Genomic DNA, 72,089 nt, shown 5'->3' with positions numbered 1-72,089 from the left:
ACTTGGAGATACAAGGTTTCTTCCCGACAGTGACGATATTTACACCCCTGTATTATGTTGGTGTGCCCGTGGATTCTTGGGACATGAAAAGTGTGCCCATGCAGAAAAAAGGTTGAGAAACACCGGTTTAGACAAAGGACAAATTGACGAGATTTCTCATCGTTGGCATTGAATTGAATGGCCTGCTCTGGAGCAATGCCAGACCGATGCGAATTTGGAAATGCGTGCTCCACCACGGGTTAATGCAACACCGGTTGTGCCTGTTGTCTGTCTGTGTCCCTTTTATGCCCATATATAGAGTTCCGCTCTGAGCAGTCATCAGCTGGGTAAATGTACAGTACAGTATGTTATGGACTGATTCTATACATTTGATAATGTATTTTTGCCTATAATCCTTGTTGTAGCTTGTACTATTGAGTTTGACACAACCAGAATTAAACAAAGGATTTAACTAAAAATAAATACAATCTGTTGTGGGGGCATGTTATTTGGCTCTTAGTTGTTAAGTTGCTAGAGCACAAGGCAAAGTCATGAGGTCTTTTTATTTATTTATCTAGAAACATGTTGAGTTTTTTTGTTAGATGTAGCCTCCACAAAATCCCCTGATTGCAAGAAAACATGATTTGAAAATGCAGGCCAGAGAAAAGCTTTTGCAAATCCCTTCTTGCAAATGTTTGTTTTGAGGATGCTGCAAGTCTTACATACAGTATCGGAACAAAAACAAAACAAATGGAGTGATCTGGTGGCTCAGTCTGATTCAACTTCATGTCACAACACAGCTTTAGAGCCTAGAGGCGTAAATGAGTGAAACTCTTTAGCCCCTTTTCCACTGACATGGCCCAACACCACACCACTCCACACCGCCTACTTGTGCCAGGTTTTCCACTACAAGGACCTGGGTAGAGTGGTGTGAAAGTGAACGTGGTACTAAAAAGTATCCAATCCAGAGTAGGTCTGAGCTAGGCCAAACAGGGCCAAACACTTCATAATGACTGACCACTCACTGACTTTTCATTTAGACCACCAGATATAGTTGTAATAGATGATAATAGATCCTATTGTGTTATAATTACTGTAATAATCTATTATAGTGTATTATAGTTATCATAGTAATACATTAATACTTTATAGTGTATTATAATCACAGTTATAATCCATTATAGTGTATTATAATTAGGATAGTTGTAATAGAAATGTATATTGTATTATAATCACAGTTAAAAAGTGGGGGTCAATTTGTTTCTTGCGGATAGGGGTACTTTTGTGTAATGGAAAATGTAGATATTTTGGTCCCATCCTCTTTTACAGTACACTTTAAGACATAATAAGACATAATAAGACAGAATAAAGCCATAATAAGAAATAATGTGTTGGTAATTAGAGCTAATATATTTTATTAGACAGAAACAAAGACAGAATAGTAGAAAGAGCGAATACATTCTCTGGCACCGTCACCTGCCGCGGAACTGCAGCGGCAGACACTGCCGCACGACCGCTAGTTCGACCAGCAGTCGCACTGCATCGCCGGCGATAGGACCAGCAGTCCCGCCAGTAGGACCGGCGGCCGCCGCACAGACCGGCAGGTCCCGTAGCGGTAAACTGCCCGTCCGTGCGGTGGTGGCTGCCGTGGCAGTTACCAGCGATGCCGGTGCCAGATAATGTATTCGCTTTCTGCTATTCTGTCTCAGCCACCACCGCACGGACGGGCAGTTTACCGCTACGGGACCTGCCGGTCCGTGCGGCGGCCGCCGGTCCTACTGGCGGGACTGCTGGTCCTATCGCCGGCGATGCAGTGCGACTGCTGGTCGAACTAGCGGTCGTGAAGGCAGTGTCTGCCGCTGCAGTTCCGCGGCAGGTGACGGTGCCAGAGAATGTATTCGCTCTTTCTACTATTCTGTCTTTGTTTCTGTCTAATAAAATATATTAGCTCTAATTACCAACACATTATTTCTTATTATGGCTTTATTCTGTCTTATTATGTCTTATTATGTCTTATTATGTCTTAAAGTGTACTGTAAAAGAGGATGGGACCGATATTTTTATGTGGTATGGTGTTGTGTAGTGTGGTGCTAAAGCTGCAGTCGAAAAGGGGCTTTTGTAGCACAAACTCCCAACATTTTCATCTTTCCCCGGCAAGTGTGTGTGTGTGTGTGTGTGTGTGTGTGTGTGTGTGTGTGTGTGTGTGTGTGTGTGTGTGTGTGTGTGTGTGTGTGCGTGTGTGTGTGTGTGTGCGTGTGTGTGTGTGTGTTTAATCACCTGATTCCAACCCGGGTCACCAAACATCGACCGTTCATCCAAAAGGGGAATTCCCCCATTTTGACCAAGAGAGATATTAGGCTTCCAGTCCTCAGGCAGCTATAGGGCCTCTCTAGCGCTTCAGTACATGTGTGTGCATGTACACTGTGTGTGTGCGTGTGTGCGTGCATGTCTGACTAGAAGCCAAAACCACTGCAGCTGTAATAAACACGCCATGGTTAAAATTGCTGTAACCTATCACAAGAGACTCTGGGTGAAGATGTCATTGGAGCAGTCAGCCATTTGTGCATTGTGTGAGTCCATTTCAACAGATGGTGTTGAAACACTGATACAGTCGCAGCAAGCGCAGGGCGAAGCTACAGAAGAATGATAGAGAGAAGAGAGATGTAGACACACAGTAGGGCATTAACGACTTGTGATTTTTGCAAGTCGTCTCGACTCAGTAAAAAGTTGAGTTGAAGTCGACTTTATTGTTTGATGACGTCAGTACATCACACACGTCCACCCAATTATTTTGGGGGGTCCCCAGATGATTAACTTAATGTGAAACATTGTTTTCTCACTCAACTGTAAACAAACCAACATAATGTTTAAGTGTATAGACTATAGAGGGTATCTTCACATTTCTAAAGTGCCAATTTAAGGACTTTTTAATACCTCTAAAATGACAAATTAAACATTGTCCAAATTGTCAAATATATAGAGGCAGAAATTGTGAAAATAGCCGAGTGTGAAATAGCCCAGGTCTGCCATTTTGTGAAATAGAAAAAAACAAAACTTTTGGAATAGGCCTATGTTTGAAACATTTTAAAGCAGAAATAAGCAGTTTTCTGCTGACATAAGCAGGAATCATGCAATTGCTTATTTTAAAAATGTATTTTAATTTTATTTTATTCAGGCGGCTAACAATGCTTCCTAAAGAAATGGGCTGCAATCTGCCTCCAAAACTATTATTTTTATCTGTGAGAAGTTCTGTCATTGGTCGATTAAACTGGGTCACCCATCCAAAATAACAGACCAATCAGGACCGTCTCTTGTTCTTGTTCAGATTGGTTGACCTGTCTGTCGATCCTTTTAGCCCCGGTCGGCTGGTTCATGCACCAATGAGCTGCTAATGACGGAGCTTCTTACAGATAAAATAATAGTTTTGGAGGTAGACTGCGGCTCCTAGAAGCGCCACAGAGACTACATTTTTTTTAGGGAGCATTGTTAGCCACCTCAATATAATAAAAATAAAATACATTTTTAAAATAAGCAATTGCATGATTCCTGCTTATGTCAGCAGAAAACTGCTTATTTCTTCTTTAAAATGTTTCAAACATATTCCAATCCAAAAGTTTTGTTTTTTTCTATTTCACAAAATGGCAGACCTGGGCTATTTCACAATCGGCTATTTTCACAATTTCTGCCTCTATATATTTGACAATTTGGACAATGTTTAATTTGTCATTTTAGAGGTATTAAAACGTCCTTAAAATAAAAATAAGCAATTGCATGATTCCTGCTTATGTCAGGAGAAAACTGCTTATTTCTGCTTTAACGACCCGAATCTCCTATGGGGTGACTCTGGCAAAAACGATTGTCAGGTTAACATGGGAGACCTTATAAAAAATGTTTGAGAACCACTGATTGTTTGATTGATTACTCACCCGTGGAGTCTTGAATTCTTTGTTTTTGTCGCATTCCTAAAGCCAATAGTTTTATGATCTGCAGTGGTTCCTTATGGAAACACAAATAACCTGCTTTGTTACCTATGAAGATAAAAAGAGTGTCCTCAAATTATTGGCTTAGGAATTGGACAAAAACAAACAAATATCCATGAATTCAAGTCTCCATGGAGTGCAATCGATAGAAAAAAAGGCATTTTGGGTGTTAACTACTCCTTTAAGTGCTATAGCCAGTAGAGGGACAGTGGGAACAATCACCATTCGTTTCTGTTTAAGCCTCTTTCATATTTGCGAACACACAGAGGAATTCAACCACAGGGACTCAGTGAGCCACGTTGCTACCGTCTCATCCAACGCAGCACAGTGACACAACTCTCACAGCAATTATAAGCACCCGGCTGGAACTGCTGCCAGGGAACCTCCGCACGCTGATGCAATTTGAAACGCGGTGAACGCTGTGTTGTGGTTTAAGAGCTGGATTAAGAAACCCATTTAGACCTGCAGGCCGACTCCACACACGCCCTCTAAATCCTTCGAGTTTTCTGGAACACACTTGACAGAATTGTCAACGTTCACTTAAAATAGGCCTTTATTTCCCAGTCTCCAATGAATTGCATTTTTTTTCTCGAAGTGCTTTAGGTTCATTCATTCATACAGTACATTGGGGGGGTGAAGCTTCCTCACGTCCCACATTCACACACCAAAGGTGGCAAGCGGACACCGACCGACTCATTGGAGGCAATGTTCAGTGTCTCGCCCAAGGACCAGGGACGTGCTGGGCCCCTGATTCGGCCCGGGAAAAAGAGTTTGAGAGGCCCTCATTGCGCGCTATAGAGAGAGAGAGAGATCTCTCTCTATAGCGCTGCTGCTACTTTGCCATTTCAGATCATGACAAGTGACAAGCCAGTTGGCCAATTACATGAGTTATATTTCGTCGTTGTCGGGTGAAAATCTTGTATGTCTAAAACCGTTTGTTTAGTATTTATCATTTTAAAAATAATTTAAACTAGTGAAAACGTGAAGCAGGGATTTGCTTTGTGAAAAAAATTGCAAATTTGAAACTTAGAGATACAAGGTTTCTGCCCGACAGTGACGATTTACTTTGTTGGCCGCACAGCCCCCAAAATGTAACGAAGGCCGACATTTTATTTTATTTTTTTTCCTAATGGCCGGCCTCAAAGAGGGGTCAAAGAGGGGTCCGGCGCATTTCATTGTCAGCTGTGGACAGGGGAGGAGTTGCCACTGAACCATTTTTTCTCCCCAAATAAAAAGCAAAACTGATACGCCATGCTGTGCTTCGGCAGCTCCACTAATTCTCTGCACAAAAAAAAATGTCACAGTCGGCTGATTAAGGGTGGAATCATATTTTTCACAGTGAGTTGTTAATTAAAACCCATTTAGGCCTAGAATTATTAGATATACAAGCTCACAGTGCGGCACCGAGTGCCGCGCTGCGAAATTGTAGATCTGCTATTTTTGAAAAAGTCGTGAAAATGTGTGCAAATCTTTGACTATGTATTTTCAAAGCGAACGTTTGTAACTCAAAATTTGCTTCTGGGTGGTCCCTGGAACTAAATATTTTGAGATGGGGGTCCGTGGCCAAATACATATCATTTTGGGGGTCCTTCACATGAAAAGGTTTGAGAACCACCGATATAGCAGTCTCTCAAGAACAGACTAACTGAGCTCCAGTTCAAGTGAAAAGGACCTTTTCTTTGACGATGGCTTGCCAGATTGCTGACATAGAAACATAGGGTTTTTAAAAAAAAAACCTTAGAAGGATTCAAAAGACACTTATAGAATCGTGTAAAAATTCTAATTTTCACGACTTTTCTACAAGCTCGGAGCACGGCACCGAGTGCCGCGCTGTGAGCTTGTACATCTGCTATTTTTCAATAGTTAAAGCATAAAATAATGATACACAATAATGTGTACCCGTTCTGAATGGGTTAAACCTATCATGGCACGCCTGTGAAAGCACAAAGCAATAGAATATGATTAGATACTGGAACAAAAGGCGAGCTTTTGGAAATGTTTCTGGGTAAAAAGGCATTATCCCTGGTCTCATTCTGCACCAGTTCGGCAGCGTATATAATCAGGATTAACTTCTGGGGAGATCGAGAGAGCTGAGAGACAGAGAGGCAACACACAGCAGCCTACACATGGCAACGTTTTTACAGTGTAGGAGGAGAGAGAGTGGGACATTTCTCTGTAAACCGATATAGAGATATATCGGTATATGGCAGTGTTGATTTTCGACTAAAACTTTGACGAAAAATGTTTGTCGACTGCGTTCTTTTCACTGACGAAAACTAAATAAAAACGAAATAAAAAGTACGCTGTGAAGACTATTTGGCTATATGTACAGAAGTTGGGTCTCTTCTCACTTCCTTCACAGGTGTTACTAATGATACTAATGACGGCTCTGTTCCATTCTGTTCAAACAGAGTCAGGGTGCTGATATTGAGCATCTTGGCCCACTGGAAACACTGCTACACCGGTGGGTCGCAAAACGTGGTCCAGGGTAACTTGGGGGTTCCAAATTACCCCTTAAAAAGGTGTGTAACTCTGAGAGCATACAAATGGAACCAAATGGACCCATTTGTATGCTCTCAGAGTTATGGGAGTCCTTGAAATAAAAGGTTTGAGAACCACTGTGCTACGTGAAACGGAACAGAGCCTTCATTAGTATCATTGGTAACACTGTGAAGGAAGTGGTAAGAGACCCAACTTCTCTCCAATATGGCTGCTGACTAAAACGTTAGGGAAGGACTCATTTTATGTTTGGTTGCACTCAGGAGGTGTTGCGTGCTGAAAATAGCAGATCCACAAGCTCGGCTATTTTCAGCACGCAACCAAGTGTAAAAGCAGCCATTACAATGGCATCAAGGCCTGCCAAAATACATTTTAGTCGCCTAAAATCTTATGATATTTAGTCGACTAAAATCAGACTTTTCAGGTGACTAAATTATGACTAAAACTAAAAGACATTTTATTCAAAAGACTATGACTAAAACTAAAAGACATTTTATTCAAAAGACTATGACTAAAACTACATTATTTGCTGTCAAAAACAACACTGGTATATGGAGTCAATGCTACATAATATGTGCACGGTACCACAAAATATCAAAACACAATGTTGTCAATTACCAAGCTCCATCGACCCGTTACGGTTTGCCTGCCACCCGACAATGGCATCTCCCAGGTTCTGCACGCCACCCTCTCCCATGTACCTTTGACAACAACAATGCAGGGAAGTACGGTATGTCACGCTGCTGCTCTGCCTTTAACACCGTTAACCCCACTAGGCTGGTCAGTAAAATGGCAGACCTCTCATTAGTCCTACACCTCATTAGTCCTAATTTGGTTAGAGTTAGTTTTTAGGGTTAGGTTTAGGCATAGTTTTACTGAGGTTAGGGTTAGGTTTAGGTTTAGGCATAGTATTTTCACCAGGTTAACATGCACCAGATTCGGACATGGACGGACGGACGGACGGACGGACGGACGGACGGACGGACGCCGCCGGGCAGGTAGACAGCACCTCCTCTCCTTCACAGACTGACACCAACTGCAGTTGAGAGGCACAGGGCAGCATAATACAGCACAACAGGCACCATAATAGTAATACTAGAAATAATAATGAAGGCCGCCTCGGCCGTCACAATGAGGATGCACCGTTCCTTCGAATTTGGCCACTAGTTTTGCGGTTTTCCCCCGATGCTGGTACCAAAAAGGAATATGCTCCATTCAAGTGAATGTGTTTTTGCCGAACTTTGCACTTGATTTTATTACCTTGATGAACATTGACATGAATACTATATGCTTCCAGTCGCTAGTTTAAAGTCTTCTTTCAATCAACCATGATATGCGTTTTGTTAAAATATGGTCCCATTTATTTTAGAGTTGATGAAAAAGAAGGGTATGCTGTAGAGACACCCTTGTCTCTTCTTCTTCTTCGGCAAACTTAACAAGAGCTTGTAGATCTTCTATTTTATACCAATGTGTGAGTAAATAACTATATCATTGGATCCATTGGGAAAACACAGGTTATTTTCTTTTATTACATTTTATTGAAAATACAAGGTTTCCACCTGACAGTGAGTCGGCTGACAACAACACAGGTCTTATTCAGAGTACAGAGAGCATACACACGCAGGGTCAAGTCCGCTCTCCCCCACCCAGGGGCGTCACACCAAATTCTGGGCCCTGGGTACAAGGATTCACTGCGGGCCCCCCATGAATGTTAACTATTGAAAAACAGCAGATATACAAGCTCACAGCGCGGCACCGAGTGCCGCGCTGCGAGCTTGTAGATCTGCTATTTTTGAAAAATCGTGAAAATGTGTGCCAAGAAACCTATGTTTCCATGTCAGTGATGCTCTAACTTTTTCATGTGAAGGACCCCCCCATCTCAAAATATTTAGTTCCAGGGACCCCCCAGAAGCAACATTTTTGTTACAAATGTTCACTAAAAAAATAAATATATTCAAAGATTTGCGCACATTTTCACGACTTTTCAAAAATAGCAGATCTACAAGCTCGCAGCGCGGCACTCGGTGCCGCGCTGTGAGCTTGTATATCTGCTATTTTTCAATAGCTAAAGTTACTAGGGCCCCTCCACCTTGGGCCCTAGTAACTCAGTCCCACTTTCCTACCCCTTGTGACGCCCCTGCCCCCACCTCCGGTCTCCATCTCTCCCTCTCGTCCACCATTAGCGAGGGAGCACCAATCCAGAGGGCAACGGAGGAAAGAAGCAAGCGCCGTGACAACAGACTGATCCCCCATGTGTTGCTAGGCAACTAATCCGTTGGGCATGGGGGGTAAAGGGAGGCCTATATGTTGTGACAATGATGGCCAATTATCAGCTGCTTATCTCGCCATGAATGCTTCCCTTCCACCCTCGGCACGCTGTACACTGACTGGCTGCACTTTGATTTCACGGCAGCAATGTTTACCGCCTGTATGTGTGTGGATCGTGGAGCTTATTCAGCAATGTATCCAGCATGCTCACTCCCCATGTCAGCTAAATCATGCTCATGAACAATGTGCATATACCTTGAGGCACTCCGCCAGAGTGGATGAGCATTACACAATAATACGCCAATGATATACTGTATAGTGCAGGGGTCTTCAACGTTTTTCAGGCCAAGGACCCCTTAGTTGAGAGAGAGAGAGAGAGAGAGAGAGAGAGAGAGAGAGAGAGAGAGAGAGAGAGAGAGAGAGAGAGAGATGAAGCAGGGACCCCCACAACCTGTTTATAGATTCCATATGACAGCGCGATCATCAGTATATTTTGAATTCATGTTAATGTGGGTTTTCAGATATTTAACCAGCTAAACTGTCAATACTTAATAAAGGTGTTGTGAGCATGTAGATCTGCTATTTTCACAATAGAACCGTGTTATACAAAATGTAATGCCTCAACTCTTAGAGCTCATCAGGGTGTGGGGGGTCCCCAGATAAAATATGATTATTTTGGGGGTCGTGGCCTGAAAAGGTTGAGAACCACTGGCCTACATTATTGATGGCTTTTCACAGTGCAAAACATTGCCGCACTCTACACTCTGGCTTCTGGCTCCCTCTGTTGTCAACCAGATGTCATAATAAAATGTACAATTTGGTATGGCTTATAAAAAAAGCCTTTGATAGTTTGGCTAATGCATGGCAAGAATACAAAGAATACACGCATTGCGGCAACATGTTGTGAGCCAGCAGATTTCTATTTTTGAATAGACAAAGTGTAACATTGATTAATGTATGTTTTTTAATAATGTCCTAAATCTATACTAATGTCACTTAACCTCACGTCACCAGACTTTCCACCTGTCACACCCGTGACGGTTTAGGCTACTTTGCAAGCCAAACCCCAAAATCAATCCTCCTTTTTCTTATTTCCACATAACTCAAAGGTAGGCTCTATATGTTGAAAATGCATGGGCGGTTCTCTAATACAAATAAAAATGAATATATCCATGTGTGTGTGTGTGTGTGTGTGTGTGTGTGTGTGTGTGTGTGAGTGTGTGTGTGTGTGTGTGTGTGTGTGTGTGTGTGTGTGTGTGTGTGTGCGTGCGTGCGTGCGTGCGTGCGTGCGTGCGTGCGTGCGTGCGTGCGTGCGTGCGTGCGTGCGCGCGTGCGTGTGTGTGTATACATAGTGTGTATATATTTATATATATATATATATAGAGCCTATATTTTACTAGATTTTCTTTATACACAGTGATGAGGAAAGTATTTATAATGTTTACTTAAAGGAGTAGTTCACCCCCAAAATGACTTTTTTTCTATTGATTAGTCACGCCATGGAGAGTAGAGTTCAATAACATTTTTTTGTTTTTGTCACATTCCTAAGACAAAAATTTGATTCGAGTAAATTTACCCCCATTGATTCCGGATTGGGACCCGTTTCGATTTACCCCCATTGATTCCGGATTGGGACCCGTTTCGAAACGGGTCCCCATCTGGAACGAATGGGGGTAAATGTATTGTTATCACATCTTTGTCTTAGGAATGTGACAAAAAACAAAAAATATTATTGAACTCTACTCTCCATGGTGTGACTAATCAATAGAAAAAAAGTCATTTTGGGGATGAACTACTCCTTTAAGTAAAAGTAGTCCTCATGCATAATGTCCCATTTCTAGTTTTCAAATGTATAACACTCGTATGAAAATAATAGCAGATCTAGGTGGAGATTGGCAATTTTAAATTGGCCGAAATAGGGCTGGGTGAACTCACTCACTCACACACTCACTGTCTCTATACTGCGCGCGCGCACACACACACACACACACACACACACACACACACACACACACACACACACACACACACACACACACACATACACACACACACACACACACACACACACACACACACACACACACACACACACACACACACACACACACACACACACACACACAGCGTGTGCGTGTGTGGTGCTGGTGTGGCCATCTGGGCACCTACAGTACAGGTTGGTGTTGCAGGTTCGAGTCCCGATCTCGATGACCTTTGCTGCGTGTTACCCCCCAATCTCTCTCCACATTTCAGTCTACTGTTCATCTATAACAGGGGTCTTCAAAGTTTTCAGGCCAAGGACCCCTTAGTTGAGAAAGAGATGAAGCAGGGACCCCCACAACCTTTTCATAGTTTCCATATAGTTTCATTGTTTGGAAGCACAATCATTGTGTATTTTGGATTCATGTCAATTTGTGCTATATTGTCACAAGAAATCTCAGAGTGCTAAGACTGCAGTATGATGTATGTTTTCAGATATTTAACCATGCACTTGAACCGTCAATACTTAATAAACTTGACCTTTAACTCTGTACTCAGTGTGCTCTTTTTCCCCTCTACAACAAAGCTCTTTGCCGAAAACAGCTGATCTACAAGCTCACAACGCCTCACAGCACGACGCGTTGTGAGCTTGTATGCTATTTGTCGGCTAAAATTCTCAGAATTTGGACACTAGGGTTCAAATAGTTAATATTAAAAAAACATGAAAAAGAAGTGTATATCACACAAAGATTTGGAGGGGTCCCGGACCCCCTGTTGAAGACCCCTGATCTATAATAAAGACAGATAAAACCTGAAGCCAGCTTAAGTACCATGCATAGTAGTACATAAGGACCGCAGGAATACACAAGCAACGGAGGGTGAGAGAACTTTCCTCCGTTTGATCCTGGCTACCTGTAGAATCCAGGGTTACCATGTCAAGACTGACCATGATTCATAAAATTAAATATGGAGAGGTCCCTGAATATCTAAAGAGATGTTTTACGCGAATAAGTGATGTGCACACGCACTTTACCAGAGCTAGCATAGCAGACATGAGCCACCCAACTTTTAAAGGGAAAGCAGGTAAGGGTTCTTTTACCTACCTAGGAGCCACACAGTGGAACAAACTAGAAGCAAATGTTAAATTGACAACCAATGTAAGGGTTTTTAAACAGACGATAAAAGCAGGTCTTTTAGAAAGGGTACCACTATAGTCTAAGGAAGACAAGGGAGTATGGGTTTATGTTTTTATTATTTGTTTGTACTGTATACGTATGTCTGTACTGTAATTTGTTTTGTTTTTAGACTTATTAACTGTTAATTGTATGAGGACCTCAGCGGAAATAAGTCTTACGACTTTTCTGCGCAATCCTCGATTTGCTGTATTGCTGTATTGTATTTACTGCTTTTCAAATAAAATAAAATCAAATCAAATCCGGTTTGACTCCCAGTACGTAATACTCCGGATGATTTAGCTCCGTATACAGACCCTTACGTACAGCACCCAACTGGATGGACTGAACGTACAAGATGTATCCGTAGCAAGAAGTACCCACACGGCCACCGTTGTCAAACATAGGCGCAGTAGTGAATTACTTTAACTCTGCTCTATGACAGCGGTTCTCAAACTGTGTGTCCCAATATAAATATATTTTATCAAGAAACGGGAAAAAAGGAATGTCGTTAACCACTTGAAGAGGACGCCTCGACTCCTCACACACACACACACACACACACACACGCACACACGCACACACGCACACACACACACACACACACACACACACACACACAGTCACACACACTCACACCGCATCAACACAGTCATCAGCACAGACGTTGTGTTGGACAGTGAGGCACACAAGTCACAAGAAGAGATGATTTAGCTCAGCGGCTCATTTATTGCTTGGGAATTATGTTCAATATATGAGCAGGTGGCCTACGTGTGTTTTGTTATAATTACTCCGGGTCCGCATCCATGTGGTTAAATTTGTACCCTCGCAGAGTTGCATTTACCGCGATAAAGTTGCCATGTCGTTCACGTATATTAGGAACAACAGAGGTCCCAGTATGCTTGAGGAACACCACAGCTTACTGGGAGGGGGGGGGGGGGGGGGGGGGGGACAGGGTACCGTTAATCTCCACCACCTGTTCCCTCCCCACCAGGTAAGATTGCATCCAACTCACTGCTGCGCTGTCAAGACCGATGGCTTTTAGTTTCTCAATCAGAATAGAATGATTTACGGTGTCAAATGCCTTCTGGAGGTCCATCATGACCATGCCGCTATATTTGCCGTCATCCGCTTCGCGTTTGATTTGGTCAGTCAAATAGAGAAGGCATGTGTCAGTGGAATGAGATTTTCTGAATCCAGATTGGAACTCAGATTATTCTCATCGAGATATCTTGCTATCTGTTCGTAGACTATTTTCTCCATGACTTTGGATATGGAGCTAAGAATGGAAACGGGACGGTAGTTTCCAGGGTCTAGTTTGCTACCTTTTTTATGCAGGGGGGTTACTTTTGCTAGTTTGAAGTCCTGTGGGACATGATCCCTGTTCGATGGAAAGGTTAATTATGTGGGTAATGATTAGAGCAATGGTGGCGGCTGAATCTCTGAGAAATCTAGCTGGAATTTTATCAAGGCCAGTGGCCTTGTGTTGAGGTAGGGCGCTCACTTTTTTAAACACTTCATCAGTTGTCACTGTGGCAAGTTTAAAACTGTCTTTTCTGACGCCCAGTTTATTGTAGAATTTCTTAACAAATTTTACACCATACCGCCCAGATGGGGCGACCAGTCTTTCGACCAGTGAACGGGCCATGGTGGTAAAGGTTTTGTTAAGATGATTAGCCACTTCACATTTGTCAGAAATGAGAGCGGCGTCCGTTTTGATGTTTATGCTGTGGCATATGGTTTTAGGTTTTAAGCCTAATTGGTTGTTAAGCAACTTCCATAGGTCTCGTGGTTTGTTTTTGTATTCGTCGATTTTGTCGTCGATGTAGTTTTTTTTTTGCGGATCTAATTAGGGCGGTCGTCTGGTTTCTAAGTTTCTTGCACTGAGCAGTAAGATGTTTGATTTGGATATTGAGGTCAGGGTTGAATTTTTTTCTAAGCTTTTTGCAGCACTTTCGTTTTTCATCGTACTTTTTGTCTCTGAGTTTAGCTGATTCGGTAATATCTGAGTTATACCATGGCTCTTGGCGGGCTTTAACCCTGGTGGTTTGCAAGGGGGCCACGTCGTCTAGAGCATCGGTCAAATTTGGTTTTAAAACCACACCATGCTCCTTCGACATCTGTACACAGCAGTTCTGGGGAAAAGTCTGTATTCGCTAGTGTGTGATTTAAAGCCTCACCGGAGTAGTTTTTAAGGCTTCTAGCTACAACTGTTTTGTGGCCACTAGCCTTGGGTTTGTGTATCTTACGCGTAGAGAAGATCATGTAATGATCACTAAGACCGCATACAATAGCCCCGCTAGCGGTGATTTTGGATTAGTTGATTTTAAAATATAAATCCTCTCTCTCACACTTCTGCCAGTGTGCCAGTGATTTTGGCACCCGTGCCTAAGGTTGCCTACCCCTGGTCTACTGCATTACACGTTTCACACTCCAGCCAGAGTAATACTAGCTACATTAAAAATGTTCGTTTCACATCAAGTGTTTTAACATGTGTGTCTTAAGAGTGTGTAGCCTACTCTGTCTGTCTGTCTGTCTGTCTGTCTGTCTGTCTGTCTGTCTGTCTGTCTGTCTGCCTGTCTGTCTTTCTGTCATTGTCTGGGACAGACAATGTCAGAGTCTATCATGCACATGTACTTTGATTCAATAAATGCTACTGACAAATAATTCATGATGCGCTGCATCTCTAGTTACTGTTAATTAAAGTCCCTGTAAAACACTAATAATATGTATGTGAGTTGAGTTTGTCTCACTACAGAATAATGTGTTCCAACCGACAAGCCAAATTTGAATGGTGCTGACGAGGACTTGGCACTGGACAACCATCCTGTGTCAAGGGTCATGTCTCATGATGTGTCACCTAAATATAGGATCTGAGACGAATTTCAATGTGAAGATTCAATGTAATGTAAGACAGCACTTTTAAGTACACATTTATTTATCTTTGCAATGGCTTAAAAATAGTATAGTGTACATGTGAGTTAGAACCAGAATAACTGACAATAACAAGTGATTGACGAAGTAATGAATATGAGAAACATCATTCTTTTGTTGCCACCTTTATTGAATACAATGGGTCATATTTTATGACTTTTTGAATACAACGGGTCATATTTCATGACTCTTTGCGGTGACTTGAATTGCAGAACCTATTCAGCAGCTTCTTTTCCCTGTAAAGATAGGAATATACAATTAGATAGTCTTCAGTTAAATGTTATAATTAATAATTAAGATAATCATCATTAATGAACCTTCATATCGAACAGGTATTTACCTTGGAGTCGCGACTCTTAGCTCTCATCTTGTTGACCTGGGATTCAGCGATGTCAGCGCGCTCCTCAGCCTCCTCTAGTTCATGCTGAACCTTTCTGCACTTGGACAGGTGAGCGTTGGCTGCCTCCTCCTACAATGTGATAGAGAGCAGCAAGATTTGTGAACTCAAGTGGATGGCAGTGTTCAAAAAATATATATACAATGGTGAACAATATAGTTATAGTTATCTTTATAGTTATCGTGCCTGGTGAGAATAGCACTTCCTCTAGTATAGACCTACTGCACACGGGTGGGTGACGTGACGTAACGTTTTCGCTGTCCTCGGTGTCAAACATGTATAAATAAAAAATATATTTGTCAAAAACCTTCTGAATATTGTGCAGGACATTAAGCTTTATGTGAACTTACTCAAGATTAAAACATTTCATTCCTCATTTCTTCAGAATCTTCAACCAAACATGGCAAAACTCATATGGTGTGACTGTCCTGACCTTGTTTCTCAAAGTGGGAACTTGAATAAAACTAAGAAAAAGAATTGCTAAAAATCATTTGAAAATGAATTTAGGCTAAAAAAAAATGTCTATTTTGAGCCTATATCTTTTCAAAGTCAAAGCATAATGTTTTCAGTCATTTCTGATCAAAAACATTTTGTCCCCCAACCCAAAATCATTTGGTGTGACACTAGTTTGGAAAAATTAAACAGGCAATTATTTGGACACCTATTGGCTAGAGAGGTCCTTCTTCTGTAAGGCTATTCAGCACTCCCAGCACAACTGCAAGACAGGTGTCTGAGGTGAGTTATGATTTTAACATTTTCATGAAATGCCATCTTGTTGAAACGTTGACAAACTCACCATTCTGGATGTCTTTTGGTGTGACACCTTTTCTTTAAAAAAAGCTTAAGTTATTTGAAGTTTTGGTCATATTTCCATGTAGATCTAGGCTGCTTTGTTATAGCTAGCATGCTGTTAGCCTGCTAATGTGTACATAGTAGCCTCAAGGTAAACCTAAATGGAGAAAACAGTAATATGGTGTGACACTTAATCATATGGTGTGACATGTCTGCTTGTCACACCATATGACTTGACTGTCACACCATATGATTTATACTGTATTTAACTACAGATATAACAACAAATAACAAAGTTCCATGTTTCTTTTGTACATTTAAACATTTGTTTTAAACATTTTTACATAAAATGTAATTTAGCTTCATTCAGTGATACTTCAAATTCATCAGACAGAGCAGAAACCCCTTCACAGAAACCTTAACATATTGTTTCAATCTAAACAATATTTTCTCTTTGTCTTAAACTATACATTGCATTTTCTTTTGTCAGCTGGAAAATGACAAGTGCTGAGAGAACGAGAAAGTACAGGGAGAAACTAAACAATGACCCAGCAAGGAGAGAGGAGCCAAAGGGGCGAGACTGCATTTTCTACGAAGAGCAGGAGGTTGTCTGTGGCATAGCAGAACCGCAACAAGGCAGCCGGTTTGCTACCCTCACCAAATACGACTGGCTGATGTACAATACAGTCTAAATGTATAATCTAATCTGATCTAATACTTTTGTACTTTCACTCACTGGACTGGACAGTGGACAGTGTTAAGGTAGGACCCGAGACAAAACTAGCGAAAATAGCTGATCTACAAGCTCTCAACACGTTGTGCTGCGAGAGCTTGTAGATCAGCTATTTTCGGAGTTGCGCAACCCAGCACTCTTTAGCTAGTGGAGATGTGGTGTAATGTCATGATTCCTAATTACATTTGTTCAACACAAAATGCTGTGTTCAAGTTCAGGAGACTTCGGAAAAAAGCAATTTACCTGAATGCTGAGTTCTGTTTCCACTAATTGGTGTTAATAAAATGTTGCCTTCAATGCCTTGGCTCCAAGTGTGGCTATGCGCCTTATTGTCCCTTTAGGATCCTTCTGCCGTGGGCCGGCAGAAGACTTAGGTGTGCGTAGCATTCCTGTGCACATCCTCATCATCCATCTACTACTACAATTCTTTCTTATCCCATGTTAAAGCCTTACAATAATATCCTGTTCAGAAATATTAAGGCCATGTTATCCTGGGTAATTGTTTAATCAATCAGTAGTTCAGTTCAGTACTCACTAATAGGTAGGTTAAAACACAGTTTGCTTTGACACATGAAGATATGATCATACGGTGTGACACTAAATCATTTGGTGTGACATTCCAAATAGTGAGAAATCATACCTTTATTAATGATTAAACCAAAAAAATGTTTATGGATTACATAGAGAATATTATCAGGAAGAGTCACAAATATTTGTGTAATTTTAGAGAAAGTTTTGACAGAATACATTTAAAATATGTTGTAAGATCATGAACATGGGCCTCACACAGAGTGTCGATTATGAAAAAAATATACAGATATAATTAATTTTCAAAAAACTATAGTGGATCACTGGTTAGTTATGATAAAGGACTTTGATAAAGTGAGTAACTTAAGAAAGATGTACTCCATTTTCATTTTATGAACAATTATTTTCATGTCACACCATATGACGATTTTAGTACAACAAACTGCTGAATAAAGTCTGATTCCAATAAAATATCTAAAAACAAAATGTATTTCCATAAGGTTGAGAGTGAGTAGAACAAAAGTAAATAACTTTTATGCCTGCAATTTAAAGTTTTTTTAAAAACACATTTTTTGGGGCGTCACGTCACTGACCCACATACTGAATAAACAGAGCTGCTGCCTTGGAACACATTTTAAATCTGATGCTTTTTTGTATACTATTTGAAATCGTTTTGAAAACGGTGCTGCCATTTGTCCCAAAGCAACTGCAAAAGATTGTTACCATTTGTTTCAAAAAGCTTTATACCCTGTATAAGTATACATAACAACAATGTGACATAGCTCATCATGCCTAAAGCTACTTTCAATTGAATTGATAGAGATGCTTCAAAGCCTCAAGATTTGAAAAGAGCAACTATGGTCCAAACAAGACAATTTCAGGAAATTGTAAAGTGTGGTTGTGGCTAAAGCGGTAGCCCATGCAACGTGTTCATGAGTGCCTTGGGACCACATGAAAGTTCTCGTTGGAACTGCACAATCATGGCTGTGTTTCTTGTTATTGTTCGGCAGCCTGAGCCAAACATTGCAGGGGAAATCTCGCTTTTTCGAACGCACATCATTTTGACAACGGAGCGTCGGCAGGTACCGCTACTCGCCCCAAGGAGGTTAGGATTAGGGTTTGGTTTGGTTGTTGAAAAGATGACTTGTAGAAATAGCGACACGCTCCCAAAATTGCAGCTTATAGGAAACAGAATGTATTGGTTTCTGCAGTCAATATTGGCATTATATGCTGTTCACATGATTCCTTGAAATGCACACAGCTGTGTGCATGTCATACTGCAGAAGCATGGCAAGCTAGAGATTCCATGTGCCGCTCGTGGAAAGCAGCGCGGTGGACACTGAAAAATGCACTACTGTTGGTGATATTGACTTACATACTTAACTGATTCCTAATAATTCCTATTACTACTTAGTTATTCCATTAGTTAAACTATGACTACAACGCTATGCCCATGGCGACCACAACTAAAGATGTATATTTGTCTTACCGCTTCCTCCGTCTGCCTCTTGTAGCCCTTCACTTTCATCTGCAGCTTGTCCACCAGATCCTGAAGCTTGGCCATGTTCTTCTTGTCCTCTTCAGTCTGTCAGTCAGAGTGAATTCATAACATCAGTTGTTCATGCAATCTATTCATTTTGTCAGAGGGGTGATGGTCATTAAAGTGAACATGATATACAGTACCTGGTATGTCAGCTCCTTCACCCTCCTCTCGTATTTGCGGACACCTTTGATAGCATCTCCTCCACTTCTCTGTGCATTTTCAACCTCTGCCTCCAGTTCACGCACCTTTACAATTGAATAACACATTATTATTAAATGATTTCATCTTATTTCATTGACTATATGCTGTGTTGAAGTGAAGTACATCTTACCCTGCCCTCCAGTTTCTGGAGCTGCTTCTTGCCTCCCTTCATGGCCAGGTTCTCAGCCTCGTCCAGACGGTGCTGCAGGTCCTTAACAGAGACCTCCAGGTTCTTCTTCATCCTCTCCAGGTGAGAACTGGTGTCCTGTTCCTTCTTCAGCTCCTCGGCCATCATAGCAGCCTGGAAAGTAGTTTTTGTGTAAGATCAAATATACTTTGTCGTCCCGCAAGGAACAGAAATGATGTCGCTGCATCACACACGCCGTGGAGATCATCTTAACTTACATCAGATGGCCTTCTTGGCCTTCTCCTCAGCATTCCTTGCTTCTGAAACGCTGTCGTCCACTTCGCCTTGGACCTGGATCAGGTCAGACTCAAGCTTCTTCTTGGTGTTCAAAAGGCTTGTGTTCTAAAACAGGGATTCAGTTTAGGAATGCAAGTATGCATGTCACATAAATAATGCCATTCGACACGACTAACGTCATGATTATCTCAGGCATGTGCGAGTTAGAGGTAGACAGAACAATGTTCAGGATAATGGAGTTAAATATGTTGAGAGTTTTTTCCATGGACTTACCTGGGAGTGCAGCAGGCCAGCGCGCTCAGTGGCATCCACCAGTTCCTGCTCAGCCGCTTTGCGGCCTCTCTCTGTCTGTTCCAGAGCCAATCTCAGCTCCTCAATCTCAGACACCATGAGGCCGTTCCTACGCTCCACCATGGCACCCTGTTCCTTCACGTCCTCCTGTCCTCGGACAGCATCATCAAGGTGCAGTTGGGCATCCTAAAATCACATTCGAGGTGGTCGCGTTAAAGAGAAACATCAGAACATGACTGTAATTCAGAGCAGTTCCATTGTTTGAATATGAGTATTGTCTACTGTTTAACTACTATGTTTTTTGCACCTTGAGCTGTCCCTGGACGTTCCTCAGCTGCTTCTGGGCCTCAGCAGCCTGGCGGTTGGCGTGGCTCAGCTGAACCTCCATCTCGTTCAGGTCTCCCTCCATCTTCTTCTTGATCCTCAGGGCATCGTTCCTGCTCCTGACCTCAGAGTCCAGAGTGCTCTGCATGGAGTCAATCACCCTCTGGCTGTTCCTCTTGATCTGCTCCATCTCCTCGTCCTTCTCCGCCAGCTTCCTGTCAACCTCACCCTTGATCTGGTTGAGCTCCAGCTGGACACGAAGAATCTTGGACTCCTCGTGCTCCAGAGTACCCTAAATGTAATACAGGAGCAAATGGTTGTAGGACCTTTTAATGTAACATCCATCATATACTGCTACACTGTTTGAATATAAAATGTATTGAAATCAATCTAAGATATAGACATCTAGTTTTACCTCAGCTTCCTCCAGGGCTGTCTGGATCTCTGACTTCTCTGTCTCCACCTGTTTCTTGGATTTCTCCAGCTCGTGGATGCTCTTTCCAGTCTCACCGATCTGTTCACTCAGGTCTGAGATCTCCTCTGCAGTTGATTGAAAATAATGAATGAGGATCTTTCCAACAAGCAACTGTTTTGTATTTGCATTTGAATAAAGTTGCAGCCTGATCCGCAATCGATCTTGAACATTTAATGTTTTCTTTTCTTTTCTTTTTTTCTCTCTTTTTTAATGTTATTAAAAGAAGGATGTACTCTAGAGAAGACTTACGTTGCAGGTTCTTGTTCTCACGCTTCATGGTCTCCAGTTGGTCCAGAGACTCCTCGTAGGAGTTCTTCATCTTGAACAACTCAGTGCTGAGAGAACGAGCCTCTTTCTGAGCTCCCTCCAGTTCGGCCTGACCCTCTTCAAACTTCTGCTTCCAATCTGCCAGGACCTGCGCAGCATTTGTAATGAAATGTGTCATTTATAGGCATGTCACGATTTATGAAAGAGAATCGGATTGCGAGTCGAGTGATTCGTGGCATACCTAGTTTGCCCCACTTTAAGGCTATGCACAGCATTTGTAATAGAATGCGTAATTTACCCCACTTTAACAAGGACAACATTTTTTTGTTTTAAAATAATGTATGTCGACGCACCTTATCGAAGTTCCTCTGTTTCTTGTCGAGGTTGGCGGCCAAACCGTTGGCCCTCTCCACATCAATCATGAGGTCTTCCACTTCACCCTGGAGTCTCTGCTTGGTCTTCTCCAGAGAGGCACACTTGGAATTCACAGCCTCGATTTGCTCCTCGGCCTCCTGAAGACGCTGGGCGAGCTTCTTCCTGTTGAATGGAATCAAGTTATCATGAGCAATATTTTTTATGGTGAGCGGTACCTGATGATTGTAAAAACACTGATGTCTTACTTAGCTTCCTCCAGCTCCTCAGTGCGTTGGACAGCATCAGTCTCATACTTGGCCCTCCACTGAGACACCTCACCGTTGGCCTTGGACATTCCTCTCTGGAGTTCTGCCTTAGCTTCCTGTTCCTCCTCAAACTGCTCCCTAAGGAGGTCACAGTCATGGCGAGCTGATTGCACAGCGTGGGCAAGGGCATTCTTTGCCTGTCAAAAGAAACATGACAAAATAATGTCAGCTGGATACAATTATAGGAAGATGTTATTAGGCCTATTCGTAAGAAAAAGTGAAGAAACGCCTGTTCCTTACCTTAACCTCCTCTTCAACGTGTCTCTTCAACTCCTCAATCTGTTGGACGAAGGCCTGCTTGCCTCTGGTGAGCTGAGAGACCAGAGCTTCTTTCTCCTCAAGTTGACGACCAAACTCACCTAGTGAGACGTTTTAACATTAGTTTCAAACATTTACATAATCTTTGTTGAATACATATTCCCTAAATTCCTGGGATAACTGCCGATAAAAGCAGTATCTCTATTTATGGAATTTCCTCAAGTACCATTGAAAACCCATGTAGGCTAGTAGACTTTTCAGTGAACATTTACCATTTTCAGTCAACAGTCTCGCTTTCTGTGCTCCAATGTCATTTAACTGGCGAACGTTCTCATCACTCTTGCCCTTGATTTCACTGAGTTGGTCCTCAAGGGTGCGACACATCTTCTCAAGATTTCCCTGTTGATTAATATTGGACATAAAATTCAATCACTGAAGTAACCTACAATGTATACCCTAATATTCTCTTTCCAAATGGTTAATTGAACAAGTATTTTGACAACAATTACACATAAGCATTCTCTTCTACCTTTGCCTTAGCGACAGCCTCCATGTTGCTGGACAGGTCATCGATCTCCATCTTGTACTCGCTTTTCTCCTTCTCAAGTTTCTGCTTGACTCTCTGGAGGTTGTCGATCTGCTCGCCCAGTTCAGCCACGCTGTCTGCCTGCTTCTTACGGAGAGCGGAGGCGGTGGCCTCGTGCTGCAGGGTGGACTCCTCAAGGTCACGACGCAGCTTCTGGAACTCGGCCTCACGCTTCTTGTTCATCTCGATCTGAGCGGCGGTGGCTCCGCCGGCCTCCTCCAGCCTCTCGCTGATCTCCTCCAGTTCCCTGGAGAGGTCGGCTCTCTGCTTCTCCACCTTGGCACGAGCGGCGCGCTCAGCCTCGATCTCCTCCTCCAGCTCTTCAATGCGAGCCTTTCAAATGAATGATGTTAGATTAACATCTGAAAATAAAAATTCACCCTTACTTATTGTTATTGATTAATTACAGTGGGAAAATACCTGGAGTTCTTTGATCTTCTTTTGCAGCTGGGCGCCCAGAGACTGCTCATCCTCAATCTTACTCAGAAGCTGGGCAATTTCAAAGTCCTTCCTGTGGAATACAGGAATATACGTCATATTTTAGTGGTAGTTCGTCTCCATGGCAATTCATATAGTTGATATAATTGCAACCATAGGTTGTGTCAGTCCGTCCGTCCGTCCGTAATTGTGGTCCACATTACTTCTTTGTCTTCTCGTCATTCTGCTGCTTGTCATTCTCCAGGTCCATTATGGATTCCTGGGCCAGTTTCAGATCACCCTCCAGCTTTCTCTTGGCTCTCTCCAGGTCCATGCGGAGCTTCTTCTCTTGCTCCAGAGAACCCTCCAGCTGCACAACGATAGACGATTTGCACATCATCATTCAGTGAAACAATAAACATAATGTATTTAAAACACATGCTTGACGTTGGTAAAACTCACATCGTCAACTTGCTGCTCCAGCTTGGTCTTGGCCTTGGTCAGAGTGTTGACTTTGTCTTCCTCTGCCTGCAGGTCATCCAGGGTCTGCTGGTGGGCCTCTTGGAGGGCCTTCTTCTCCTTGGTCAGCTTAGCAAGACCTTCATCCTGAGAGGCCATCTCCTCGGTCAGGTTCTTCACCTAATTAACATGAAGGAATAGATCATTATAGTTCTATAACTTGATAAGACGGCTAGAGTGTATAATCATGAATGGATCATTGTTGCTCCATAACTTTACAGCTAGAGAGTATAATGTTGAACCTTGTTTTCAGTGGCGTGTTTCTCCTTCTCCACTTTGGCCAAGGTGAGCTCCAGGTCATCGATGTCCTTCTTGAGCTCGGAGCATTCGTCCTCCAGCTTCCTCTTCTTGGCGGTCAGCTCAGCGTTCATTTCCTCCTCGTCCTCCAGTCTCTCGGTCGTCTCTTTGAGCTTTGCCTCCAACTGGATCTTACTTTTAATAAGACCCTCACATCTCTCCTCAGCATCGTTCAGAGCCTCGTCACCCTGGTTGTCAATGGAAAAGATAAGTGAGGAAACATGTCAGCGTTTGTTCTGGGTAGAGATTAATGACATTTGTTTTGCCGCTGCCTCCTTGGCGACAGTGACAGACTGAACAAGTTGGTGAAAAAGGCAGGCTCTATCATTGTTAGAGCTGGGACAGTACGGAGGCGGTGGCGGAGGTGAGGACAAGGAAGAAGATGGGGGCCATCCACCTCCTCCAGATGGATATACTATAGTAGTTGAGGCTATCAACAACCTCCAAAAGAATATACTAGTGTGTGGATTTGGCATGGTCGAACCACCGTTCGACCATCCAGGCATTCTCTGCCATGGTCTACTACACATCTACATTAGTTTAAGGTAGTTTGATAATACAATATGACTTTTTAACAACATTTCCTGTTCAAGTGTAACTACTTACTGATGCCGCTGCGGTTGCAAGGTTATTTTTCTCTTGCGTTACAGCGACCAGCTTCTCCTCCAGGCTCTTCTTGGAGGCCTGGGCAGCGGCCAGGTCAGTCTTCATCTTCTCATAGTTCTCCTTCATGTTCTGCAGTTCCTTCTCCGTCTCAGCGCTCTGCAGGAGAGGCTTGATCTTGTAGTAGACCTTCATCCATGGCCAATGTTTCACATTGACAAATGAGCGCAGGTTGAACTGGATGGTGTAAATGGCCTCTCTGTGGAAAACAGTTAGTGTCATTAACTGTTCTGCTGCCCTTGACGATCCTCACCGTCATTAAAACCGGTTACTACACAACGCCATTGACAGCGCTCACCGTCAATCTTACTGTATTTACAGTAAATGTATTAATACTTACAGTATGTAGCTCCGGTCGCGGCCGCATCGGTAATGTCCGCGATTTGTTTAAAACGCACGTTGGGCGTGCACGCGAAGTGAAGCTCCTCCATGTTAAGTCAATGGAGAGGCCCATAAAGAGACTTCATTTACTCCAAATAAGACTTTATATCCCATAGCACAGCTCCAAACAACAACAACAAGACAAGCCTTGCGGCCGCCATGACACACTGTCACATGACACATGTCATGTGACTAGATGACGTAATCGTTGATGTCATTCAGCAGTCCGTGTGTGTACACACATTCCAGGCATGCCTTACACAATAACAGCGTGTGCTAATGGGCGGATCTGCGTGGCGTCAACGAAAAGTTAACCCTTCATACCCTGCAGCACTAATTGTGTTAAGTGTCCCGCGAAGCTAGGCCAATGTGACCCTGGGCGTACAACAAACTTTGAGCGCTTTGTGCCAACATGTAGGCCACGCTTGAGCTTAGATCCTTCCAGGAGCACCGCCCAAAAACTCTAAACCCACATTCTTTTCCCAGCGGATTCCTCGTATCCCGCGCGCCAGTGTAACCACACTTCTAATTATTACTGCTATTATCGCGTCATTATAGTTGTTACTGTTGTCGTTGTTGTTATTGCTGTTGGTATTCTTCTCCATTTAACACATGGGAAGCCAAGGTTTCTAACATTTCTAGCTGTTAATGCTGCCGTCGTTCACTTACGCTTTAATTTTGAAGAGCCTCGGAAGCTTTGTGTGTGTGCACGTGAGTGTCCACTGACTATTGAGGAGGATAATCCATTTGTTTACAAACACTTGCGAAACTAAACTCCAAACCGGGGCCGACCATCGCGGTAAAGTGTCACTGTGAAAACAATCAGATTTCTGCTTCCCTGGCGTTCTTTGCACCTTATTCATAGATAAAGCCCTTTTTATGTTTCAGTAGAGAATAGAAATCAATGCAGCCTAGACGCGCCATTTTGTCTCTCTGCCAGCTACGTTATGACGTATGGACACATACGTATGAACACAGGATGCATGCAGCTCCATGTAACCAAGTTAACCCTTTGTGTTGTTCCTGAACGAGACAACTCCTTTTGGCACAGCGACCTCAAGTGGCCGTATCTCGTTACTGAACGAGTTTGGTATACAAATTGTTAAGGGGATTTTTTTTACCTTGCCACCATCACCAAAAGCTTGCTTGGCAATGTTTGCTATTTTATTGACGCTTTACATTTGTTTTATTGAGCAATGGCAATGTTTACTTACAAATTGTACTCAATATTGAATTGATGTTTTCAAAGTACCTCCTTGCCATCATCTTGACAAACTCCTTCCTCATGACGTAACCTCTTGCAAGAGCCTGAGTCATGGTGACCAGAGCAGCCAGCTTCTCATCTCGCATCTCCTCCAGGACACCCAGCAGACCAGCTTTGAAGAACACCTGAATGCAATGTCACAAACACTGTAACTAAACAAACTGAGGAACACCTGAATGCAATGTCACAAACACTGTAACTAAACATCCTGAAGAACACCTGAATGCAATGTTACAAACACTGTAACTAAACATCCTGAAGAACACCTGAATGCAATGTCACAAACACTGTAACTAAACATCCTGAAGAACACCTGATTGCAATGTCACAAACACTGTAACTAAACATCCTGACGAACACCTGAATGCAATGTCAACAAACACTGTAACTAAACATCCTGAAGAATACCTGAATGCAATGTCACAAACACTGTAACTAAACAACCTGAAGAACACCTGAATGCAATGTCACAAACACTGTAACTAAACAACCTGAAGAACACCTGAATGCAATGTCACAAACACTGTAACTAAACAACCTGAAGAACACCTGAATGCAATGTCACAAACACTGTAACTAAACAACCGTAAAATCTACTTTTAGTCCTCTCTGGATAATGTTAAACCAGATTGGGAGTGTGTTTACCTTGGTATGTCCAAACTTGTACTCATCTTGAGGTACGTCAATGGAGCCAAGCAGCTTCTCAGAGGCTTTCTTGTTGTCCATAAACGCGCCATCGGGGCATGCGCTGGCATTCAGTACTTTGTACCTGATTTGTAAAAGTTCATGGTCATTTTCCGCTGACGTTCAGTACTCTGTACCCGTTTTGTAAAAGTGGGTAATTTTGCATGAATATGAATGGAACTAAAAAAGTAAGGAATAATAAATACCTCTGCTTGAAGTCAGCATAAGGGATTCTGCTAGGGAAGCCCTTTCTGCAGATCCTGATGCCCTCCAGCACACCGTTACACCTCAGCTGGTGGATGACCAGGAAGTTCTCCATCAGCCCTGTAAACATGTTGCTTCATTATTACCAGTAAGACTCCCTAGTCGCTTATCTCCACAAATAGGCAAAAAAAAAGTCTTTCCAAAATCGTCCTGATGGTGGCGCTAGATGGGACAGATGCGTTTTGATTACATGACTGTAGAGATACTGTGCGATTTGCGTGATTTTAGGGCAAAAATTGTAGGAGCAGTGTCCAAAAATGTGTTTTAAAAAATCAGCCTGAAGGTGGTGCTAAATGGGACAGATCCATGTTGATGAGATGAGTGTAGACGTACTGTTTACCGATTTGCGTGATTTTAGGGCAAAATCTGTAGGAGCAGTGTCCAAAAATGTGTTTGAAAAAATCGGCCTGATGGTGGCGCTATATGAGACAGATCCATGTTGATGACATGAGTGTAGACATACTGTGTAGCGATTTGCGTGATTTTAGGGCAAAAATTGTAGGAGCAGTGTCCAAAAATGTGTTTTAAAAAATCGGCCTGAAGGTGGCGCTATATGGGACAGATCCATGTTGATGAGATGAGTGTAGACATACTGTGTAGCGATTTGCGTGATTTTAGGGCAAAAATTGTAGGAGCAGTGTCCAAAAATGTGTTTTAAAAAATCGGCCTGAAGGTGGCGCTATATGGGACAGATCCAAATTGATGACATGAGTGTAGACATACTGTGTACCGATTTGCGTGATTTTAGGAGCAGTGTCCAAAAATGTGTTTTGCAAGAATCGGCCTCATGGTGGCGCTAGAAGAGGGCCATGTGAGAAATGAGGGGTGGGGTCTCCGTGCCGCCGAAGTGGACGAATAGGTACCGGCCCCGGCTCTCCCGGTCGCTCCTAGCCCGAGCATTTTATGTGCGCTGCAGTGGAGGGGGTCCTCCACTGGGGGCGCCACCACTTTTGCATCCGTTCGGGAGCACCAGGTGTCGGTGGTCACCGGGAATTCCCCGTGTGGAGGCCCGTTGGGGTGGTCATTTGGTCTTTTTTGCACATTTGGTCATTTTTTACACCTGGGGGTCCCCCAGGGACCTGGGGGTCCCTGGAGCTCCGGGGTTCCTTGGAGGTTGTATTTTGGCAGGCAAGGAGTTTGTGTGGAAATTTTGGCATGGATCGGGCCAACGGTGGCGGAGATACAGTATGAGTAGGGGGAAAGTGTGACGTGTGATGAGTGACGTGACGGACAGACGGACTGACGGACTGACAGCCGGTGGAGGTTTGAATAGTATAGAAGTAACTGCGACCTACGGTCGCAATCAGTACAAAATAGTTACTGTACACACTGGCCAAAGTTGCGTTAAATGACTATCACTGTTTAAATGTTTATTTTCTGTTTACCTGGAGTCTTGGACTCGTTGGGAATCAGGCAACGCACAAAGTGAGGATGAGTGCGATGCAAGTTGGTCATCAGCAACGCCAAGTTGGCCTGTTGAGACATAATGAGACAATTAAGCTTATTATTAGTAGAAACTCATACGACATTGTACTTTTTCCCTAAACTACTACTACTTATTTGAACTCATTAGATACTAGTTACTCTCCAGATTATTTCCCCCCTAAAACATAAATTAACCACTTTAAGCCCCATTTTAAAGCAGAGTTACAAGCTTACAACATGTGATACAGAAATAGTTTAATTTCAACATGAAAATACCTGCATATTTCATACATGGATATAATGTTGATAATAATAATGCTTCATTCTTACAATAATGTAATGTTGGAAAAAAATTATAATAAATATTCGTACAGGAATTTAAAGTTGATAATAATGAATACATATTCTTACCCTGAAAGCACTTGACACAGTCTGCATAGAGCCACCCTTCTTCTTGCCTCCTTTCTTTGTAGTATCTGTTTACATGTTACAATCATGAGTTATCATTAGTTAAAGCCATACTGTGTAAGATGCCCAACTAGTGGTCATTAGCCCTATAGCAAACCGCGGTCGCGTCCGCGTCTTTCGGACGTTTTTCGTACCTTCAGACCCCCGCGTCTGCCTCCACCTCGCTGAGATCTATCTTTTAAGGGGTCCCTTGTTCCTGTGCGTTCAGTAATTCCAGAGATACGGACTCCTTCACCCTGCCTGGTAGGCGAAATTACCTAGAGAAGGGATGGTACAAACGGGCGACAACAAATATGGCTGCCATAGCGACCCCACTTCAAGATGCGCTGTGATTGGCCGGCAGTTGTATAACCCTCGCTGTGATTGGCCGGTAGTGTGATGACGCAATTTTGGCGCGAGATCCGGTCCACGGCAAGGATCTCAGTTTACATACAGAGAAGGCTTTACAGGCTGAAATTCACGGCGCGGATCTTCTAAAACTTTTGTGATTTAATAGTTAGGAGAATTTTAAGATTTGTTTTATAAAAAAAGTTACATAGTACAACTTTAAACACAATAAAAATGCCTCTCTTCTTGTCAGAGTGTTTATAGTATATTAATATAATAGTAACTTCAGGCCCAGGTGGATGATTTGTTTAAATTGCCTAGAAGTTGTTTGGTCGGGTGGGTGGGCATACAAACGTAACATGCAGCACCGTTGCCCACCAAACTTGGTCAGGGGTCTGCCCCTGAATAGCCACACTGCCCCTGAATAGCCACACCAGAGACCTGCGCACACCATTGCTCTGCCACTGCCCCCCCCCCCCCCCCTCTCTGTGTTCCTATTGGCCCGGGGTTTAAACAGCCATAACTCTAGTTCCCAGCACGCTAAAGGCCCAATCTTGGTAGGTGCTCTTATACAGCCAAGAGGGAAAGGTTGGAATTGTGCTCTGTGTGTCCCAGTCCCAGAACACACTATATTCTATGAATAAACATACCTTCAGTCTCAGGTGGGGGATACAGTACACCCAGCATTTTAACTGAACACATTTTATTCTATGAATAAACTTACCTTCAGGCTCAGGTGGGGGATACAGTGTTGCAAGCAGTTTAACTGAAGACTTGGTGTACAGCTGCACCACAGAGTCATTAAGTGGATCCTTGTTCTTCTCCAGCCAGCCTGTGATGCTGTAGTCCACGGTTCCAGCGTAGTGGACCAGGGAGAAGTGGGCTTCACCTTTGCCTTTCCCTGGTTTAGGTTTCTCAAAGGCCTTGTTCTTCCCAAGATGCTGGTCAATCAACTTCTCGGCGAAGGATTTGTCCGTAGCCTTCGGGAACATGCACTGCTCCTCAAGGATGGAGAAGATGCCCAAGGGCTTTTGTAGAGGAGACAAAAGAGACAAATCAACAAAAAACAAACTAAAAAAAATATTAAAATCATGTCCATTAAAGCACAAAATAATTGTTTACCTTCTCAATGAAGCTATATGTTACTCCGTAAACTCCAGCTGATAACAATAGTATACGACACTAACTAGAAAGATGCAATGTTGGGAAATTGCAAGTGTGGTTCTCCGTTTTTGTATTTTCCCATTCAAGTCAATGGGGTTATTTGTCAGAGGGACAAACCCATAGCACCACAGTGTCAGGCGTGACAGACAGACAGAGATACATACGGACAGGATGTGACCGTTCACATACTAAACTGCAACCTATGGTCGCAATAATGATACCTTCTCAATGAGCTCAATGCAGATAGCCAAGTCCAAGATAATACATGCAAATATAATAATAATTGTATACCTTCTCAATGAGCTCAATGCAGACAGCCAAGTCCATGCCGAAGTCAACAAGATCCCAGGGAATTCCCTCCTTCATGTACTCCTCTTGCTCCAGAACAAACATGGTGTGGTTGAAAAACTGTTGCAGTTTCTCATTGACGAAGTTGATGCACAGTTGCTCCAGGGTGTTGAACTGTAAGTTGAAATATCATTAGCCTGTTAGTCCCTAACTTTGTGACAAAAAATAATGAGTATCCCACTTAAAACAAGTCAATTCTTACATCAAAGATTTCAAAACCAGCGATGTCCAGCACACCAATGTAGAAGTTTCTCTGAGCTGGTGTGCTCAGCTGCTCGTTGATCCTAATGACCATCCACAAGAACAGCTTCTCATAGATGGACTTGGCCAAGGCACCAACTGAGTTCATGACCTAAGGAAATAGGAACGTTATTTAGTAGCGGTATTGAAATACACAATTCAGAATGTAGAATTAAAGATTTAGCCACTCTTAATCCAGACCAATTTACAGTAAGCAAGGAAAACACAAGGTAATATATCATATCAAATCTAGTCTTAAGTAAATAATAACTAGTTTAATGACTATAGAGATACTACTACCGATTAATCCTGCAAAAATACATTAGATTTCTTGTGCTGCGTTGAGAATGTAAGGTGCGTATGAAATCAGATATCATACATACAAAAATGTCAAGTTACTCACCTGTGGCACAGTTTGTCCCTTAGTGACGTACTCATTTCCCACTTTGACTCTGGGGTAGCAGTATGCCTTAAGCATATCTGCTGAGTTCAGGCCCAAAAGGTAGCAAATCTTGTCTGCCACTGAAATGTTCACACAATTTGCAATTTAGGTATTTATCAGACGCTTTAACAGTAAGCAAGGTAAACACAAGGTAATACGTCAATTGCAAAGAGATAGTAATCTAGAATAGTAGGTAAACCCAATAACCATCCTTCTAACAGAGTCTCTGCAGCAGTGCTGTTGCAACTTCAATAGACTCAGCGGCTTGTGCAATTTGCATGGGAAGTTCACAGAGTATAGTAGCTAAATATGGACCCGGTCATCAAATTATTAGCTTAGGAATGCAACAAACTAAACTAAACAATCTCCATGAATTCAAGGAATATATTGGCCTCCTGTGTTAACTGTGCATAGCTGAATAGGATGGGGTAGGTCTACACAACTGTATTTATATCAGTTTTTATAGTGGTATAGAGACAGATCTTCTAGTGTAAAAGGGTTGAGAACCACTGGCTTAGTTCATTTAGAATATAACTAAATACAATCTTTGTGACAAAGCATTACAGCATTATTTTCATTCCTCTCACCCTCAGTGCCGTCTGGTTCTGCCTGTTCCTCGCGCTGCTTCTGTTTGAAGGTCAAGACACCATGGTGCATCACAGCGCCGGTGAACTTGTAGATGCCCTGTTTCTCATCGAGACTGAAGCCCAGGATGTCAATTGCGTCCTGATGTCAACGAGCAGAGATGTATTCAAGAGATTGAAATTAAGCATTAGATCAACAAACATCCAATTAGAATTGTGTAGGCTACAACTCAACGGTAAACTACATGTTCACTGACATCAGTAGCTTCGAGTTCCACTTTGTCATCGATGCTGGCCACAACGATCACACCCATGCTGATCAGGGGGAAGTCGTAGGGGTTGGAGGTGATCAGACACATCTCTGAAAAGGGAATAAAAAAGGTGTGAACATGTGTTTTTTATTCATTCATTGATGTTCTCACTGCTAATCCTATAGGAAGAGGGGAAGTCCGCACACTGTTGTGCGACAATTTTATTGAGAAGATACAACATTTCGACCCCGGTGGGTCGTCTCCTGATGAAGACGCACCGGGGTCAAAACGTTGTAAAAGCGATAGGCTTATAAGCTCCACTCTATGCTATGAGAGCTGCTTGGTTCTGCAGGGGAAAATGGACAACAGGGGCATTTGTGCCTAATAGACCCCATGGACAGTCTTTTTGGATCAATATAAGTAGGAAATGAGCCTAGAAGTGATTTAGGGCGGAGTTGTCCTTTAACTTGTGAACTCAATTCCACCGCCATCTGGTCAGAGTCGGGTTATCTCACTGCATCAGCATCAGTAATTCCATTTAACAACTAGAAACAGCGCTCTCCGCCAAGTCAGGTATGTTATTGTGGCCTCCTGGTGGCGCTACAATAGGCCAATGTGAAAAGGGTGCCATGTGTTCTTGGGCCTTTCATGGCATTCAGACGCTGCATGCATGATTTGAGGCATTTTGTTCCAAAAATGTGTTTAGCAAAAGTTGACCTGCTGGTGACGCTATAATAAGGCAATGTGAAAAGGGTGGCATTTGTTCCTTGGCCTAGTGGGAATGTGTGCGCAACTCCACGCAAATCACAGGCTGCGTTCATGATTTGAGGCATTTTGTTCAAAACGGACCAATCCTGAAACCCAATGTTAGCCAATCAGGATAGAATATGAAATATCAGAAAAATCTGTCTTGATCACATCACTATAGATATACTGTGTACTACACAGTATATCTATAGTGATCACTACACAGTGTGTAGTGATATGCATAATCTTTGGATAAAATCTGAAGGACTAATATCAAAGAATATGTTTTACATAAGTCGGCCTCCTGGTGGTGCTATAAAAGGCAGATGTGAAAAATGCAGGGCAAATGTTTTTCCTTGGCCGCTAGGGAGTGCGCATAGATAGTTTTAAACTGATCGGTGGAGTTATAGGAAACAATCGTCCTTTTGGGAAGTGGGGATGTGTGTGCCAATTTCATGAAAACTGCACGCTGTGTTCATGATTTGAGGCATTTTGTTCATAACAGAGCAATCCTGCAAACTTTGGAAGCCAATCTTAGCCAAACGGGATGGAATATGGTAAATTGGACAGATTCACGTTGATCACATGACTGTAGAGATACTGTCTACCGATTTGCGTGATCTTTGGACAAAATCTGTAGGAGTTGTTAAAAGTTTTGTAAAAATCTGACTCATGGTGGCGCTAGAACAGGCCCATGTGAAAAATGTGGGGCAGAGGTTCTGAATTGGCATCCAGGAAGTGTATGTGTGCACAGTTTGGCACCGGGCCAACGGCGTCAGAGATTAGCTGCACAGACAGACAGACAGACAGACAGGGTGCAACAGTCTCTCGACCATGCCTTTCGGCCTGGCGGAGACAATAATCTATAATAATAATAAACTATAATAGTAATTCCACTTACCAATGATCTCAGGTTTGTGGTTGGTCATCATCTGGAAGAAGATGTGGTAGCCTCTCTCAGCAGGAAGCTGGTAGGTCACTCTGGACTTCTCCAGCAGATCTATATGGGTTGTACATAAGTCAAAATGTAATCCTCACATAAAGGGATATATCATTTACCATCTGTGAACTTCATACTTACATGTCTCAATATCAGCACTGGCCAGTTTACCGGTTCCGCCAAAATGGATTCTGATGAATTTACCCTGTTTGATAGAGCACACTTTGTTTCATCTCTCTACATTGTGGAATTGTTGCGGGTATTCTCATAAAATGACATTATTTTTAAACTTACAAAGCGAGAGGAGTTGTCATTCCTAATGGTCTTGGCATTACCATAGGCCTCCAGCAAGGGGTTGGCTGCAATAATCTGATCCTCCAGTGACCCCTATGGAATGTTTCAGACATCGCCCAGTTTAACATTTGGTCAGATTTTTTTCAAATTTTCAAAATGTTCAAAAACATTTATTTGTTAAAGTTAAAACCTGTATATACCTTGATTTTAGTGGCACCGCCACCTCCACCATCTCCACCAGAACTAGCTGTTGCAAAGTACTGGATGACACGCTTGGTGTTCACAGTCTTTCCAGCACCGGATTCTCCACTGGTTATAATGCATACATTCAGAGAAATGCAGTTAGTCAATTTGTGTACAATGTTCTTGTTTTTAATGCCTAGTTAGTAGATGACAGAAACTTACGTGATCAGGACAGACTGGTTCTCTTTGTCTGTAAAATGTAAATCAAACCTTTAGTCACAAATACGGCACAAGACCGTTATAGTTATGTATGTTTTACATTATCCTCACTAGGACAGTACGTACCCATCAGCATGAACTGATAGGCGTTGTCAGAGACGGAGAAGATGTGAGGTGGGGCCTCAATACGCTTCTTGCCTCTGTAGGCATTCACAACCTCCTGGTCGTACACTGGGAGCCACTTGTAGGGGTTCACAGTCGCACAGAACAAGCCAGAGTAGGTCTGAAGGAAGGGGAGAAGAGAAAGAACATTAACTTGCTCACCCTTGTCTCCTCAAGGCTTTGACTACTGTCTGCAACGCACTTCTCATCGGGGTCCCTAACATGAGCATCCAGAAGCTCCAGTACATTCAGAACTAGAAAGATAAAATTCGGGGAAATTGCGAGTGTGGTTGCCTATTTATAGTCTGAGTAGCTAGAATGTCATGTGCTGCTATATAGGATCCTGATGATGAGAGAGAACATATCACAGCCATACTCCATTCTCTACACTAGCTTCCCATCTCCTTCAGGATGGAGTAGCCTTCAAGGATCTGCCTTCTTACCCATCAGTGGATCCACAGCAATACCCCCTCCTATCTAAAGAAACTCATTGGACCCCTTACCAAAAAGTAGTAAACTTCAAGTTTACTTTTCTAAGTATACTTAAGTCAACTTTGAGTATATTTCTTAAGTATACTTTAAGTACAAGTATACTGATATTTATGTACAAGTAGTATACTAACAAATGTACTAGTTAGTGTACTAGTTAGTATACTTACAGTATACCTACCGTACTAAAAGTAATCTGAATTGGCCCACTTTTGAGTATACTCGAGTAAACTCTAAGTTTACTTAAAGTATACATGAAGTATATATGAGTATACTTAAATTATTGTATTCATACACTAGAATTGTGCTATTCCCTTACTTAAAATAAACCATTCATATACTCAGATGTATACTTAAGTACACTACTTATTTACTTGAATTGCACTTCTCTTATACGAGAGGTATACTATGGTCATACTTGAACTGCACTACATTTAAATTTGAAGTATACCATTTATATACGTAAAACATACTATGCGTGAACTTAATGTGCACTTCTCTTTTACCTGCAGTGTACTTGAATAGCACTTTTATTGTACTTGAGGTATACTAAGTTCATATGAACTGCACTACTCGTAACCTTGAAGTATACCATTTATATACTCAAACTATACTATGCATGAACTTAATGTGCACTACTCTTTTACCTCTAGTGTACTTGAATTGCACTTTTCTTATACATGAGTTATACTACGTTTATATTTGAACGGCACTTTTTTCATACTTGAAGTATACCATTTATATAGTCGGAACATACTATGCATGAACTTAATGTACACTACTCTTTTACCTGCAGTGTACTTGAATTGTACTACGTTTACATTTGAACAGCACTATTTCATACTTGAAGTATAACGGTTATATACTCAAAACATACTATGCATGGACTTAATGGACACTACTCTTTTACTTGAATTGCACTATTCTTATACTTGACGTATACTACGTTTATATTTGAATTGCATTAATTTTAAACTTGAAGTATACCATTTATATACTCAAAACATACTTGATGTACACTACTCTTTTACTTGCAGTGCACTTGAATTGCACTTTTCATTTACTTGAGGAAGACTATGGTCATACTTGAACTGCACTACTTTTAAACTTGAAGTACACCATTTATATACTCAAAACATACTGTGCGTGAACTTAGTGTACACTACTCTGTTACTTGCAGTGCACTTGAATTGCACTTTTCATTTACTTGAGGTATACTATGGTCATACTTGAACTGCACTACTTTTAAACTTGAACCATACCAGTTATATACTCAAAACATACTATGCGTGAACTTAATGTACACTACTCTTTTACTTGCAGTGCACTTGTCTTATACTTGACGTAAACTACGTTTACATTTGAACTGCACTATTTTCATACTCGAGGTATGCCATTTATATACTCAAAACATACTATGCGTGATTTTAATGTACACTACTCTTTTACTTGCAGTGCACTTGAATTTCGCTCTTCTTTTACTTGAGGTATACTATGGTCATACTTGAACTGCACTACTTTTGAACTTGAACCATACCAGTTATATACTCAAAACATACTATGCGTGAACTTCATGGACACTACTCTTTTACTTGAATTGCACTATTCTTATACTTGAGGTATACTATGGTCACACTTGAACTGCACTACTTTTAAACTTGAAGTATACCATTTATATACTCAAAACATACTATGTGTGAACTTAATGTACACTACTATTTTACCTGCAGTGTACTTGAATTGAACGTTTCTTATACTTGAAGTATACCAGTTATATACTCAAAACATACTAGGCGTGAACTTAATGGACACTACTCTTTTACTTGCATTGTACTTGAATTGCACTTAGCTTATACTTGACATATACTATGTGTATATTTGGACTGCACTATTTCTATACTCGAAGTATACCATTTATATACTCCAAACATACTGTGCGTGAACTTAATGTTCACTACTCTTTTACCTGCAGTGCACTTTAATTGCACTTGTCTTATACTTGAGGTATACTATGGTCATACTTGAACTGCACTTTTTTCATACTCGAGGTACACCATTTATATACTCAAAACATACTATGCGTGAACTTAATGTACACTACTCTTTTAATTGCTGTGCACTTGTCTTATACTTGACGTAAACTGCGTTTATATTTGAACTGCACTATTTCCATACTCGAGGTATACCATTTATATACTCAAAACATACTATGTCTGATTTTAATGTACACTACTCTTTTACTTGCAGTGCACTTGAATTGCACTCTTCTTTTACTTGAGGTATACTATGGTCATACTTGAACTGCACTACTTTTGAACTTGAATCATACCAGTTATATACTCAAAACATACTATGCGTGAACTTCATGGACACTACTCTTGTACTTGAATTGCACTATTCTTATACTTGAGGTAAACTATGGTCATACTTGAACTGCACTACTTTTAAACTGGATTCATACCATTTATATACTCAAAACATACTTTGCGTGAACTTAATGTACACTAATATTTTTCCTGCAGTGTACTTGAATTGAACGTTTCTTATACTTGAAGTATACCAGTTATATACTCAAAACATACTAGGCGTGAACTTAATGGACACTACTCTTTTACTTGCATTGTACTTGAATTGCACTTAGCTTATACTTGACATATACTACGTGTATATTTGAACTGCACTATTTGTATACTCGAAGTATACCATTTATATACTCAACACATACTGTGCGTGAACTTAATGTACACTACTCTTTTACCTGCAGTGCACTTGAATTGCACTCTTCTTTTACTTGAGGTATACTATGGTCATACTTGAACTGCACTACTTTAAAACTTGAAGTATACCATTTATATACTCAACACATACTATGCGTGTACTTAATTGACACTACTCTTTTACTTGAACTGCACTTGTTTTATATTTGACGTATACTACGTTTATATTTGAACTGCACTATTTTCATACTCGAGGTATACCATTTATATACTCAAAACATATTATGCGTGAACTTAATGTACACTACTCTTTTACTTGCTGTGCACTTGTCTTATACTTGACGTAAACTGTGTTTATATTTGAACTGCACTATTTCCATACTCGAGGTATACCATTTATATACTCAACACATACTGTGCGTGAACTGAATGTTCACTACTCTTTTACCTGCAGTGCACTTTAATTGCTCTTTTCTTATACTTGAGGTATACTATGGTCATACTTGAACTGCACTACTTTTAAACTTGAATCATACCATTTATATACTCAAAACATACTGTGCATGAACTTCATGGACACTACTCTTGTACTTGAATTGCACTATTCTTATACTTGAGGTATACTATGGTCATACTTGAACTGCACTACTTTTAAACTTGAACTATACCATTTATATACTCAAAACATACTGTGCGTGAACTTAATGTACACTACTCTTTTACCTGCAGAGCACTTTAATTGCACTTTTCTTATACTTGACGTATACTATGGTCATACTTGAACTGCACTACTTTTAAACTTGAACCGTACCAGTTATATACTCAAAACATACTATGCGTGAACTTAATGGACACTACTCTTTTACTTGAATTGCACTTGTCTTATACTTGACGTATACTACGTTTATATTTGAACTGCACTATTTTCATACTCGAGGTATACCATTTATATACTCAAAACATACTATGCGTGAATTTAATATACACTACTCTTTTACTTGCAGTGCACTTGAATTGCACCCTTCTTTTACTTGAGGTATACTATGGTCATACTTGAACTGCACAACTTTTAAACTTGAACCATACCAGTTATATACTCAAAACATACTATGCGTCAACTTAATGGACACTTAATGGACACTACTCTTTTACTTGCAGTGTACTTGAATTACACGTTTTTTATACTTTACGTACTACGTTTATACTTGAACTGCACTATTTTCATACTTGAAGTATACCATTTATATCCTCAAAACATACTTGAATTGCACTTTTCTTATACTTGAGGTATACTATGTTTATACTTGAACTGCACTATTTTCATTGTAGCGACGGGGTGCAACTAATTAATATTCGAACACAGTTCTGCATAAGTATTGTAATGGTTAAAGAAAAACAGAGTGTGAAATATTATAGCTTTGGAAATGGAGGACTGTATATTCTGGAGTTGAGGTTCTGCCCACCACAGGGCTCCAGTCAAAGAGCAGTAATCAATGATGAGACTTGATGGCGTTTTATGTGGTTTTTATAAAGGAGGTAGTTGGCGGACACAAACATACACAATGATGAATGGTATCTGAAAATATAAAAATAATACATAAGGATAAGGAGACAATAAACAATATGCAGTAGTAACCTACACAAACATAGCATATTACTGAAATGAGCCATGCACTCATGTGCCAGCTTAGACCCAGCATGCACTCACACACAGGTTAAACTAGGGCCTGTTAGCTTAGCCACTGAAGTTTAGCTAGCAATTACAAAAACAAACTTTTTAAACCACACACAGATCAATTCTGACACAATGAACTGTTACCACATGAACCATTATTGCTCTGCAGGACAGAAAACAACTCACTGGGGCATGCCTGCTCTAAATGGGGACAATAAAGCTGGTGATGGGGAATTTTGTACACAGAGTGTAACAAAGGCATTTAATGAAGTTGGGGGGGGGGTTGGTGTTGCTGAACTGTCTGTAGATTTCACTCTGAATGTGTAGACTTGCCGGTCCCATTATACACCTACAAATGAACAGATAAAGCACATTAGTTATGGGAGTCAACAGTAGTAATATACTTTGAATTGACAAGTAGAATGCCAAGATGTGTGAAGATAATACCTTTGTCTGATGTTCTCCTCCTCCCAGGGTGGTGTTCGGGCAAAAGAGTTCCCTCTGGGAACACACACCCTATTTATAGTCCTGGGAGGGTGAAACCAAGTGGGAAGTGGATAGAGGGGAGATTGAGAATTATTCTAATGCATTTTATAATACAAAAGTACTTAAAACACTAGCACATGGAAATGCTCCTTTAATTCATATCTCCAATTACCACTATGCCCACTAAATGTGTACACCCACCATACATTATTAAATGCATTAGAATCATTCTCAATCTCCCCTCTATCCACTTCCCACTTGGCTTCACCCTCCCAGGACTATAAATAGGGTGCGTGTTCCCAGAGGGAACTCTTTTGCCCGAACACCACCCTGGGAGGAGGAGAACAGACAAAGGTAAGGGTTTTACAAATAACAGCTTTACATTATCTTCACAAATCTTGGTATTCCTCTTGTCAATTCAAAGTATATTACTACTGTTGACTCCCATAACTAATGTGCTTTATCTGTTCATTTGTAGGTGTATAATGGGACCGGCAAGTCTACACATTCAGAGTGAAATCTACAGGCAGTTCAGCAACACCAAACATCCCCCCCCCCCCCCCCCCCCCAACTTCATTAAATGCCTTTGTTACACTCTGTGTACAAAATTCCCCATCACCACCTTTATTGTCCCCATTTAGAGCAGGCATGCCTCAGGTACCCTCTGATCAGGACCCAGGTGACACTTTAGTTGAGGCAGTTGTTTGGGCACCACTAGAACAGAGGACCCCAACTGTTTACATGCATGAGTGCAGCCACACACAAACATATGCACATAAGAATGCGTTCTTGACAAAGTGAGTTGTTTTCTGTCCTGCAGAGCAATAATGGTTCATGTGGTAACAGTTCATTGTGTCAGAATTGATCTGTGTATGGTTTAAAAAGTTTGTTTTTGTAATTGTGTTTGCTAGCTAAACTTCAGTGGCTAAGCTAACAGGCCCTAGTCTAACCTGTGTGTGAGGGCATGCTGGGTCTAAGCTGGCACATGAGTGCATGGCTCATTTCAGTAATATGCTATGTTTGTGTAGGTTACTACTGCATATTGTTTATTGTCTCCTTATCCTTATGTATTATTTCTATATTTTCAGATACCATTCATCATTGTGTATGTGTGTGTCCGCCAACTACCTCCTTTATAAAAACCACATAAAACACCATCAAGTGTCATCATTGATTACTGCTCTTTGACTGGAGCCCTGTGGTGGGCATAACCTCAACTCCAAAATATACAGTCCTCCATTTCCAAAGCTATAATATTTCACACTCTGTTTTTCTTTAACCATTACAATACTTATGCAGAACTGTGTTAGAATATCAATTAGTTGCACCCCGTCGCTACAATGAAAATAGTGCAGTTCAAGTATAAACATAGTATACCTCAAGTATAAGAAAAGTACAATTCAAGTATGTTTTGAGTATATAAATGGTATACTTCAAGTATAAAAATAGTGCAGTTCAAGTATAAACGTAAAGTATAAACAACTTGCAATTCAAGTACACTGCAAGTTAAAGAGTAGTGTACATTAAGTTCACGCATAGTATGTTTTGAGTATACAAATGGGATACTTCAAGTATTAAAATAGTGCATTTCAAGTATAAAAGTAGTATACCTCACGTATAAGGAAAGTGCAATTCAAGTACACAGCAAGTGTACATTAAGTTCACGCATAGTATGTTTTGAGTATACAAATGGTATACTTCAAGTATTAAAATAGTGCATTTCAAGTATAAAAGTAGTATACCTCACGTATAAGAAAAGTGCAATTCAAGTACACAGCAAGTGTACATTAAGTTCACGCATTGTATGTTTTGAGTATATAAATGGTATACCTCGAGTATGAAAATAGTGCAGTTCAAGTATGACCATGGTATACCTTAAGTATAAGAATAGTGCAATTCAAGTAAAAGAGTAGTGTCCATGAAGTTCACACATAGTATGTTTTGAGTATATAACTGGTATGGTTCAAATTCAAAAGTAGTGCAGTTCAAGTATGACCATAGTATACCTCAAGTAAAAGAAGAGTGCAATTCAAGTGCACTGCAAGTAAAAGAGTAGTGTACATTAAAATCACGCATAGTATGTTTTGAGTATATAAATGGTATACCTCGAGTATGAAAATAGTGCAGTTCAAGTATGACCATAGTATACCTCAAGTATAAGAAACGTGCAATTCAAGTGCACTGCAGGTAAAAGAGTAGTGAACATTAAGTTCACGCACAGTATGTGTTGAGTATATAAATGGTATACTTCGAGTATACAAATAGTGCAGTTCAAATATACACGTAGTATATGTCAAGTATAAGCTAAGTGCAATTCAAGTAAATTGCAAGTAAAAGAGTAGTGTCCATTAAGTTCACGCCTAGTATGTTTTGAGTATATAAATGGTATACTTCAAGTTTAAAAGTAGTGCAGTTCAAGTATGACCATAGTATACCTCAAGTATAAGAATAGTGCAATTCAAGTAAAAGAGTAGTGTCCATTAAGTTTACCCATAGTATGTTTTGAGTATATAACCGTTATACTTCAAGTATGAAATAGTGCTGTTCAAATGTAAACATAGTACAATTCAAGTACACTGCAGGTAAAAGAGTAGTGTAAATTAAGTTCATGCATAGTATGTTCCGAGTATATAAATGGTATACTTCAAGTATGAAAAAAGTGCCGTTCAAATATAAACGTAGTATACCTCATGTATAAGAAAAGTGCAATTCAAGTACACTAGAGGTAAAAGAGTAGTGCACATTAAGTTCATGCACAGTATAGTTTGAGTATATAAATGGAATACTTCAAGGTTAAAAGTAGTGCAGTTCATATGACCTTAGTATACCTCAAGTACAATAAAAGTGCTATTCAAGTACACTGCAGGTTTAAGAGTAGTGTACATTAAGTTCACACATAGTATGTTTTACGTATATAAATGGTATACTTAAAATTTAAATGTAGTGCAGTTCAAGTATGACCATAGTATACCTCAAGTAAATGAAAAGTGCAATTCAAGTGCACTGCAAGTAAAAGAGTAGTGTACATTAAGTATGTTTTGAGTATATAAATGGTATACCTCACGTTTAAAATTAATGCAATTCAAATATAAACGTAGTATACGTCAAGTATAAGAATAGTGCAATTCAAGTAAAAGAGTAGTGTCCATTAAGTTCACGCATAGTATGTTTTGAGTATATAACCGTTATACTTCAAGTATGAAATAGTGCTGTTCAAATGTAAACGTAGTACAATTCAAGTACACTGCAGGTAAAAGAGTAGTCTACATTAAGTTCAAGCATAGTATATTTGTAGTATATAAATGGTATACCTCAAGTATGAAAATAGTGCAGTTCAAATATAAACGTAGTATACGTCAAGTATAAGAAACGTGCAATTCAAGTACAATGCAAGTAAAAGAGTAGTGTCCATTAAGTTCACGCACAGTATGGTTTGAGTATATAACTGGTATTCTTCAAGTATAAGAAAAGTGCAATTCAAGTACACTGCAGGTAAAAGAGTAGTGTCCATTAACTTCACGCACAGTATGTTTAGAGTATATAACTGGTATGGTGCAAGTTTAAAAGTAGTGCAGTTGAAGTATGACCATAGTATACCTCACGTATAAGAAAAGTGCTATTCAAGTTTAAAAGTAGTGAAATTCAAGTATAAATGTTGTATACGTCAAGTATAAGAAAAGTGCAATTCAAGTACACTGCAAATAAAAGAGTAGTGTACATTAAGCTCACGAATAGTATGTTTGGAGTATATAAATGGTATACCTCAAGTCTGAAAATAGTGCAGTTCAAATATAAATGTAGTATACGTCAAGTATAAGAAACGTGCAATTCAAGTACAATGCAAGTAAAAGAGTAGTGTCCATTAAGTTCACGCACAGTATGGTTTGAGTATATAACTGGTATTCTTCAAGTATAAGAAAAGTGCAATTCAAGTACACTGCAGGTAAAAGAGTAGTGTCCAGTAAGTTCACGCAAAGTATGTTTAGAGTATATAACCGGTATGGTGAAAGTTTAAAATTAGTGCAGTTGAAGTATGACCATAGTATACTTCAAGTATAACACAAGTGCAATTCAAGTACACTGCAAATACAAGAGTAGTGTACATTAAGTTCAAGCATAGTATGTTTGTAGTATATAAATGGTATACCTCAAGTATGAAAATAGTGCAGTTCAAATATAAACGTAGTATACGTCAAGTATAAGAAACGTGCAATTCAAGTACAATGCAAGTAAAAGAGTAGTGTCCATTAAGTTCACGCACAGTATGGTTTGAGTATATAACTGGTATTCTTCAAGTATAAGAAAAGTGCAATTCAAGTACACTGCAGGTAAAAGAGTAGTGTCCATTAACTTCACGCACAGTATGTTTAGAGTATATGACTGGTATGGTGCAAGTTTAAAAGTAGTGCAGTTGAAGTATGACCATTGTATACCTCACGTATAAGAAAAGTGATATTCAAGTTTAAAAGTAGTGAAATTCAAGTATAAATGTAGTATACGTCAAGTATAAGAAAAGTGCAATTCAAGTACACTGCAAATAAAAGAGTAGTGTACATTAAGCTCACGCATAGTATGTTTGGAGTATATAAATGGTATACCTCAAGTCTGAAAATAGTGCAATTCAATTACACTGCAAGTGTACATTAAGTTCACGCATAGTTTGTTTGGAGTATATAATAGTGCATTTCAAGTACAATCGTAGTATACGTCATGCATAATAAAAGTGCAATTCAAGTACCCTGCAAGTAAAAGAGTAGTGTACATTACGTTCACACATAGTATGTTTTGTGAAAATACATATGGTACACCTCAAGTATAAGAAAAGTGCAATTCAAGTACACTGCAAGTAAAAGAGTAGTGTCCATTAAGTTCACGCACAGTATGGTTTGTGTATATAACTGGTATTCTTCAAGTATAAGAAAAGTGCAATTCAAGTACACTGCAGGTAAAAGAGTAGTGTCCATTAAGTTCACGCACAGTATGTTTAGAGTATATAACCGGTATGGTGCAAGTTTAAAAATAGTGTAGTTGAGGTTTGACCATAGTATACCTCAAGTATAAGAAAAGTGCAATTCAAGTACACTGCAAATAAAAGAGTAGTGTACATTAAGTTCACGCATAGTATGTTTGTAGTATAGACATTTTGTGTAAATAAATATGGTACACCTCAAGTATAAGAAAAGTGCAATTCAAGTACACTGCAAGTAAAAGAGTAGTGTACATTAAGTTCACGCATAGTATGTTTGGACTATATAAATGGTATACTTCATGTATGAAAATAGTGCAGTTCAAGTATAAATCTAGTATACCTCAAGTATAAGCACTACAGGTGCACAGTGTAGGGCAACTACCTCAAGCAGCCAGTTTGAGAAATATACAAGTATACACCCACAAGCCAGATACTGTATAAGAACACTCCATGTTGCATGCAGGCAGGTAGAACATTTTGATTTACTTGTACTTAGTACTATAGAATATAGGCTGCACTTGAAATGAAGGAAAAGTATACTTAAACTTTTGCTGTGTACTCGTCAGTATAAACTAAGTATACTTTTGTTAAGTATATTCCTGATAGTACATTTTAAGTAAACAGAAAAGTATACTTACCAAAGTATTAGTTTAGACAAAGTATACTTAGTTCATAACAAGTATACTCAGAGTATACGTAAGTATACTACTTTTTGGTAAGGGACCCCCTACTTCCACCCGCTCCCTTCCGCTCTGGAAATGCAAACTCACTCAAAGGCAAAAAGACTGATCTCCGCTGGGATTAATGTTACGAGTTAGAAGAGGCATCAACTATAAATGAACAAGTTAACTTTTGTTAACGAAAAAAAAAAAAAAAAACGAACTAAAAGTTTGTTATTTACATACTGTTGTTTTCTCTATGGGTTTCACTTGATGATATAAATTGTACTGTATCCTCTATCATTATGTTTGCTCCATGTGTGCGTCTGTACAGCATTCAAACAGTAGGATTGCTTATTGCCAAGGACGGAATGATCCAATATTACAGTGCTACATTACATTTGGTATAACATGGTTCTATTGTGAAAATAGCCGATCTACATGCTCACAACGCCTCGCAATGCGAGGCGTTGTGAGCATGTAGATCGGCTATTTTCACAATTTCTGCCTCTATATATCTGACAATTTGGATAATGTTTAATTAGTCTAATTAATTTAGAGGTATTAAAAAGTCCTTAAATTGGCACTTTAGAAATGTGAAGATACCCTCTACTGCATGTCTATATACTTAAACGTTGTTGGTTTGTTTACAGTTGAGTGAGAAAACAATGTTGCACATTAAGTTAATCGTCTGGGGGGGCCCCCCCAACATAACTGGGGGGTCGTGTGTGATGTGATGACGTCATCGAAGGGTAAAGTCGACTTCAACTCAACTTTTTACTGAGTCGAGTCGACCCGCAAAAATCACAAGTCTAAAACCTTACGTAGATCATCCATGCTGCATAACGCTCTTTGAGGTTATACAGGACGGTGGCTTCAGTGAGGTGGGTCATCATGGCCATGTCCTCAATCTTGTCATACTTGGGAGGGTTCATGGGGGTGACGTCAGCCTCAGGCACAGTTCTTTCCTAGAAAAATATAATAATAATCGTGATTAGGGCCTGCATCAGTGGTGGAAAAAGTACTCCATTTTTTTTACGTGAATAAAAGTATCATTACTGCAATGTAGAAGTACTCCGTTACAAGTAAAATACAACGAAAATATTGGCATCAAAATGTACCGTACTTAAAGTACCAAAAGTAAAAGTACAAAATGTTTGAAAATAGCTGATCTACAAGCTCACAACGCGTCACTTGGCGACACGTTGTGAGCTTGTAGGCTATTTTCAAATACCTATAGGCATAAAATAGGGCTAAAGTGGTTAATGTATCTTTTATAATATTATAATTTATATCCGCAAAGTAAATAGTAACTAAAGTTTTCAAATAAATGTAGTGGAGTAAAAGTAACATTTTCTGGATCTAGAATGTAGTGGAGTAGAAGTAATTGGAAATACTCCAGTAAAGTAAAAGTACCTCAAAACCGTACTTAGCACTTACTGTAAGTAAAAGTACTTAGTTACTTTACACCACTGGCCTGCATGTAGGCCTACTCCACTTTTAGAGTTAAATTTGGTCCTGGGTGTCACAACATCTCGGCAGCACCCCCCTCCCCCCCCCCCCAAAAATATCATTTTTCTCAAACAGTGACTTATAGGCCATCCTGACTACTAATTGATGCCGAGGCCGAATTGGCCCGAATCACATGAAAGAGGTCTGACAGCACATGGTTGGTTCTACAGACTCCAACTTTCGCACGCAGAGTAGCCCAGATCTTTGCCTACATACTTAGCTACTTCCCCTGCCGTTACTGTACTTACATAATGCACAGTTGTACAAAACGTAATTTTTCAGTAGAACCGCCGATCCAACGAATATGCCCATAAAAGGGGACAAGGACTGAGAGATACAGAGATCCCATATATGGAGATCTTTCGCACACGGATAGCCAGATCTTTGTGTGGGCAGCACAGGCTTGGCGGCACCAGAACCTGGAGGTTGTTAGGACAGCTCATTCAAGTTAGTTTATTAAGGTGACGATATTGTAGTTTGAACAGAGCCGAACCGATTTAAAGTGGGCTCTAAAAGTGGAGTATACATCGGCCCTTACAGTGGTACTTGATTTTAGATAAACCTTTACCTCCTTCTTGTCCCCAAGCAGTTCCACGGTGACTTTGCCACCGTCCTTCTTTAGGATTTTACACTTGAGGTACAGCTCGGCTTTGTCGGCCACATATGCTGCCGTTTTGGCATCAAAGGGCGCGCTTTGAGACTCCATTCTCTCCTTCTCTGGCTTACGGAGATAAATGGCGGCCTTGCCGTACTGCTTCATCTCTCCGTCCGTACTCATGGTGGCGGCTTTCTGTAGACGGACAAATAGATGGTGTTAATTATATTAATGTTGCTTCTGGGTGGTCCCTGGAACTAAATATTTTGAGATGGGGGTCCGTGGCCAAATACATATCATTTTGGGGGTCCTTCACATGAAAAGGTTTGAGAACCACTGACATAGTAGTCTGTCAAGAACAGAATAACGGAGCTCCAGTTAAGTGAAAAGGACCTTTTCTTTGACGATGGCTGGCCAGATTGCTGACATAAACATAGTTTTTTTTCCAAAAACCTTAGAAGGATTCAAAAGACACTTATAGAATCGGGTCAAAATTCAAATGTTCACGATTTTTCAAAAATAGCAGATCTACAAGCTCGCAGCGCGGCACTCGGTGCCACGCTGTGAGCTTGTATATCTGCTATTGTTCAATAGTTAAAGCATAAAATAATGATACACAATAAGGTGTACCCGTTCGTGTTAATTAATACTTTATTATGAAGGCGGACAAATAGATGGTGTTTATGCAATTGCTGACTTGAGATCTGAGTAGATAATTGTAGGACTATTCTTATGGTTATAGCTAATTGTAGATTTATTAGGAAAATTATGAACACTCACTTTTCTCCTCTACCAATAGCGGTGGAATCTTGTGTGCAGCCTTTTAGCGTGGAGAAAACACATCATTTTGAGGACATTAACAGGAGTTGAATGATTCAATACAATTCATAATCATGGATTAAATTGGCTTATCGTCACTGTCGGGCAGAAACCTCGTATCTCCAAGTTTCAGATTTGTATGTTTTTTGCAAAGTAAAGCCCTGCTTCTTCATACAAGGCCGTCGCACAAAAGTAGTGAAAACAGCAGATCTACAAGCAACAGAACGCCTCGCGGTGCGAGGCGTTGTGTGCTTGTAGATCGGCTGTTTTCACTAGTTTAAATCGTGTTTTAAATGATTATTTCAAAATCAACGGTTTTGGACATACAAGGTTTCCACCCGACACCGACGTTATATTAATTATATGAATCCTCATGTTCATTCTTGCCACACAACACTTTGTAAGAGAGACATTTTAACATTTCTCATCAGTTCCACATCTGAAAAGATCCATTTCAATAGTATTTACATGCAATGAAATTAAATTAAACTCGCACATTATTGTTTTGTTTGTTTTTGCTTATTCTTAATTTCACCAAGTTATCTTAAGTCATCACAGCCATGCTTCTCGATTATTATTTTTTAATTTGTACTGAATCAATGTTAGATTTCTTTCTCGCACTTTTATTCCATTGTAGGCATTAATGTTACATTCAGAGGTGAGCAGTTGCTTTAAACTAATAATACATCTTATAGATGTAAAAGTAGTCTTCCAAATAATGACTTGATTAAAAGTAAGAAAGTATTTGGTAAAACAGCTAACAACAACATAATTGAAACACCTATTGTAAAAATGTAATGTAATTCCTATCTGGCCTAAACCATATCACTATAAACAAAAGAACACACGATCAACCATCAACAATCTGTTCAACAATTTAACACATTATTCTGTCCACTTATCTGTAATCATGTCTGCAGCTATGTGGCACTATGTACGGAGTCATGTTAGAAATTAATAGCTAACACGACAAATAGATTTATACGACTACGAGTAGCTTGACACCAGGAAACATTTAATGACTAGTTGACATCTATAAAACATTTATATGACTATGAAGTTATAAATATATCACAGATGAAGTCTCACTCACCGACCAAATGGAACTCTGATGATCTCCGCAATGGGTCCCTGACAACCATCTCAGCATGCCTTATATTAGGTGTTCATTGCATGCTATGCAGAAAGTAAAAGTAGGAACTGCCTTTCAACGTACGTGCTCTCATTCCTGTTGACATTGCAATAGTATCCATTTAGTTCCAACACTCACACATGATACCTGGTAGTGCTTCTTGGCTATGAGTTTCATGTCCGTGCCAGATTTTAAGCACTGACGAAGGTCCCAGGACCGAAACGTTTGCGTTTTTATTTTCACTGTGCACCGAGCACTTTAAGTGCATCTAAAACATTTATGAAATTATATTTTCAGAAGTCTCAGTCTAAGGCAGGGGTTCCCAAACTTTTTTTTTTAAATCCGAGGCACCCCTACTTTATAATTTTCACTCCCAGCACCTTATATTTATAGCATACATCGTTGTTTTCGGGTGGAAACCTTGTATGTCCAAAACCGATTATTTTGTATTTATCATCAAAAGAATTTACTAACTAGTGAAAACAGCAGATCTACAAGCACACAACGCCTCACATCGCGAGGCGTTGTGTGCTTGTAGATCCACTGTTTTCACTAGTTTTGTGAGACAGTCTTGTATGATGAAGCAGGGCTTGCTTTCCTAAAAGACGTACACATTTGAAACTTGGAGATACGAGGTTTCTACCCGACAGTGACGATATTTTAGTGATTATGTTGCGAGGAAAACGTTGAGATAATTGCCATTTCTGTTAAAACTGACTGAAAATAACTTTGTACTTCAAGTTTAAATGATAATAAATATGTTTTCAAGTGTCCACTCCAATTAAATTCCAAATATTATCAAATGATCTCGCGGCACCCCTGGACTGCTGTCACGGCACCTATAGCTCGACATTTTAATGACACAGGACACGATATTTGTACACTGAAGTTCCAAGGTATAGAATTTGTTAAACCCCTTAAGAGAGGAGGAGACAGAGACCGGTTGCTATTACAAAGAGAGGCCTATTGGATCCACTACATGAACACAGAGTTCCCTAAAGGTTTAAATGAAGAATTATTACTAACCTGTTTTCTATAAATGTAATTGTGTATATTCTCTGTGGGATTTGTTATTTTCTATTTTCTACATTTCTAAACAATGAATGTTTTTAATTTTCTTATTTAGTATTGTCATTTGATAAAGAGACACAGCTGTAATATATTTCGTATAATCAACAATACCTTGTACTCTATATATACGTCACTTCCGCTACATGTTACTCAGTAACACTGATGATGGCCTGAGGGCCGAAACGCGTCTGTCCTCCTCCTGACTACTGCTGCTGCTGTTCTATATTAAAAAAGACTCTTATGATTGAAAACGTGAGTGCGGGTTGCTTCTCTTCTACTGCTGTCACGGCACCCCAGGGTGCCCCGTCACCCACTTTGAAAACCGCTGGTCTAAGGATTATTCCTTAAAATTCAATGCAGTGAGCGAGTCCTTTCTAGCAGCCTTCCTTCATTTCCTCCAGACCTCCGCACCTGCAGCTAAACCAAGACAAAGGACAAGCAAGGACGCAGCAGTTTTCTCTAAAGCAGGGGTCTTCAACGTTTTCAGGACCAGGACCCCTAATAGTTGAGAGAGATGAAGCAGGTAGATTCCAGGTTTGACCACTTGGCATAATAAACTTGACATAATAAACTTAACCTTTAGTCTGCTCTTTTTCCCCTCTACACCAAACCTCTTTCCCGAAAATAGCTGATCTTCAAGCTCACAACGCCGTAGATCGGCTGTTTTTGGCCAAAGTTCTCCAAATATGGACGCTATGGTTGAAGTGGTTAACTCATTGAATGCCATTTTCAAGATGGCCGCCAAGTACCAGGATACCACGTTCCTACATTTCTAGTGCACGGATCAATTTTTAGTGCACGGATCGTGCACGCCCATGCACCATATATGCACCATATGTGTAGTACTTTTTAACAGCTTTCAAACAAAAAAATCCGCTTGGAAATCCGTTCAGGCATTCATGAGATAGAAGCCTTCAAAGTCAGACAAAACAAACACTGCCACCTTCCTAAATTTCTAGTGCACGGATCAATTTTTAGTGCACGGATCGTGCACGCCCATGCCTAGATCATGCACCATATGTGTAGTACTTTTTAACAGCTTTCAAACAAAAAAATCCGCTTGGAAATCCGTTCAGGCATTCATGAGATACAAGCCTTCAAAGTCAGACAAAACAGCCATTTTTGACATTTTGAAAGATGTGTTTGTTATGGGGCTAAACATGCAATTTCGCAATTGCGATCATGCCTAATACATTTGAGGCATTTTTAGATTTTTTTTTATAAAAAAAATGTTTGAAAAAAAAAGAAGAAAAAAAAATCCAAAATGGCTTCCAACTCGGGAAACTCGGGCTGTGGCACCCTGTTACTACTGTAATAACTCGGGAAACTCGGGCCTTGGCAGTCAATGAGTTAATATAAAAAAGGAGAAAAAAAGTTTCTATCACTCAAAGATTTGGAGGACCCCCTGTAGTAACTCTGAGGACCCCCTAGGGGTCCCGGACCCCCTGTTGAAGACCCTTGCTCTAAAGTTCAGTGTCCATGCCAGTGCCATGGTATAAAAACAGTACAATTGGCAGGCTGTGTTGGGGTGAATGTTAATATTCACATACTTGTTAATTAAACCTGTATGCTACTTAATACTCCTCTCCATTTGAGGAGGATCACTTCACTAAATTTGACAGCTTTAGTGACTTTTTTGGGGGGGTTTGGACGTTAATCATGTCACAGTTCATATTTATGAATTGTTAACAGCTCCAACAAATTATAGTCTGGCACTGGCTTAGAATGGAATGACTTTACCGTGGGGACACTTCTGTCTGTCACTTAATCCTTGACTGGCCCATAAAAAAGTGTCTCTCCTAACGTTGTTTACATTCCTTGTGCTCATCACGTTTCATCTCAGCATTACATTTCACCATGGATACATTCATTAGCAGACTCTGTAATGTAATCATTTCACACACAAGCTGATGCAGTCCAATGTTTGCTGTCACAGCATGCCTATCAAATCAAGCAGTCAAGTAGCCTCGCGTAGCCAGGCTTACTCATCTGCGAAGAGAAAAGCCTGAATGAATGTGTGTGTGAATGTTATGCACAATCTGTGTAAAGCCTCTTGGATAAAGGGGCTAACAGGGGTTGACACTAAGGTCTCGGAGGCACTTACCCGTCGGGCAAGTACAGGTCATGTTGTTCTACTTGCCCAAAAGTCATTCCTACTTGCCTGAAAAGTAAATCGTCCATTATAAAATGATGGGCAAGATTTTAATTACCGCTCAATTAAACACTTATTTCTTTACTTTCTGGGGCTGTGCGATAAAAAATGTCATAAACCTCCAAATCCAAATACCTAAATAGCTACAATTGTCTGTGGTTTCAAACGTTATTGTGGGCTCGCCTATAAGGCGAGCACACTTTAGATATTGTCATTATTGTGGGCTCGCCAGTACCTGGCGAGCACACTTTAGATATTGTCATTATTGTGGGCTCGCCTATAAGGCGAGCACACTTTAGATATTGTCATTATTTCTATACTATACTATACTAGTCATATCAAGTTCTCCTCAAAACTTCGGTTCCTTTCTACTCCTACATACTTAGTGAGAAAATGAAAATAAAAACATCAATGTGTTCAGTTTACAGTGGCGAAGTGTGCTATTACTTTTTACAGCAATCGGCCAAATGGTGGCGCTGTAGGAAGCCTTCGAAAGTGCGAACTTTGAACAGGTATAGCTCATGCTGTGTTATACATACAGCCATGAAACCTGTATACACTTATGCGTCTCCTCATGCCGAACAACTTTTACCCTCTAACTTTTGACCTCTGACCTTTAGGTCTCCCACAATTCGGAATTATATGAAAAACAGTAAAAATCTATCTCCTCCTGGGTTTTTTTCGATACGCGCACGAAACTTTTTTCACATGAACTTTGGACCAATACGGTCAAACTAATCTCGGCGGATTTCTTTTAAAGTGAAATATAATTTTTTAATAGTTCAATCAATATTGCGGTTTTATGCAAATTATTCTTCGGCCTCTAAATCATACATGCAAAGTTACACGTTCATGGCATTTGGCAAAGATGTGGAGGGTTAGTCAAAGTATCACTGAAACCAATTTTATTCCAATCGGCCAAAGGGGGGCGCTATACGAAGCGTCTGAAAATTCAAACTTCAAACGGGCATAAGTCATGACTCGTTTTGTTTGAAGACATGCAACTTGTTACACGCGTGCTTTGACTCAAGCGGAAGACATCTGTGTCGTTGTTAAGTAAGCTCCGCCCTTCAATTTTCCGCCATTTTGAGCAGTTTGTAAAACGCGTAAACCCGCTTTTATTCTGGAATTTTCGCGTCACGTGCACAAAACTTTTTTTACGTGAACTTTGGACCGATATCTAAAGATCTGTCAGATCGGATTTCTTTAACATTGAAACATGCTTTTTTAAATAATTCAAACAATATTGCATTTTTATGCAAATTATTCTTCTCTAAAACATACATGCAAAGTCACATTTTCATGACAAAATAGTGTAGAGGGTTAGTTCAAATATCACTGAAACCAATCTTACCCCAAATGGCCAAAGGGGGGCGCTATATAATTTTGAGCAGTTTGTAAAACGCTTAAACCCGTTTTTATTCTAGGATTTTTTTTGCAATTTGCATGAAACATTCTACACGCAATCTAAGGACCTTTGTCTAACATGCCTATGAAGTGCACACAAAAAAATTATAAAATAATAATAATAAATATAGCTGCAAGCAGCGATAAAGTGGCCAAAGCCAAAAACACCTCAAATCATGAACACAGCCTGGGATGTGCGTGAAATCTTGCAAGCACATTCCCAATAGGTCAAGGAACAGATACCAACCTTCTCACATTGGCCTGTTATAGCGCCACCAGCGGGTCAACTTTTGCACAACACATTTTTGGAACAAAATGGACCAATCTTTGACGTCAGTAACGTCAAAGAGAGCACTGCCTGCGATCTTGACATTTTGTGCTTTTATAGCCATTGTTTTCCGGCTTGAAGCGAGCCCACAATTGTTTCGAAGGAACAATATTTTTCTAGTGACAATATCTAACCGTCATATCAAGTTCTCCTCAAAACTTCGGTTCCTTTCTACTCCTACATACTTAGACAGAAAATGAAAAAAAAAACATCAATGTGTTCAGCTTACAGTGGCGAAGTGTGCTATTATTTTTTACAGCAATCGGCCAAATGGTGGCGCTGTAGGAAGCCTTCGAAAGTGCGAACTTTGAACAGATAGAGCTCATGCTCTGTTATACGTACAGTCATGAAACTTGTATACACGTATGCGTCTCCTCATGCCGAACAACTTTTGCGCTCTGACTTTTGACCTCTGACCTTTAGATCCCCCAGAATTTTGAATTATATAAAAAACAGTAAAAATCTATCTCCTCCTGGGATTTTTGCGTTACGCGCACAAAACTTTTTTCACATGAACTTTGGACCAATACGGTCAAACTAGTCTCGGCGGATTTCTTTTAAAGTGAAATACAATTTTTTAATACTTCAATCAATATTGCGGTTTTATGCAAATTATTCTTCAGCCTCTAAATCATACATGCAAAGTTACACGTTCATGGCATTTGGCAAAGATGTGGAGGGTTAGTCAAAGTATCACTGAAACCAATTTTATTCCAATCGGCCAAAGGGGGGCACTATACGAAGCGTTTGAAAATTTAAACTTCAAACGGGCATAAGTCATGACTCGTTTCGTTTGAAGACATGCAACTTGTTACACGCGTGCTTTGACTCAAGCGGAAGACAGCTTTGTCGTTGTTAAGTAAGCTCCGCCCTTCGATTTTCCGCCATTTTGAGCAGTTTGTAAAACGCGTAAACCCGCCTTTATTCTGCAATTTTCGCTCCACGTGCACAAAACTTTTTTTACGTGAACTTTGGACCGATATCTAAAGATCTGTCAGATCGGATTTCTTTAAAATTGAAACATGCTTTTTAAAATAAATTCAATGAATATTGCAGTTTTATGCAAATTATTCTTCTGCCTCTAAATCATACATGCAAAGTAACATGTTCATGGCATTTGGCAAAGATGTAGAGTGTTAGTCCAAATATCACTAAAACCAATCTTACCCCAATTGGCCAAAGGGGGGCGCTATATCATTTTGAGCAGTTTGTGAAACGCTTAAACCCGTTAGGATTTTTTTTTTGCAATTTGCATGAAACATTCTACACACAATCTAAGGACCTTTATCTAATATGCCTATGAAGTGCACACACACAAAAAAATAATAATAATGAATATAGCTGCAAGCAGCGATAAAGTGGCCAAAGCCCAAAACACCTCAAATCATGAACACAGCCTGCAATGTGCGTGAAATCTTGCAAGCACATTCCCAATAGGTCAAGGAACAGATACCACCCTTCTTACATTGGCCTGTTATAGCGCCACCAGCGGGTCAACTTTTGCACAACACATTTTTGGAACAAAATGGACCAATCTTTGACGTCAGTAACGTCAAAGAGAGCACTGCCTGCGATCTTGACATTTTGTACTTTTATAGCCATTGTTTTCTGGCTTGAAGCGAGCCCACAATTGTTTCGAAGGAACAATATTTTTCTAGTTGTGGGCTCGCCTATAAGGCGAGCACACTTTAGATATTGTCATTATTGTGGGCTCGCCTATAAGGCGAGCACACTTTAGATATTGTCATTATTTATCTATCAGTCAGTCAGACAGTAGACGGGAACTTCGGTTCCTTTCTACTCCTACATACTTAGTGAGAAAATGAAAATAAAAACATCAATGTGTTCAGTTTACAGTGGCGAAGTGCGCTATTATTTTTTATAGCAATCGGCCAAATGGTGGCGCTGTAGGAAGCCTTCGAAAGTGCGATCTTTGAACAGGTATAGCTCATGCTGTGTTATACATACAGCCATGAAACCTGTATACACTTATGCGTCTCCTCATGCCGAACAACTTTTACCCTCTAACTTTTGACCTCTGACCTTTAGGTCTCCCACAATTCGGAATTATATGAAAAACAGTAAAAATCTATCTCCTCCTGGGTTTTTTTCGATACGCGCACGAAACTTTTTTCACATGAACTTTGGACCAATACGGTCAAACTAATCTCGGCGGATTTCTTTTAAAGTGAAATATAATTTTTTAATAGTTCAATCAATATTGCGGTTTTATGCAAATTATTCTTCGGCCTCTAAATCATACATGCAAAGTTACACGTTCATGGCATTTGGCAAAGATGTGGAGGGTTAGTCAAAGTATCACTGAAACCAATTTTATTCCAATCGGCCAAAGGGGGGCGCTATACGAAGCGTCTGAAAATTCAAACTTCAAACGGGCATAAGTCATGACTCGTTTCGTTTGAAGACATGCAACTTGTTACACGCGTGCTTTGACTCAAGCGGAAGACATCTGTGTCGTTGTTAAGTAAGCTCCGCCCTTCAATTTTCCGCCATTTTGAGCAGTTTGTAAAACGCGTAAACCCGCTTTTATTCTGGAATTTTCGCGTCACGTGCACAAAACTTTTTTTACGTGAACTTTGGACCGATATCTAAAGATCTGTCAGATCGGATTTCTTTAACATTGAAACATGCTTTTTTAAATAATTCAAACAATATTGCATTTTTATGCAAATTATTCTTCTGCCTCTAAAACATACATGCAAAGTCACATTTTCATGACAAAATAGTGTAGAGGGTTAGTTCAAATATCACTGAAACCAATCTTACCCCAAATGGCCAAAGGGGGGCGCTATATAATTTTGAGCAGTTTGTAAAACGCTTAAACCCGTTTTTATTCTAGGATTTTTTTTGCAATTTGCATGAAACATTCTACACGCAATCTAAGGACCTTTGTCTAACATGCCTATGAAGTGCACACAAAAAAATTATAAAATAATAATAATAAATATAGCTGCAAGCAGCGATAAAGTGTCCAAAGCCAAAAACACCTCAAATCATGAACACAGCCTGGGATGTGCGTGAAATCTTGCAAGCACATTCCCAATAGGTCAAGGAACAGATACCAACCTTCTCACATTGGCCTGTTATAGCGCCACCAGCGGGTCAACTTTTGCACAACACATTTTTGGAACAAAATGGACAAACTTTGATGTCAGTAACGTCAAAGAGAGCACTGCCTGCGATCTTGACATTTTGTGCTTTTATAGCCATTGTTTTCTGGCTTGAAGCGAGCCCACAATTGTTTCGAAGGAACAATATTTTTCTAGTTGTGGGCTCGCCTATAAGGCGAGCACACTTTAGATATTGTCATTATTTATTTATCTATCAGGCAATCAGTAGACGGGATCTTCGGTTCCTTTCTACTCCTACATACTTAGTGAGAAAATGAAAATAAAAACATCAATGTGTTCAGTTTACAGTGGCGAAGTGTGCTATTATTTTTTATAGCAATCGGCCAAATGGTGGCGCTGTAGGAAGCCTTCGAAAGTGCGAAATTTGAACAGGTATAGCTCATGCTGTGTTTTAGGTACAGCCATGAAACCTGTATACACTTATGCATCTCCTCATGCCGAACAACTTTTACCCTCTAACTTTTGACCTCTGACCTTTAGGTCTCCCACAATTCGGAATTATATGAAAAACAGTAAAAATCTATCTCCTCCTGGGATTTTCGCGTCAAGTGCACAAAACTTTTTTCACATGAACTTTGGACCAATACGGTCAGATTGATCAACCAGATTTTTTTCAAAGTGAAATATAATTTTTTAATAATTCAATCAATATTGCGGTTTTATGCAAATTATTCTTCGGCCTCTAAATCATACATGCAAAGTTACACGTTCATGGCATTTGGCAAAGATGTGGAGGGTTAGTCAAAGTATCACTGAAACCAATTTTATTCCAATCGGCCAAAGGGGGGCGCTATACGAAGCGTCTGAAAATTCAAACTTCAAACGGGCATAAGTCATGACTCGTTTCGTTTGAAGACATGCAACTTGTTACACGCGTGCTTTGACTCAAGCGGAAGACATCTGTGTCGTTGTTAAGTAAGCTCCGCCCTTCAATTTTCCGCCATTTTGAGCAGTTTGTAAAACGCGTAAACCCGCTTTTATTCTGGAATTTTCGCGTCACGTGCACAAAACTTTTTTCACGTGAACTTTGGACCGATATCTAAAGATCTGTCGGATCGGATTTCTTTAACATTCAAACATGCTTTTTTAAATAATTCAAACAATATTGCATTTTTATGCAAATTATTCTTCTGCCTCTAAAACATACATGCAAAGTCACATTTTCATGACAAAATCGTGTAGAGGGTTAGTTCAAATATCACTGAAACCAATATTACCCCAAATGGCCAAAGGGGGGCGCTATATAATTTTGAGCAGTTTGTAAAACGCTTAAACCCGTTTTTATTCTAGGATTTTTTTTGCAATTTGCATGAAACATTCTACACGCAATCTAAGGACCTTTATCTAACATGCCTATGAAGTGCACACAAAAAAATATAAAATAATAATAATAAATATAGCTGCAAGCAGCGATAAAGTGTCCAAAGCCAAAAACACCTCAAATCATGAACACAGCCTGGGATGTGCGTGAAATCTTGCAAGCACATTCCCAATAGGTCAAGGAACAGATACCAACCTTCTCACATTGGCCTGTTATATCGCCACCAGCGGGTCAACTTTTGCATAACACATTTTTGGAACAAAATAGACCAATCTTTGACGTCAGTAACGTCAAAGAGAGCACTGCCTGCGATCTTGACATTTTTTGCTTTTATAGCCATTGTTTTCTGGCTTGAAGCGAGACCACAATTGTTTCGAAGGAACAATATTTTTCTAGTTGTGGGCTCGCCTATAAGGCGAGCACACTTTAGATATTGTCATTATTTATCTATCAGTCAGTCAGACAGTAGACGGGAACTTCGGTTCCTTTCTACTCCTACATACTTAGTGAGAAAATGAAAATAAAAACATCAATGTGTTCAGTTTACAGTGGCGAAGTGCGCTATTATTTTTTATAGCAATCGGCCAAATGGTGGCGCTGCACGAAGCCTTCGAAAGTGCGAACTTTGAACAGGTATAGCTCATGCTGTGTTTGAGGTACAGGCATGAAACCTGTATACACGTATGCGTCTCCTCATGCCGAACAACTTTTAGCCTCTGACTTTTGACCTCTGACCTTTAGATCTCCCACAATTTGGAATTATATGATAAACAGTAAAAATCTATCTCCTCCTGGGATTTTCGCGTCAAGTGCACAAAACTTTTTTCACATGAACTTTGGACCAATACGGTCAGATTGATCAACCAGATTTTTTTTAAAGTGAAATATAATTTTTTAATAATTCTATCAATATTGCGGTTTTATGCAAATTATTCTTCGGCCTCTAAATCATACATGCAAAGTTACACGTTCATGGCATTTGGCAAAGATGTGGAGGGTTAGTCAAAGTATCACTGAAACCAATTTTATTCCAATCGGCCAAAGGGGGGCGCTATACGAAGCGTCTGAAAATTCAAACTTCAAACGGGCATAAGTCATGACTCGTTTCGTTTGAAGACATGCAACTTGTTACACGCGTGCTTTGACTCAAGCGGAAGACATCTGTGTCGTTGTTAAGTAAGCTCCGCCCTTTGTTTTTCCGCCATTTTGAGCAGTTTGTAAAACGCGTAAACCCGCTTTTATTCTGGAATTTTCGCGTCACGTGCACAAAACTTTTTTTACGTGAACTTTGGACCGATATCTAAAGATCTGTCAGATCGTATTTCTTTAACATTGAAACATGCTTTTTTAAATAATTCAAACAATATTGCATTTTTATGCAAATTATTCTTCTGCCTCTAAAACATACATGCAAAGTCACATTTTCATGACAAAATAGTGTAGAGGGTTAGTTCAAATATCACTGAAACCAATCTTACCCCAAATGGCCAAAGGGGGGCGCTATATAATTTTGAGCAGTTTGTAAAACGCTTAAACCCGTTTTTATTCTAGGATTTTTTTTGTAATTTGCATGAAACATTCTACACGCAATCTAAGGACCTTTATCTAACATGCCTATGAAGTGCACACAAAAAAATTATAAAATAATAATAATAAATATAGCTGCAAGCAGCGATAAAGTGTCCAAAGCCAAAAACACCTCAAATCATGAACACAGCCTGGGATGTGCGTGAAATCTTGCAAGCACATTCCCAATAGGTCAAGGAACAGATACCAACCTTCTCACATTGGCCTGTTATAGCGCCACCAGCGGGTCAACCTTTGCATAACACATTTTTGGAACAAAATGGACCAATCTTTGACGTCAGTAACGTCAAAGAGAGCACTGCCTGCGATCTTGACATTTTGTGCTTTTATAGCCATTGTTTTCTGGCTTGAAGCGAGCCCACAATTGTTTCGAAGGAACAATATTTTTCTAGTGACAATATCTTACCGTCATATCAAGTTCTCCTCAATACTTCGGTTCCTTTCTACTCCTACATACTCAGGCAGAAAATGAAAATAAAAACATCAATGTGTTCAGCTTACAGTGGCGAAGTGTGCTATTATTTTATACAGCAATCGGCCAAATGGTGGCGCTGTAGGAAGCCTTCGAAAGTGCGAACTTTGAATAGGTAGAGCTCATGCTCTGTTATACGTACAGCCATGAAACCTGTATACACGTATGCGTCTCCTCATGCCGAACAACTTTTACCCTCTAACTTTTGACCTCTGACCTTTAGGTCTCCCACAATTCGGAATTATATGAAAAACAGTAAAAATCTATCTCCTCCTGGGATTTTTGCGTCAAGTGTACAAAACTTTTTTCACATGAACTTTGGACCAATACGGTCAGATTGATCAACCAGATTTTTTTTTAAGTGAAATATAATTTTTTAATAATTCAATCAATATTGCGGTTTTATGCAAATTATTCTTCGGCCTCTAAATCATACATGCAAAGTTACACGTTCATGGCATTTGGCAAAGATGTGGAGGGTTAGTCAAAGTATCACTGAAACCAATTTTATTCCAATCGGCCAAAGGGGGGCGCTATACGAAGCGTCTGAAAATTCAAACTTCAAACGGGCATAAGTCATGACTCGTTTTGTTTGAAGACATGCAACTTGTTACACGCGTGCTTTGACTCAAGCGGAAGACATCTATGTCATTGTTAAGTAAGCTCCGCCCTTCAATTTTCCGCCATTTTGAGCAGTTTGTAAAACGCGTAAACCCGCTTTTATTCTGGAATTTTCGCGTCACGTCCACAAAAGTTTTTTTACGTGAACTTTGGACCGATATCTAAAGATCTGTCAGATCGGATTTCTTTAACATTGAAACATGCTTTTTTAAATAATTCAAACAATATTGCATTTTTATGCAAATTATTCTTCTGCCTCTAAAACATACATGCAAAGTCACATTTTCATGACAAAGTAGTGTAGAGGGTTAGTTCAAATATTACTGAAACCAATCTTACCCCAAATGGCCAAAGGGGGGCGCTATATAATTTTGAGCAGTTTGTAAAACGCTTAAACCCGTTTTTATTCTAAGATTTTTTTTGCAATTTGCATGAAACATTCTACACGCAATCTAAGGACCTTTATCTAACATGCCTATGAAGTGCACACAAAAAAATTATAAAATAATAATAATAAATATAGCTGCAAGCAGCGATAAAGTGTCCAAAGCCAAAAACACCTCAAATCATGAACACAGCCTGGGATGTGCGTGAAATCTTGCAAGCACATTCCCAATAGGTCAAGGAACAGATACCAACCTTCTCACATTGGCCTGTTATAGCGCCACCAGCGGGTCAACTTTTGCATAACACATTTTTGGAACAAAATGGACCAATCTTTGACGTCAGTAACGTCAAAGAGAGCACTGCCTGCGATCTTGACATTTTGTGCTTTTATAGCCATTGTTTTCTGGCTTGAAGCGAGCCCACAATTGTTTCGAAGGAACAATATTTTTCTAGTTTATCTATCAGTCAGTCAGTCAGACAGTAGACGGGAACTTCGGTTCCTTTCTACTCCTACATACTTAGTGAGAAAATGAAAATAAAAACATCAATGTGTTCAGTTTACAGTGGCGAAGTGCGCTATTACTTTTTACAGCAATCGGCCAAATGGTGGCGCTGTAGGAAGCCTTCGAAAGTGCGAACTTTGAACAGGTATAGCTCATGCTGTGTTATACATACAGCCATGAAACCTGTATACACTTATGCGTCTCCTCATGCCGAACAACTTTTACCCTCTAACTTTTGACCTCTGACCTTTAGGTCTCCCGCAATTCGGAATTAAATGAAAAACAGTAAAAATCTATCTCCTCCTGGGATTTTCGCGTCAAGTGCACAAAACTTTTTTCACATGAACTTTGGACCAATACGGTCAGATTGATCAACCAGATTTTTTTTAAAGTGAAATATAATTTTTTAATGATTCAATCAATATTGCGGTTTTATGCAAATTATTCTTCGGCCTCTAAATCATACATGCAAAGTTACACGTTCATGGCATTTGGCAAAGATGTGGAGGGTTAGTCAAAGTATCACTGAAACCAATTTTATTCCAATCGGCCAAAGGGGGGCGCTATACGAAGCGTCTGAAAATTCAAACTTCAAACGGGCATAAGTCATGACTCGTTTCGTTTGAAGACATGCAACTTGTTACACGCGTGCTTTGACTCAAGCGGAAGACATCTGTGTCATTGTTAAGTAAGCTCCGCCCTTCAATTTTCCGCCATTTTGAGCAGTTTGTAAAACGCGTAAACCTGCTTTTATTCTGGAATTTTCGCGTCACGTGCACAAAACTTTTTTTACGTGAACTTTGGACCGATATCTAAAGATCTGTCAGATCGGATTTCTTTAACATTGAAACATGCTTTTTTAAATAATTCAAACAATATTGCATTTTTATGCAAATTATTCTTCTGCCTCTAAAACATACATGCAAAGTCACATTTTCATGACAAAATAGTGTAGAGGGTTAGTTCAAATATCACTGAAACCAATCTTACCCCAAATGGCCAAAGGGGGGCGCTATATAATTTTGAGCAGTTTGTAAAACGCTTAAACCCGTTTTTATTCTAGGATTTTTTTTGCAATTTGCATGAAACATTCTACACGCAATCTAAGGACCTTTATCTAACATGCCTATGAAGTGCACACAAAAAAATTATAAAATAATAATAATAAATATAGCTGCAAGCAGCGATAAAGTGGCCAAAGCCAAAAACACCTCAAATCATGAACACAGCCTGGGATGTGCGTGAAATCTTGCAAGCACATTCCCAATAGGTCAAGGAACAGATACCAACCTTCTCACATTGGCCTGTTATAGCGCCACCAGCGGGTCAACTTTTGCACAACACATTTTTGGAACAAAATGGACCAATCTTTGACGTCAGTAACGTCAAAGAGAGCACTGCCTGCGATCTTGACATTTTGTGCTTTTATAGCCATTGTTTTCTGGCTTGAAGCGAGCCCACAATTGTTTCGAAGGAACAATATTTTTCTAGTTGTGGGCTCGCCTATAAGGCGAGCACACTTTAGATATTGTCATTATTTATTTATTGTGGGCTCGCCTATAAGGCGAGCACACTTTAGATATTGTCAATATTTATCTATCAGGCAGGCAATCAACAGTAGACGGGATTTCGGTTCCTTTCTACTCCTACATACTTAGTGAGAAAATGAAAATAAAAACATCAATGTGTTCAGTTTACAGTAGCGAAGTGTGCTATTATTTTCTATAGCAATCGGCCAAATGGTGGCGCTGTAGGAAGCCTTCGAAAGTGCGAACTTTGAACAGGTATAGCTCATGCTGTGTTTGAGGTAAAGCCATGAAACCTGTATACACGTATGCGTCTCCTCATGCCGAACAACTTTTACCCTCTAACTTTTGACCTCTGACCTTTAGGTCTCCCACAATTCGGAATTATATGAAAAACAGTAAAAATCTATCTCCTCCTGGGATTTTTGCGATACGCGCATGAAACTTTTTTTACATGAACTTTGGACCAATACGGTCAGATTTATCTCGGCGGATTTCTTTTAAAGTGAAATATATTTTTTTAATAATTCAATGTATATTGCGGTTTTATGCAAATTATTCTTCGGCCTCTAAATCATACATGCAAAGTTACACGTTCATGGCATTTGGCAAAGATGTAGAGGGTTAGTCAAAGTATCACTGAAACCAATTTTATTCCAATCGGCCAAAGGGGGGCGCTGTACGAAGCGTTTGAAATTTCAAACTTCAAACTGGCATAAGTCATGACTCGTTTCGTTTGAAGTCATGCAACTTGCTTACACGCGTGCTTTGGCTCGAGCGAAAGACATCTGTGTCTTTGTTAAGTAAGCTCCGCCCTTAGATTTCCCGCCATTTTGAGCAGTTTGTGAAACGCTTAAACCCGCTTTTATTCTGGAATGTTCGCGTCACGTGCACAAAACTTTTTTTAAGTGAACTTCGGACCGATATCTAAAGATCTGTCAGATCGGATTTTTTAAAAATTGAAACATGCTTTTTTAATAAATTCAATGAATATTGCAGTTTTATGCAAGTTATTCTTCTGCCTCTAAATCATGTATGCAAAGTAACATGTTCATGGCATTTGGCAAAGATGTAGAGTGTTATTCCAAATATCACTAAAACCAATTTTACCCCAATTGGCCAAAGGGGAGCGCTATATCATTTTGAGCAGTTTGTGAAACGCTTAAACCTGTTAAGATTTTTTTTGCAATTTGCATGAAACATTCTACACACAATCTAAGGACCATTATCTAATATGCCTATGCAGTGCACACACACAAAAAAAAATAATAATAATAAATATAGCTGCAAGCAGCCATAAAGTGGCCAAGGCCAAAAACACAGCAAAATCATGAACACAGCCTGCAATGTGCGTGAAATCTTGCAAGCACATTACCAATAGGTCAAGGAACAGATACCACCCTTCTCACATTAGCCTGTTATAGCGCCACCAGTGGGTCAACTTTTGCACAACACATTTTTGGAACAAAATGGACCAATCTTTGACGTCAGTAACGTCAAAGAGATCACTGCCTGCGATCTTGACATTTTGTACTTTTATAGCCATTGTTTTCGGGCTTGAAGCGAGCCCACAATTGTTTCGAAGGAACAATATTTTCTAGTGACAATATCTAACCGTCATATCAAGTTCTCCTCAAAACTTCGGTTCCTTTCTACTCCTACATACTTAGTGAGAAAATGAAAATAAAAACATCAATGTGTTCAGCTTACAGTGGCGAAGTGTGCTATTATTTTTTACAGCAATCGGCCAAATGGTGGCGCTGTAGGAAGCCTTCGAAAGTGCGATCTTTGAACAGGTATAGCTCATGCTGTGTTATACGTACAGCCATGAAACCTGTATATACTTATGCGTCTCCTCATGCCGAACAACTTTTACCCTCTAACTTTTGACCTCTGACCTTTAGGTCTCCCACAATTTGGAATTATATGAAAAACAGTAAAAATCTATCTCCTCCTGGGATTTTTGCATAACGCGCACGAAACTTTTTTCACATGAACTTTGGACCAATACGGTCAAACTAGTCTCGGCGGATTTCTTTTAAAGTGAAATATATTTTTTTAATAATTCAATCAATATTGCGGTTTTATGCAAATTATTCTTCAGCCTCTAAATCATACATGCAAAGTTACACGTTCATGGCATTTGGCAAAGATGTGGAGGGTTATTCAAAGTATCACTGAAACCAATTTTATTCCAATCGGCCAAAGGGGGGCGCTATACGAAGCGTTTGAAAATCCAAACTTCAAACGGGCATAAGTCATGACTCGTTTCGTTTGAAGACATGCAACTTGTTACACGCGTGCTTTGACTCAAGCGGAAGACATCTGTGTCGTTGTTAAGTAAGCTCCGCCCTTCGATTTTCCGCCATTTTGAGCAGTTTGTAAAACGCGTAAACCCGCTATTATTCTGGAATTTTCGCGTCACGTGCACAAAACCTTTTTTACGTGAACTTTGGACCGATATCTAAAGATCTGTCAGATCGGATTTCTTTAACATTTAAACATGCTTTTTTAAATAATTCAAACAATATTGCATTTTTATGCAAATTATTCTTCTGCCTCTAAATCATACATGCAAAGTCACATTTTCATGACAAAATAGTGTAGAGGGTTAGTTCAAATATCACTGAAACCAATCTTACCCCAAATGGCCAAAGGGGGGCACTATATAATTTTGAGCAGTTTGTAAAACGCTTAAACCCGTTTTTATTCTAGGATTTTTTTTGCAATTTGCATGAAACATTCTACACGCAATCTAAGGACCTTTATCTAACATGCCTATGAAGTGCACACAAAAAAAATATAAAATAATAATAATAAATATAGCTGCAAGCAGCGATAAAGTGGCCAAAGCCAAAAACACCTCAAATCATGAACACATGCAGCCTGGGATGTGCGTGAAATCTTGCAAGCACATTCCCAATAGGTCAAGGAACAGATACCAACCTTCTCACATTGGCCTGTTATAGCGCCACCAGCGGGTCAACTTTTGCACAACACATTTTTGGAACAAAATGGACCAAACTTTGACGTCAGTAACGTCAAAGAGAGCACTGCCTGCGATCTTGACATTTTGTGCTTTTATAGCCATTGTTTTCTGGCTTGAAGCGAGCCCACAATTGTTTCGAAGGAACAATATTTTTCTAGTTGTGGGCTCGCCTAAAGGCGAGCACACTTTAGATATTGTCATTATTTATTTATTTATTTATTTATATACTATATCAAGTTTTCCTCAATACTTTGGCACCTTTCTACTCCTACATACTTAGTGAGAAAATGAAAATAAAAACATCAATGTGTTCAGCTTACAGTGGCGACGTGTGCTATTACTTTATACAGCAATCGGCCAAATGGTGGCGCTGTAGGAAGCCTTCGAAAGTGCGATCTTTGAACAGGTATAGCTCATGCTCTGTTATACGTACAGCCATGAAACCTGTATACACTTATGCGTCTCCTCATGCCGAACAACTTTTACCCTCTAACTTTTGACCTCTGACCTTTAGGTCTCCCACAATTCGGAATTATATGAAAAACAGTAAAAATCTATCTCCTCCTGGGTTTTTTTCGATACGCGCACGAAACTTTTTTCACATGAACTTTGGACCAATACGGTCAGATTTATCTCGGCGGATTTCTTTTAAAGTGAAATATCATTTTTTAATAATTCAATAAATATTGCGGTTTTATGCAAATTATTCTTCTGCCTCTAAATCATGCATGCAAAGTTACACGTTCATGGCATTTGGCAAAGATGTGGAGGGTTAGTCAAAGTATCACTGAAACCAATTTTATTCCAATCGGCCAAAGGGGGGCGCTATACGAAGCGTTTGAAAATTCAAACTTCAAACGGGCATAAGTCATGACTCGTTTCGTTTGAAGACATGCAACTTGTTACACGCATGCTTTGACTCAAGCGGAAGACATCTGTGTCGTTGTTAAGTAAGCTCCGCCCTTCGATTTTCCGCCACTTTGAGCAGTTTGTAAAACGCGTAAACCCGCTTTTATTCTGGAATTTTCGCGTCACGTGCACAAAACATTTTTTTACATGAACTTTGGACCGATATCTAAAGATCTGTCAGATCGGATTTCTTTAACATTGAAACATGCTTTTTTAAATAATTCAAACAATATTGCATTTTTATGCAAATTATTCTTCTGCCTCTAAAACATACATGCAAAGTCAGATTTTCATGACAAAATAGTGTAGAGGGTTAGTTCAAATATCACTGAAACCAATCTTACCCCAAATGGCCAAAGGGGGGCGCTATATAATTTTGAGCAGTTTGTAAAACGCTTAAACCCGTTTTTATTCTAGGATTTTTTTTGCAATTTGCATGAAACATTCTACACGCAATCTAAGGACCTTTATCTAACATGCCTATGAAGTGCACACAAAAAATTATAAAATAATAATAATAAATATAGCTGCAAGTGTAACCCTGGTTACTTATTGCAACCAAACGTGGCAACCCAACCAGACATGGCAACCTTGTCAAGCAAGGAGTATAAATAAAGGTTGAGGTGATGTCACTTCCTAGATTGCCACTCCCTCCCAACCCAGAGTGTTTGGAAGCAGCATGGTTCATGCTATGCTGCTGCAGCTGCCCTCATGCTGTATACTTTCTGTGCCTATCCATACCTACTCAGCGGTGAGTTCATATCAACTGGTTTATTCTCAATGGCTTGGTCGATTGTGTTGAAATGGGTCTGCTAGCTGTTTGGTGTTTTAGCACAAATGCTGTGTAACAAGGGGTTTACTTGACTGTGCTAAACTCCTAGCAGACCAAACAAATGTGTACAAGCTCAAACTGCTTGGTTTTCATTATTCACTAAAGTGAATTACATTTGCGTTTTGAAGTATTTCATTTGGGTTTTTGAACTATCTGATTTTGAGTTTGAAAGATTTTGAGTTTTGAAGTAATGACTTTTGTTTCTTTATAAAGTAATGATTTATTTGAGAAATATATTTTTATTTTCTTAATGCATGCATGCTATTATGAGCTTGAAATATTGACTTTAATGAGAATCATGAAATGAAAAGTAACATTCATGTTGACTTAGAATTGAATTATATTGTACAATAGACTGATTGCTTTATTTTCACCTGGCCTTTTTCAGGTCAGGTTTTTTGTGACACGAGCTGATGAGCTCTGGCGAGCCTCCCATTGAACCTGCTGGACCTTGAACCCCTCCTCCCATGGTGTTTGGTAGGAACCTGTGTTCCCCTTGTGTTCTCTCTCTCACTGAGGCACTGAGCCCAATCCCATGCCCAATCCCAATGCCCAATCCCAATGAACTGAACTGAACTCGAACTCTTTAAAGGGCCCCCATTTGTTATTTTTCATGTTGTTGCAACTGTTGATTTTCTTATCTGTCTGAAAAGTTTTCAATATATATTTCTGTTTAAACTTGCAACTTTGACTCCGTCTCCAATTTCTTTGGTATTCACACTACAAACTGAGCTCTCAGCAGCCGAACCTGGTTACTTATGGTTTTTATGCAGTCATATCTCATTTATAACAGTGTAACAGCGTTATCCATTGTGCAACTTGCTACACAAGCAGCGATAAAGTGGCCAAAGCCAAAAACACCTCAAATCATGAACACAGCCTGCAATGTGCGTGAAATCTTGCAAGCACATTCCCAATAGGTCAAGGAACAGATACCACCCTTCTTACATTGGCCTGTTATAGCGCCACCAGCGGGTCAACTTTTGCACAACACATTTTTGGAACAAAATGGACCAATCTTTGACGTCAGTAACGTCAAAGAGAGCACTGCATGATGTGGAGGGTTAGTCAAAGTATCACTGAAACCAATTTTATTCCAATCGGCCAAAGGGGGGCGCTATACGAAGCGTTTGAAAATCCAAACTTCAAACGGGCATAAGTCATGACTCGTTTCGTTTGAAGACATGCAACTTGTTACACGCGTGCTTTGACTCAAACGGAAGACATCTGTGTCGTTGTTAAGTAAGCTCCGCCCTTCGATTTTCCGCCATTTTGAGCAGTTTGTAAAACGCGTAAACCCGCTATTATTCTGGAATTTTCACGTCACGTGCACAAAACCTTTTTTACGTGAACTTTGGACCGATATCTAAAGATCTGTCAGATCGGATTTTTTTAACATTGAAACATGCTTTTTTAAATAATTCAAACAATATTGCATTTTTATGCAAATTATTCTTCTGCCTCTAAATCATACATGCAAAGTCACATTTTCATGACAAAATAGTGTAGAGGGTTAGTTCAAATATCACTTACCCCAAATGGCCAAAGATATCACTTACCCCAAATGGCCAAAGGGGGGCGCTATATAATTTTGAGCAGTTTGTAAAACGCTTAAACCCGTTTTTATTCTAGGATTTTTTTTGCAATTTGCATGAAACATTCTACACGCAATCTAAGGACCTTTATCTAACATGCCTATGAAGTGCACACAAAAAAATTATAAAATAATAATAATAAATATAGCTGCAAGCAGCGATAAATTGTCCAAAGCCAAAAACACCTCAAATCATGAACACAGCCTGGGATGTGCGTGAAATCTTGCAAGCACATTCCCAATAGGTCAAGGAACAGATACCAACCTTCTCACATTGGCCTGTTAAAACGCCACCAGCGGGTCAACTTTTGCATAACACATTTTTGGAACAAAATGGATCAATCTTTGACGTCAGTAACGTCAAAGAGAGCACTGCCTGCGATCTTGACATTTTGTGCTTTTATAGCCATTGTTTTCTGGCTTGAAGCGAGCCCACAATTGTTTCGAAGGAACAATATTTTTCTAGTGACAATATCTAACCGTCATATCAAGTTCTCCTCAAAACTTCGGTTCCTTTCTACTCCTACATACTTAGTGAGAAAATGAAAATATAAACATCAATGTGTTCAGCTTACAGTGGCGAAGTGTGCTATTATTTTTTACAGCAATCGGCCAAATGGTGGCGCTGTAGGAAGCCTTCGAAAGTGCGATCTTTGAACAGGTATAGCTCATGCTGTGTTATACGTACAGCCATGAAACCTGTATACACTTATGCGTCTCCTCATGCCGAACAACTTTTACCCTCTAACTTTTGACCTCTGACCTTTAGGTCTCCCACAATTTGGAATTATATGAAAAACAGTAAAAATCTATCTCCTCCTGGGATTTTTGCATAACGCGCACAAAACTTTTTTCACATGAACTTTGGACCAATACGGTCAAACTAGTCTCGGCGGATTTCTTTTAAAGTGAAATATAATTTTGTAATAATTCAATCAATATTGCGGTTTTATGCAAATTATTCTTCGGCCTCTAAATCATACATACAAAGTTACACGTTCATGGCATTTGGCAAAGATGTGGAGGGTTAGTCAAAGTATCACTGAAACCAATTTTATTCCAATCGGCCAAAGGGGGGCGCTATACGAAGCGTTTGAAAATCCAAACTTCAAACGGGCATAAGTCATGACTCGTTTCGTTTGAAGACATGCAACTTGTTACACGCGTGCTTTGACTCAAGCGGAAGACATCTGTGTCGTTGTTAAGTAAGCTCCGCCCTTCGATTTTCCGCCATTTTGAGCAGTTTGTAAAACGCGTAAACCCGCTATTATTCTGGAATTTTCGCGTCACGTGCACAAAAACTTTTTTACGTGAACTTTGGACCGATATCTAAAGATCTGTCAGATCGGATTTCTTTAACATTGAAACATGCTTTTTTAAATAATTCAAACAATATTGCATTTTTATGCAAATTATTCTTCTGCCTCTAAATCATACATGCAAAGTCACATTTTCATGACAAAATAGTGTAGAGGGTTAGTTCAAATATCACTTACCCCAAATGGCCAAAGGGGGGCGCTATATAATTTTGAGCAGTTTGTAAAACGCTTAAACCCGTTTTTATTCTAGGATTTTTTTTGCAATTTGCATG

General features: G+C 40.0%; 1 long non-coding RNA gene and 1 pseudogene across 2 annotated transcripts; one reads left to right on the top strand and one right to left on the bottom strand.

The window, feature by feature from the left end:
* Positions 1-15,027: 15,027 nt before the first annotated feature.
* On the bottom strand, positions 15,028-47,879 carry LOC308287828 (myosin heavy chain, fast skeletal muscle-like; annotated as a pseudogene). The gene is made up of 39 exons: positions 47,670-47,879; positions 46,414-46,557; positions 34,559-34,715; positions 34,436-34,463; positions 34,231-34,339; positions 34,031-34,123; positions 33,878-33,941; positions 33,698-33,796; positions 32,056-32,159; positions 31,802-31,940; positions 31,176-31,294; positions 30,735-30,884; positions 30,476-30,646; positions 29,745-30,048; positions 28,637-28,701; positions 28,186-28,273; positions 26,743-26,860; positions 26,498-26,621; positions 25,841-25,977; positions 24,151-24,406; positions 23,490-23,732; positions 23,191-23,367; positions 22,953-23,098; positions 22,732-22,822; positions 22,255-22,644; positions 21,998-22,124; positions 21,708-21,826; positions 21,408-21,604; positions 21,141-21,324; positions 20,770-20,935; positions 20,461-20,585; positions 20,029-20,337; positions 19,704-19,907; positions 19,412-19,535; positions 19,137-19,307; positions 18,946-19,050; positions 18,752-18,847; positions 15,153-15,281; positions 15,028-15,048 (listed from the first exon to the last, which is right to left on the bottom strand). The product of its transcript is annotated as a myosin heavy chain, fast skeletal muscle-like (transcript).
* Positions 47,880-68,719: 20,840 nt separating this feature from the next.
* LOC308287455 lies at positions 68,720-69,589 on the top strand. Its single transcript, XR_013962135.1, has 2 exons — positions 68,720-68,823; positions 69,293-69,589. It is a non-coding gene; the product is annotated as an uncharacterized lncRNA (long non-coding RNA).
* Positions 69,590-72,089: the final 2,500 nt, after the last annotated feature.

This window comes from Nannobrachium achirus (genome assembly GCF_963921795.1).
Source record: "Nannobrachium achirus genome assembly, chromosome: 6".
NCBI classification, from domain to species: domain Eukaryota; kingdom Metazoa; phylum Chordata; class Actinopteri; order Myctophiformes; family Myctophidae; genus Nannobrachium; species Nannobrachium achirus.
Note: the sequence above shows the minus strand (reverse complement) of the source record. Positions and strands in the feature narration are given on the sequence as shown.